The sequence below is a fragment of the Dendrobates tinctorius genome, unplaced genomic scaffold (genome assembly GCF_039654945.1).
Source record: "Dendrobates tinctorius isolate UK_male_01 unplaced genomic scaffold, ASM3965494v1 ptg000086l, whole genome shotgun sequence".
Lineage (NCBI taxonomy): Eukaryota > Metazoa > Chordata > Amphibia > Anura > Dendrobatidae > Dendrobates > Dendrobates tinctorius.
The window spans coordinates 59,961,935-60,034,023 of NW_027361754.1; the positions used below are offsets into that span (position 1 = coordinate 59,961,935).

Below are 72,089 nucleotides of genomic sequence, written 5' to 3' on the forward strand. Positions count from 1 at the left end.
GAAGAGGGAGTTCATCAGACCTCAATGGTGAAGGGGAAAATGAATTCACAACACATGCGGCACCGCTCTGTACACCTCTTACACACACGGCTCCACTTCTTACACCTTGTACACACGCGGCTCCGCTCCATACACCTCGAACACACGGCCCTGCTCCGTACACCTCGTACACCTAAGGCTCCGCTCCGTACATCTCGTACACACACGGCTCTGCTACATCCATCCTGTAAAACCCTCCTAACCCCACACAGAAACTTCACCTCATCCAGCACGATGACAAGCACCACAGCAGAGTCCTGCATACACTGAAGGCCCTCATCATGTGACCCCTGACTCCTCCCCTCCTGTGACCTCATCACAGGTCCTGTGCACTGTACACAGAAAAGATTGAACATAGTGGCCGGGCGCAGAATGTACCAGTGGACCACCGCCCCCCTGTAGCTACCTACTGCTCAATCCCAGCATGCCTCCGGCTGCCACGGCAACGCGGTCTCAGCCTGCAGTCAGTGCAGTGACTGAGTCCCGCCCCGCGCTGTGTCTGCTCTGTGTGTGGCTGGCGGCTGCTCACTTTCCTCTCCCGCGGGCCGCGCCGGCGTGGCCGCGGCCATGTTTTCAATCATGTAATGTACATGCTGTGGTTGCTGGGCGGGCGAGCGGCGTGGCCCTGTCTGACGCTGATTAACCGGCCCGGGGGGCAAATGCCTCTCTGCCACACGGCCCAGCCCGCCCCTGCTCCCACACTCCAAAGACATACCAATTTAGTTTATGAGCCCCAGTTGGGACAGTGATGATGTCTGTGGAATTATTGGTTCTATATATCTGAATAACATGTATACCTATCATACATTGTTTGAAGAATGTATATTAATTTTTTAGCATATCTCTTCACAACTTCAAGACTGTCCCAAAGGAAATCAAAGAGTCAGAAAATCTCTCTATTCCCTTGTAGTTCCTTCTCGGTGGTCTGAAATGTAAGTCCCAAAATATTCATTGCTATTCGATTCCTTTTTAGAGATCATTAGGTAGCATTTTGAGAAGAATACAATTTACAAAACCCCGAGATGACTGCTGAGAAAACTTTTCTTAACAAGAGCCCTGGAGGAAATGTCTGTGCTGACATAAGTGGGTATGAAAATGATCCAGGCTAAAATGACAGTGAGCATGGCCACCATGATATTTCTTCCCATGTAATACTGGAGAACAGGTTTCTCCCCCATGAAAGAAAGTAAAAACAGGAAACCACTGAAGGCAAACACCAAACCAAACTGCAGCAATGGCCCAGATTAACAGCTCACATAATTAGACAAGGAACTGACATCAAGAGAGGCCACCTTTATCGAAAGGATCTGTGAAGACCTCACATACATTGTACAGAACAAGACCTGACCCAAGAAGGTGAAAACTAAAATAATCCAACTCCCCGAATGTATTAACCAGAAGAGACAGGACTTGTAGGACAGGGAGCAGAAAAGGAGCTGTATGGATTTCCCTAGGATGGGACCCAGGAAGATGGTGAAACTCAAGAAGAGTATTGGCTGTCCTAGAAGACACGTCCAATCTGCAGGTTCTCCGATGTAAAAAAAAAAGATTGCGGCACACATACACAACAGACCCTACAAAATAATCTATCACTGCGGGCCACCTGCAGCCATGTACAGAGGGGTATGGTGGTGCTGGAATAGGATCCAAAATCACCCACTTGATGAGTCCCCTGAACCCGAGCAAAGTGATAATAAAATAGATTCCCTATGACAAGTAGAGGTAAGTTGGATGTTCACAGCTTTTGCTCCCTGATTTCGACCATTGAACGGCAGGGCAAGATGTACATTCTGGAAAAAGTAAAGATAAGTCCGCTTACTATGGTGAGGGAGATACAAAAATGAAATATATTTTTTGGCAAATTTTCTCTATTTATACATGAGACCATCACAATCACTCTGTTATTGTGGGATCTCTCATTTTGGAGAAGGTGGATTGTCCTACCTTCTTTGCGTATAAATGGAAAGATAGTGAGGAAACACTTAGCTAACATAAATGAATTCAAGTTTCCAGGTCCAGATGAATTACACCCCAGAGTACTGAAGGAGATAGCAGAAGAAATTTTTGAACCACTCTCCATAATCTTTGAAAATTCTTGGAGAACAGGAGAAGTCCCAGAAGACTGGAGAAGAGCAAATGTTGCTCCTATCTTCAAAAAGGGGAAGAAGGTGGACCCAGGGAACTATAGGTCTGTGAGTCTGACTTCTATACCAGGAAAGATCTTTGACAAATTGTTAAACAACATGTATGTAAGTACCTGGACAAGAATGAAGTGATAAACCATTGTCAGCAAGGGTTTGTAACTAATAAATCAAGTCAGACTAACTTAATTTCCTTCTCTGACAGAATCACTGACTGAGTGCATCAGGGAAATGCTGTAGATATCGTATACCTTGACTTCAGCAAAGCATTTGAAAAGTAACTCACACCATCCTTATTGAAAAATGAATTATTATCGAATGAACAAAGCAACTGCTAGGTGGATTCATAACTGGTTTTGTGATCGGACCAAAGAGTGGTCGTAAATGGCTGTACATCCAGTTGGAAGAATGTCTCAAGTGGTGTACCACAAGATTCTGTCCTGGGCCCTGTATTGTTCAACCTCTTTATTAATAATTTATATGAAGGAATTAAGGGTAAACTGATTAAATTTGCTGTTGTCACAAAGCTAGGAAGGAAAGCTAATACCAGAGAAGAGAGAGAGAGGATTCAAAAAGATATAAATTAACTGGAGCAGTGGGCAGCAACTAACAGAATGGTTTTTCTTGTTTTTTTAATATCTTTTTATTGATTTTTAAATGCAAAACAAGAAGGACATTCTTTGAAATGTATATAGTCTTACAATGGAGTATTGAAAGTCCTTTGTTGATTAATCATAGGTAAGCATGACCTTAATCATATTCGTTCATATATACCGTAATAATTCCTCAGTAGAAATCTGATATCCTACTGTAAAGCCATGTAGTTCGGTCTCCTGTACAATTATTCTCTAAGAAACTAATTCTTTACATACATTTCTAAAAGCTAAACAGTATAAAATACAGATATAAAAAGAATAAACAGAAGATAGAAATGGAGTGATAGAAAATTTCCCAAGGCTGGGGAGGGGGGCGGAATGATGCCTAAATTCAGACTATCCCAGAAGGATTTCAGAGATAGTGTTATCAATGCCTTAGTATCTGGTCTAGTTTAAGTATAAAAAAAAAATCCTATTTCATCTCTAATTCGGTGCAAGGAGTCAATAGACTTAGTTTTGACTTGATCCAGATACAATCCCGGCAAGTCCACAATTCTGGCTAAAGGTAACGGGAGTGGAATTAGTGAAATCGAATGATTCGCCCAAGTTTGCACTATATTCCTAGTAATAGCATTGTGTATGTTTAATTTATAGATAAATTCCTTGGATGCGTGGAGTATGGTGGAAATCGGCATTGATATTGATTCCTTTGCTACCTGTACCCATAATTTATGTTCATAATTTCTCGCCCAGTCAACTACCAGAGACAGCATTGCTGCTATATGATACCTCTGTGGATCAGGAGCTCCCTTACCTCCTTTTGAACGAGGGAGCGATAGTGTCTTAAAATTAAATCTAGATTTGGAGCTTTTCCATATATACCTCCCAAAATTGGAGCGCACCTTTTGGAAAAAGGTGGCAGGAATTCTAATAGGAAGCATTCTGAAAACATAGCTTAACTTGGGTAAGATGAAGCTTTTTAATAAATTCTTACGTCCCATCCAGGATTCAAAAGGTGCCCTCCAAGCTTTGATCGATTCTAAAGAAGAATTAAGCAGTGGTACGTAGTTAAGTGTAAACAGTGAGTGCCAGTGGGGGCTTAGTTTAATTCCTAGATAACCAATGTGGCTCGAGTTCCACTTAATTGGGAATCTGGATTTGATGTCCTGAAGGGGCGAATTTTGGATATTCATACTCATCACTTCTGACTTATCAAGATTCACTTTGAAATTCGAGAGATCCCCAAATTTTTCAAACAGTTCCAGTACCCCTGGAATTTCTCTATTTTGGTTAGGTAATAGAAATAATAAGTCATCTGCGAAGGCTGCTACAACATGTGATGTCCCTGCCAGCTGTACCCCTTCAATGTCTGGGTGTTGTCTTATACTTTAAATCAAAGTTTCAATAGTCAGAACAAATAGAGATGGTGAGAACGGGCAACCTTGTCGGGTGCCATTCATTATCTCAACGGGTTCAGATAAGTCTCCATTAACCCTAACTTTTGCTGTTGGACATGTATACATTTGAAATATAGCATTAATTAATGACAAGGGGAAACCAAATTTCAATAGAGTCTTGCATGAAAGTCCAATCAACCCTGTCGAATGCCTTCTCTGTATCCGTTCCCATTAGTACTAAGGGTTTCTGGTGCAGATGGGCATGTTGCATCAAGTATAGAACTCTTACTGAATTGTCTTTGCCTTCCCTGCCCCCTACAAAGCCCGCTTGACCTGGTAAAATCAGCGTATCTAAAATCAGACTTATTCTATTGGCTATCATTTTTGCAAAAAATTTAAGATCATTGTTCAATAGAGAGATTGGTTTATAGTTGCTACACATCTCAGGGTCTTTGCCCTCTTTATGAATCAATGAGATATATGCTTCCAGAGTCTGTTTCGGGAAGGTCGCTCCCACTAGCACTTCATTGCACAACTTCAGAAGGTGGGGGCTTAAGATCTCATGAAAGATTTTGTAGTAGGAGTCAGGTAGACCATCTGGACCCAGACTTTTGCCTATCGGACACTTCCACAGGGCCGAATGGAGTTCCCGCCCAGTAAAGGGATTACTCAGCCTGAGTTGTTGGTCATCAGGGAGCTTTGGTAGGTTGATTGATTGCAAAAATTCTTTTATGTCAGCCCTTCTTTTATCAAGTTGCGATATATTTTCGCAGGGGTGTAAATTGTAGAGAAAGGAATAATAATCCCAAAAGGCCTTCGCTATACTATCCGGGTTTGTAATTTTAGATCCATTCGAACTTTTGAGGGCATAGATAAGTGACCTTGCTTTTCTCTTTTTAATCAGAGAGACCATGAACTTTGACACTTTATCTCCATGGGCAAAAATTTTATGCTTCCATTTTGTAAAAATTTTTATTGAGTCTTTGTTCATCATGTCTCTCAGAATTTGTCTCTTTTGTGTCAGAAGAGCTAGAGTTTGAGGGTTCTGTGATTGTTTATGGTCTTTTTCAAGGGATTGAATCTCCCTAAAAAGGGTATCTAAATTTGTTTGTCTTAATTTTTTCCGGTGTGAGGCTAATGAAATCATCTCCCCCCTTACTACAGCCTTGTGTGCTTCCCAGACAATAGGGAACTGAATATGGTCTTGTGTGTTAAGCTCATAATATGTATTTAACGTTTTCTTTATTTTATCCTTAAAGGACTGTTCAGACAGGAGGGACTCATTTAGTCTCCAAGTATTATTTTGGGGTCTATGTCTTATCACCAGTTTGACTACAAGAATAGAATGGTCAGAGTGCACATTAGGGAGTATTTGTACATCTTTTAGATACGGGATTGACTGAAATTGTAGGAAAAAATAATCAATGCGGCTATACGACGACTGTGCTTTTGAATAGAATCATAGAATCGTAGAGTTGGACGGGACCCCCTGGGCCATCTGGTCCAACCCCCTGCTCAAAGCAGGATTTGCTAAATCATCCCAGTCAGATGTCTGTCCAGCCTCTGTTTGAAGACTTCCATTGAAGGAGAACTCACCACTTCTCGTGGCAGCTTGTTCCACTCATTGATCACTCTAACTGTCAAAAATATCTGTCTAATATCTAATCTGTGTCTCCTCCCATTCAGTTTCATCCCATTGCTTCTAGTCTTTCCTTGTGCAAATGAGAATAAAGTTGATCCTTCTACAATGTGACAGCCCTTTAGATATTTGTAGACAGCTATTAAGTCTCCTCTCAGTCTTCTCTTTTGCAAACTAAACATTCCCAAATCCTGCATCCTTTCCTCATAAGACAGGGTTTGCAGACCGGTCACCATTCTGGTCGCTCTTTTCTGAACTTGCTCCAGTTTGTTGATGTCTTTTTTAAAATGTGGTGCCCAAAACTGGACACAATATTCCAGATGAGGTCTGACCAAAGAGGAGTAGAGGAGATTTAATAGCTGTCTACAAATATCTCAATGGCTGTCACACTGTAGAAAGATCAGCTTTATTCCTACTTGCACAAGGAAAGACTAGAAGCAATGGGATAAAACTGAATGGGAGGAGACACAGATTAGATATTAGAAAAAACTTTTTGACAGTTAGGGTGGTCAATGAGTGGAACAGTCTGCCACGAGAGGTGGTGAGTTCTCCTTCAATAGAAGTCTTCATACAGAGGCTGGACAGACATCTGTCTGGGATGATTTAGTGAATCCTGCTTTGAGCAGGGGGTTGGACACGATGACCCAGGAGGTCCCTTCCAACTCTACTATTCTATGATTCTATGAGTCTAAGCTTTGACTTACTATTGCCAGCTAGTGGAGGCAGGAACCATGTAAGCCAATGTCTGACACATAATTGACACCCATCTACAGACAGCTCTGTTGGGGTTCACGCCGATTATCAGTGCAGAGCAGGGTTTATCTTTCAGAATGATGTGCTCTTCATTCAGCTTTGGGGAAGTTGACTCTTGGACCAGATGACAATTATTCAAGGTTTAATCCCTAATATTTATATCCGAAGATTAGGCTGGAGGAATTCCACATTAATTTAATTGCTCATAATAACTTTGGAATTACACATGTTCTTTTGCACAGATTTTGGTATGGAAAATGTTTGTTTTCCTAATTGCCAAATCCTAACAAAAAATGCTTAGAAAATCAGGTGCATTTTTTTGCCCTGGGAAAACCACATTGGCTATCAAATCACTCACTTAAATAAGCCATTTAAAGACATATGAACAAGGCTAATACTAATGCAAACTGAAAATGTGATGCAGGAACCCAAGGTTTCTGGAGCAAATACATGTCACATTATTCATCTTCTGTGTGAACACATCCTTAAGTGGGCTTTTGAGCTAATCTATACAAGAAAAACAGGCCCATATACTATTCCTGCACTGGGACACTCTGGGGTCCGTCCTTGCATCAGTTGGATAAACTCACTTTATTCCACCTTATGATTAAATTGTGGATTATAGTCTGGAAATAAAGTTGATTGCATTGATTTTACCGCATGATTTACAACTTTTGACAGATCATCCATGTCTGCCTGAGGCTTCACATGATGTTCAACGTGAGCAGACCCAACTGGCACTCCAAATGCTGCAATATGTTAAATTCATATGCTTCTGTTGGAGAATACCCCTGTAATAAAGCATCCAACTGAGCGTGCCATGGTTCCACTAAAAGTCGACATGCCGGCATACGGATGTAAAATATGGCCCCCTAGATGTCTATGAGGGTTTTTCTATCCCACTGATCAGATTGGATATAGCCCTTTTATTGTATATGTAATAAGATATTAGCATCAAAACTAGGAAAGAACAAAAGCAAAAGATGCAATAACAAACAGGAGAAATCACATAGGTTCACTCAAGACATGTAACACTCAAATTAGAAGTTTTGAAATCTTCGGTCACGTTGACTCTGAGCAGATGGTCTCTGGAACCTCTGAATCCAAAATACTAACCATAAAAAGTTCTGTCAATTTTAACAACTATTCCCAACATTTCTTACTGTATTTTTTACTTGCATTTAATCATAGATCCTAATACTGTTATTTGTATTCATTTGATGAATCAACTCATTATCTTATACTTGGACTTCACAAGTGCTTGTACGGTGGTGGATCTCATGGTCCTATAGTGTATTCCTATATCATATAATCCCCTTCTTTCATATTTTGTATTGATTTTCTGCACATTATGACTTAATAAAGATGATTTAATACAGTTTATTGAGTATTGTCTCCTGAATAATGTAGGTTGATGTTTAGTTTATAGTATTGGCTATTGATTTAATGTTAGCGTGGGTTGGTTTATAAAGGACAAAGAAGATAGAGATGTAATTAAAATTGAAAGTCTGCAATGTAAAGGATTAACTGTTATGGTGGTGGAGGAGAAATCTGTGGAATACACACTGAAACTGATGGTGTCACTGCCAGAGGTAACATCATCTGGCAGTGACGGAAATAAGTGATGAGCCATAAAGCTCATAGTGTCGCCACTTCCTCACCCCTAATACATCTATCAGAGACAAAGTAGACCAATTGTGATATGTGTTTGGTAGTACTATTGCCAGGAATGGTGGTACTGTTACTGCTACTTGGAGCTCTCACATTCTTTCTGCCTGACACGGTGTTATAGGTCATTTTTTCTTTTATATAATTCTGTGCATTGCCATTGCGATTTTTTCTTTAACCATACATTTTTTTTCCTACACAAGAATTAACTTTTGTTTTTTGAACCACAATTCTCCCAAAAAAAGAGTGGCCAAGAAATGCTAATTACAGGACAAAATAAATAGATGCTCTTGTGCCCAGGGTTCAAGGAAAATGTGATGAGAAGTAAGAAATGTGTGTAGCAGTGTCCCAACAGGAAAGTTGTGACAAATTCACTCTCTTTGTGCTAGTTTTGATTATTTTCCTTTGTTACAGTCCTGGCTTTGTGTGATCAGGAAGCCTGGCTTATCTTAGTTGTCTTTGCATACGATACAACATTACCCTAGGCGTACAACTGTATTTATTGTTCACAGAATAAGAAGCAGGTGATGAGCATGTGTGCAGTAAGCGCGCCCTGCGGCATCTACTAGTGAGAAGTAATCTAGATCATGGAGATCAATACATGGTGGAAACATAGAAAATAGATAGATTAGATAGATTGATAAATATATAGATAATAGATAGATAATAGATGATATATGGAGGGATAGATAGATAGATAACACATAGATAGATAATAGATAGATGATAGATAATAGATGATAGATAGCTAAAAGATAGATAGATAATAGATGATAGATAGATAGATAGATAATAGAAAATAGATGATAGATAGATAGATAGATAGATAGATAGATGATGGATAGTTAGATGGTTTATAGTTGCAAAAAAGATGGTACTTGAACAGATTGTACATTTATGTAGAAAAAGACACAAATTATACAAATTAGATATACTGACATTAGACAGTGATGAGATAGATATTAAATAAATGGAAACTGAACAGATACATTTATATAAAGAGAGATTGATAAGGAAAATAGGGAAACGATCCTATTGCTTTGCTGAATGAGTCACGTGTATTCCATTCTTATTAGTATATACATTATGTATACTGCATTGCACATTTCTCTTTCTTACAACGGAAAGATATTTTGGTAAGGCTAATTACAGAGCCGCCTTAGTGTTTGGCCTTTCTGGTCTTTCCCATGTGAGATTAAACTGCTGAAGGACAATACTATCTTGATTATCAATATGAGAACAGAGGATGTTGATTTCTCCAACATAAAATCATCCTTGAGTTTCTTAAAATGAATTTCAGTTTGTGTTCTGATAAATTGGACAATAGTTTTGAATGATTTGTAAGGTGGCTCCTCTGCTGGAAAATGTCCACAAAATCCCCTTAAAGAAGCACTCCTCCTCCTCCCATCAAAGTCTTTATTCTCATAATATATTGCAGTCATCATATTATATAGCATCATATTATATAGCGCTGCACTGTGTATTTACAATTGCTCATTTTTTTCTAATTAGTAAGAAATGATGAGCAGTTTTGTACTTGGGGTATGCAAATTTTATTTGATATCATCATGAGTACCAATGTTTAATTAACTCTGAATAATATATATCATACATTGTTTGCAGAGTGTATAATGATTTATTATGAAACCCCTTCACATTGTGTAGACTGTCCTGAAGGAAATCGAGAAGTCAAAATGTCTTTCTATTTTGTTGCAGTTCCTTCTCTGTGGTCTGGAATGTAAGTCCCAAAATATTCACTGCTATTCAGTTCCTTTTGATAGATCATTAGGTAGCATTTGGGGAAGAAGACAGTTGACAAAACCCCGAGACAACTGCCGAGTATAAAACTCATCTGAACGAGAGACTTAGAGGTGATGTCTGTGCTGACATAAGTGGGTATAAAAATGATCCAGGCTAAAATGACAGTGAGCATGGCCACCGTGATATCTCTTCCCATGTAATACTGGTGAAGGGGTTTCTCTGCCATGAATGAACATATGAAAGAAAGTAAAACCAGGAAACCATTGTAGGCAAACATCAAGCCAAACTGTAGCAACGGCTCGTATTTACAGCTCACATAAATAGACAAGGAACTGACATCAAGAGAGGCCACCTTTATCGAAAGGAGCTGTGAAGACCTCACATACATTGTGCAGAACAAGACCTGACCCAAGAAGGTGAAAACTAAAATAATCCAACTCCCCGAGTGTATTAACCAGAAGACGCATGACTTGTTGGACAGGGAGCAGAAGAGGAGCTGTATGGATTTCACTAGGATGGGACCCAGGAAGATGGCGAAACTCAAGGAGAGTATTGGCTGCTGTAGAAGACACGTCCAATCTGCAGGTTCTCCAATGTAAAAAAAGATTGAGGCACACATACACAATAGACCCAGCAAAATAATATAACACTGCGGGCCACCTGCAGCCATGTACAGAGGGGTATGGCGGTGCTGGAATATGATCACAGTCACTGCCAAAATAAGCCACGCAATGAGCCCCATGAACCCAAGAAGAGCGATAACAAAATAGTTCCCCCACGACAAGTAGAGGTAAGTTGGATGTTCACAGCTTTTGCTCCCTGATTTGGACCATTGACCAGCAGGACAAGATGTACATTCTGAAAGAAGTAAAGATAAGTCAGCTTACTATGGTAAGGGCGATACAAAAATGTAATAATTTCACTTTCGACATATCTTCTCTAATGACGCATAAGACCATTACAGTCATTCTGTGGGTAATTGAGATCTCTCATTAGCGCTGGTGTCACTGTCTACTCCTTCAAACAAATCAAACATGAAGAGCATGTCCAGGCTGCAGCTGATCTCAGACTTCCTCTTCTTGCTAAATTCGACAGGAAGCGGGGACAGTGACGCCAGTGCTGATTGGTCGCTGGCGTCACATGTCACAACACCATACAAGAGCAGCAGGAAGAGTGAGTGCTGATACCGTGGGAACAGAGCTGGCAAGGGAGGTGAGTATAGGTTTTATTAATTTATTAATTTATTATTAACATTTTGATCAATAAGTGGTTGTCCTAGTAGTGGGTAACCCTTTTAAGCTTATCTCATACATACTTTGGCATGATTCACAACTTTTGACTCATAAACCTTCTTTTGCCTGAGACTTCATATAATGTGCAACGTGCAAACAAGCGCTTGGCACTCTATATGCCGCCTCCATATGTTGCCTCCATGTGGTTCTAGTGGAGAATACCACTGCAATCGGCCATCCACCGGAGCGTGCCGTGATTCCACTGGAATCCAACTTACAGAGGGAAAGTGGGGCTCTATAGATTACTATGGGTTTGTTATCACAGCACCACAGAATGGAGCTTATACAAGGCTGCATACTGGCCACTCACAAGAGGCCTTATAAGATACTAGATGGCCCAATTCTATCGCATCGGGTATTCTAGAATATGTAGGTAGTTTATGAAGATTTAATAATAATGAAATAATGCATCCCCCCCAATCCTGATATGCATGGTACCCCTCACCCCCCTATCCTGGCATGCATGGTCCCCTCACCCCCCTATCCTGGTATGCATGGTCCCCTCACCCTCCAATCCTGGAATGCATGGTCCTCTCACCCCTCTTTCCTGGTAAGCATGGTCCTCTCACCCCCCTTTCCTGGTATGCAGGGTCCCCCTCACCCCCCTTTCCTGGTATGCATGGTCCTGTCACCCCCATATTCTGGTATGTATGGTCACCCTCAACCCCCTTTCCTGGTATGCATGGTCCCCCTCACCCTCCTTTCCTGGTATGCATGGTCCCCTCAACCCCCTTTCCTGGTATGCATGGTCCCCCTCCCCCCTTTGCTGGTATGTATGGTCACCCTCACCCCCCTTTCCTGGTATGCATGGTCCCGTCACCCCCCTTTGCTGGTATGTATGGTCACCCTCACCCCCCTTTCCTGGTATGCATGGTCCCGTCACCCCCCTTTGCTGGTATGTATGGTCACCCTCACCCCCCTTTCCTGGTATGCGTGGTCCCCCTCACCCCGTTTCCTGGTATACATGGTCTCCCTCACTCTCCTTTCCTGGTATGCATGGTCCCCCTCACCCCCCTTTCCTGGTATGCATGGTCCCCCTCACCCCCCTTTCCTGGTATGCATGGTCCCCCTCACCCCCCTTTCCTGGTATGCATGGTCCCCTCACCCCCCTTTCCTGGTATGCATGGTCCCATCACCCCCTTTTCCTGGTATGCATGGTCCCCCTCACCCCGTTTCCTGGTATACATGGTCTCCCTCACTCTCCTTTCCTGGTATGCATGGTCCCCCTCACCCCCCTTTCCTGGTATGCATGGTCCCCCTCACCCCCCTTTCCTGGTATGCATGGTCCCCCTCACCCCCCTTTCCTGGTATGCATGGTCCCCTCACCCCCCTTTCCTGGTATGCATGGTCCCCTCACCCCCCTTTCCTGGTATGCATGGTCCCCTCACCCCCCATCCTGGTATGCATGGTCCCATCACCCCCTTTTCCTGGTATGCATGGTCCCCCTCACCCCCCTTTCCTGGTATGCATGGTCCCCCTCACCCCCCTTTCCTGGTATGCATGGTCCCCCTCACCCCCCTTTCCTGGTATGCATGGTCCCCCTCACCCCCCCTTTCCTGGTATGCATGGTCCCCTCACCCCCCTTTCCTGGTATGCATGGTCCCGTCACCCCCTTTTCCTGGTATGCATGGTCCCCCTCACCCCCCTTTCCTGGTATGCATGGTTACCCTCACCCCCCTTTCCTGGTATGCATGGTCCCCCTCACCCCTAGGAAACTGCACAGATACCAAAAAAAAAACAATTTATACTCAGCCATCTTTCCTGTGGTCCAGCGCTGTCCCGTTCTGCCAGAGGCTGGGGGAGCCGGGAGGAGTGTGGCATTGGCGCCGGTGTATGCGTATGCCCATACCGCGCTGTCCGGTGCCATTTTCCTGAAGACACACTGCAAATGTGTCTTCAGCAAAATGGCGCCGGATAGCGCTATGCGCATGCGCGATTCTAACGCGTACTCCTGAAAAAATCACTAATTCATGGAGATTGGAAAAAACTTAGTGTACATAAAAATCCCCTTAAAACACAATTTTATTAATGATCATAAAACACACCTTCCCAGTGACGTTGAAAAAATGTCAAAAAATAGACCTAGTATAAGGTGCTGCATAGCCCTACATTAAGGCCTAACTGATACCTTCCTATCCGTGGAGGTTGGCACCCTAATAGTACGATATTGGCGCCCCCACTCAACGAGGACTATCCCTCACTTCCCTAGTGATCCCTAGTATCACAGAGGGGAAAACAATTTCCAAGATAGAACAGTAATGAAAAGATCAGAATGCCCTAGGACTAATGCAGACCAAACAGATAATACAGCAATAAAAACATTTACCACATCATGATATCATGTGACCCACAAAGATAGCAGCTATTCTCGCTTGGAGAGATAAACATCCTCAGATACAATCAGCAATTAATAAAAGGTCACTTATCATGTCTCATGGGGGACCCTCAACGCGTTTCCCCGCCGTAGCGGTTCATCAGGAGGAATAGTCCTATCAGTCAAAGATATTGTTGCTGCTTCATGCCTGATACCTTCAATAATAGTGGCACCAGAAGTCTAGGAAACCGGATTTAAATAACCGGTGTGATTGTATTGCATACCACCCACTATCCGGCAGTCCAATCGGTGTGAAGATGCAAATAACTGAGAGCCAGGTGTGCAGCAAAAAATGTCATATACCTGAGAGCCCGCCGCTGCATTCGAAATTCAAAGCGGAAGGGAGGTCATTAGCGTGCGTTCCACCGTGGGGTGTATTCAATATGGCGGAGGGGAATCAAAAAGTTCCGGCGCCATTTTTGATTCCCCTCCGCCCTGCCCGCACAGGATGGTTCCGGAGGCTACAGCCCGCTGAGGGGGTTGCGCGACCGGAAGTATGGGCGCCATATTGAATACGCCCCACGGTGGAACGCACGCTAATGACCCCCCTTCCGCTTTGAATTTCGAATGCAGCGGCGGGCTCTCAGGTATATGACATTTTTTGCTGCACACCTGGCTCTCAGTTATTTGCATCTTCACACCGATTGGACTGCCGGATAGTGGGTGGTATGCAATACAATCACACCGGTTATTTAAATCCGGTTTCCTAGACTTCTGGTGCCATTATTATTGAAGGTATCAGGCATGAAGCAGCAACAATATCTTTGACTGATAGGACTATTCCTCCTGATGAACCGCTACGGCGGGGAAACGCGTTGAGGGTCCCCCATGAGACATGATAAGTGACCTTTTATTAATTGCTGATTGTATCTGAGGATGTTTATCTCTCCAAGCGAGAATAGCTGCTATCTTTGTGGGTCACATGATATCATGATGTGGTAAATGTTTTTATTGCTGTATTATCTGTTTGGTCTGCATAAGTCCTAGGGCATTCTGATCTTTTCATTACTGTTCTATCTTGGAAATTGTTTTCCCCTCTGTGATACTAGGGATCACTAGGGAAGCGAGGGATAGTCCTCGTTGAGTGGGGGCGCCAATATCGTACTATTAGGGTGCCAACCTCCACGGATAGGAAGGTATCAGTTAGGCCTTAATGTAGGGCTATGCAGCACCTTATACTAGGTCTATTTTTTGACATTTTTTCAACGTCACTGGGAAGGTGTGTTTTATGATCATTAATAAAATTGTGTTTTAAGGGGATTTTTATGTACACTAACGCGTACTCCTGCCCTGGCATCTTCCGGTCCCAGTAAGGCTTAGAGATGTCATCAGCGGTCTTTGGCGCAAAGCATTACTGGGACCGTGATGCCGGGCGCGTGATTAGAGAAGGGAAGACCGGGGGCCGTCGGAAGTTGAGTATCTTACTATTTTTTATTCTAATTCTATTTTTTACAGATTAATGGCACCCAGGGTCTGGAGGAGTCTCCTTTCCTCCGGACCCTGGCTACCATCCGCACATTCAGTGCTGCGCCCAATTGCGCCTGTCGCTGATTGGTCACGGCCGCGACCAATCACCGATGCGGGATTTCGGTTACAGACAGACAGAATAAGGTGATTATATAGTAGATATGTAATAAGATGTCAACTTTCGGAAAGAAGAAAAGAAAACGATACAATAGCAACCTGTAGAATTCACGTAGGTTCCCTCAGGACATGTAACACACTCAAAGCAGCAACTCTTGAAATCTTTGATCACTTTAACTTGACCCTCCGAGCATTGCCTGGAGCAGGTGGACTCGACAACCTGTGGATATATAGAACATCCAGAAAACTATTCAATAAGAGATAAGTCAATCTGAAGAACATTACCCAACGTTTGCTCCATTAAGCAATAGTACTTTTTTTGAAGTGTGGGTAATTGATCCATTTCGAGTCAAAAAACAAACAAACAAATTATGAATACAAAGGAAAATTAAGATTTTGAGTCATGCTGCTTTCGCTGAATTAGGAAAAAATACCATTAACAGGAACAAGAATCCTGATTCAACTATATGGGGAGTCTCGTCAACCTGAAATACTTCATATAATCTGATCTTTCCAGCCGTGTCTGTCATTGGCAGAACTCACTTTTCATTGTAAATATTTAGATACGATGCAATCTATCTTCACGTATTTGGATGTTTTCTCACTAAAGTTCTTGCATTTATATTTCAATAGGCTGAATAAGTATATAATACAGGGATACCGTGATCGGCGCTGAGATTCACGTTGGCTGTTGCCGCTGTCCTTTTTTTTACCTCGTTTAATGCTGATTTCTGTTGCAGTGTTTTTGCATTATTGATTCTCGCAGGCGATGTTAGCATACATCTCTACATTTACTTTATTCTGCAGGTTACTGACTTCAACCTCTGGCTGTTGTTTTTTTTTTTTTGCAGCAGGAGGGAGCACATATCTACTAGCACAGCACATATTCTGGACCATTAACCCTTATAATGAGAATTAATTATCCAAACAATTCCTATTTAGAAAATCGCAAGAACAGCCAGTGCACACATCTTAAGATAAGTGGTATGGCTTATAGTAGGATGACCTCATTTATAATTCCTGCAAAAGGAAATTCCTAGAACACAGAATTAGGCATCCTTCACACATACTGGTGATTTCTGCACTGGAAAAACCAGTACTGGTGAAATTCACGTGCCATGCGTGTGTATGTATGTGACATCCGTGTGCAATCTGTGTGCCATCTGTGTGTCCGTGTGCTGTCAGTGTGACTCGTATGGAATGAAATGCAGCAAAGAACTTCAAGAGTTTTATCTATTAATGCAGCTGCATGTGACGTGCGGTGACATAATTAAGGTTACCACTGGTCACTGCAGCAGCGTTCTCATGCTCAGCTCAGTGTGTTCCAGCTGGGGTGGAGAGCAGTCTCATCACTGATTTAACCGTTCACTAAATGCCCATCAGAAGAAAGGCATGGCTGAGCTTCATAAAGAGAAAGGTAATTTTACAATACATGTGATATTACAATGTTTCAATGTATTGTACAAGATTTCTCATATTCAAATCCTGTGGAGGGACTAATAAAAAAATATTTTAAAAAATAGAAAAAAAAATAACTATACCATAAATATATCTAACTATATCTATATATATATGTACTGTGTATATATACAGTGGGGAAAAAAAGTATTTAGTCAGTCAGCAATAGTGCAAGTTCCACCACTTAAAAAGATGAGAGGCGTCTGTAATTTACATCATAGGTAGACCTCAACTATGGGAGACAAACTGAGAAAAAAAAATCCAGAAAATCACATTGTCTGTTTTTTTTTTCATTTTATTTGCATATTATGGTGGAAAATAAGTATTTGGTCAGAAACAAAATTTCATCTCAATACTTTGTGATATATCCTTTGTTGGCAATGACAGAGGTCAAACGTTTTCTGTAAGTCTTCACAAGGTTGCCACACACTGTTGTTGGTATGTTGGCCCATTCCTCCATGCAGATCTCCTCTAGAGCAGTGATGTTTTTGGCTTTTCACTTGGCAACACGGACTTTCAACTCCCTCCAAAGGTTTTCTATAGGGTTTAGATCTGGAGACTGGCTAGGCCACTCCAGGACCTTGAAATGCTTCTTACGAAGCCACTCCTTCGTTGCCCTGGCGGTGTGCTTTGGATCATTGTCATGTTGAAAGACCCAGCCACGTTTCATCTTCAATGCCCTTGCTGATGGAAGGAGGTTTGCACTCAAAATCTCACGATACATGGCCCCATTCATTCTTTCATGTACCCGGATCAGTCGTCCTGGCCCCTTTGCAGAGAAACAGCCCCAAAGCATGATGTTTCCACCACCATGCTTTACAGTAGGTATGGTGTTTGATGGATGCAACTCAGTATTCTTTTTCCTCCAAACACGACAAGTTGTGTTTCTACCAAACAGTTCCAGTTTGGTTTCATCAGACCATAGGACATTCTCCCAAAACTCCTCTGGATCATCCAAATGCTCTCTAGCAAACTTCAGACGGGCCCGGACATGTACAGGCTTAAGCAGTGGGACACGTCTGGCACTGCAGGATCTGAGTCCATGGTGGCGTAGTGTGTTACTTATGGTAGGCCTTGTTACATTGGTCCCAGCTCTCTGCAGTTCATTCACTAGGTCCCCCCCCCGCGTGGTTCTGGGATTTTTGCTCACCGTTCTTGTGATCATTCTGACCCCACGGGGTGGGATTTTGCGTGGAGCACCAGATCGAGGGAGATTATCAGTGGTCTTGTATGTCTTCCATTTTCTAATTATTGCTCCCACAGTTGATTTCTTCACTCCAAGCTGGTTGGCTATTGCAGATTCAGTCTTCCCAGCCTGGTGCAGGGCTACAATTTTGTTTCTGGTGTCCTTTGACAGCTCTTTGGTCTTCACCATAGTGGAGTTTGGAGTCAGACTGTTTGAGGGTGTGCACAGGTGTCTTTTTATACTGATAACAAGTTTAAACAGGTGCCATTACTACAGGTAATGAGTGGAGGAAAGAGGAGACTCTTAAAGAAGAAGTTACAGGTCTGTGAGAGCCAGAAATCTTGATTGCTTGTTTCTGACCAAATACTTATTTTCCACCATAATATGCAAATAAAATGAAAAAAAAACAATGTGATTTTCTGGATTTTTTTTTCTCAGTTTGTCTCCCATAGTTGAGGTCTACCTATGATGTAAATTACAGACGCCTCTCATCTTTTTAAGTGGTGGAACTTGCACTATTGCTGACTGACTAAATACTTTTTTTCCCCACTGTATATATATATATATATATATATATATATAGTGGTGTAGTGACCACTGTGTCCACGGGGGGCGCTGTGTGGGTATCCCAGGACGGACGGATAGCCATGTCCAGAGTGGTAACAAGAGCAGGGTCTTAAATGACCGTTATGTATCCCAAGGTGGGTGGCCTTGGGATGAAGCCTTGATTATGTGCTGATCAGCAGAGCTGATCTTTTGTCCCAATGTGTTAGGGAGAAGCCTTCAGGTGATTGATGAGACGGGTGGGATCAATCACCTACAAACCCACCTAGGGGCGGGTGTCTAAAACGCCATGGTAAAATATGTGATGAGGTCATAGCCATGTGATCCGGTGGGCATGGCTTTGGACCATATAAGGTGGCCAGGGTAGGTCACGAGTGAATGCTTGGATCCGGTTGGTCCGTATGGAAGGTCTCGTCTGGCTGACGTGAGGCCGACTGAGGAAGATGTGTCAGTCTTCCTGAGTGCACGTGGAGACGTCTGCACTTAGAAGCAGCTATGAGAAGGTAACCCAAACAAGGGATGTAACTGTGAGGCTAGAGAGCCTGTGTACCGGACATAGCAAAGCCTGTGCGACCACAGGATTAACAGAGGGGAGCTCTGTCATGGACGCTATGCTGATTTGATATGCACTTTCTGTAGCTGTTCGATGGTTTATGCTGCATAATAAACCGAATGGACTGAGTTTATGTTGAGAAACCTGTGCCAGACCTGATTTATCGGCTGCCTATCGAGTATCCCCTACCTGAATGACAAGCGCTACCTTACAATATATACTGTATATATAAATATATATATATATATATATACTGTATAATGTATTGTTTAGTGTTCCTTTTCTTTTTTTGAGCAATATATATATATATACTGTACATATATATGTATGCATATATCTGTATATACAGTACACACACATATATATATATGTATAGAGATACTGTATAAATATATATATAGTATAATTATTTTTTTTTATATTTTTTTAAAAATATATATATATATATTTAAAGAAAATTTGATGCAGCACCGAAAAGCTAAAGGAGTCAGCAATGTGGATACATTTAAAGTTTGTTAATGCCTGTGAGGCTCTGCGCCCGCTGACTCCTTTAGCGGCACTCCAAAGTCCATAAAGAATTACTGTGTTTTATTGACACGAGGTCATAATGGTGAAGTGTGGAACTTTCTCACTTTCACTTACTTTACCATTATGACTTGGTGTCAATAAAACACAGTAATTCTTTTTGGACTTTGGAAGGCTGTCTTTTTCTTCTTTAAAAAAAAAAAACTTCCCTCCCCCACTGGGGGTTGTGTTTGTGGTCCTTTCTCTTTCTCAGGTCCTCTACCAGAGGCCTGGGAGTTTGAGGCTGTGTGCACACGTCCGGAAATCCCGTGGATTTTATGCGTTTTTGCCGCATTTTTTCGCTGTGAAAACGCAGTTTAAACTCTGTGAAGCAACTTAAAATAAGCAGCTCATTGTATTCAATGGCATTCCGCACATGCTGTGCTAATGCTGCATATTTTTCCACGGCAAAATCACATTGCGGAAAAATACGCAGCAGGCTCATTCTTTGTGCGGAAACGCTGGAATTCCGCACACATAGTAATGCATTGTTCCGCCTACTTTCTGCATGTGGCTATGGCCACCATGCACAAAGTAGGCAGAAAATGTGCGGATGGTACCAAGGGTCTGGAGGAGAGGAGATTCTCCTCCAGGTCCTGGGTACCATATCCCTGCAAAAGAAAAAGAATTAAAATAAAAAATGGTGATATTCTCACCTTCCGGCATCCCATGCAGCGTCCCAAGGCCTCAGCCATGCTCCCGCCAACTCCCGTTCCCAGCGAGACCGCTACGTCATCAAAGGTCATTGTCGCAAGGCATCGCTGGGAACGGGACTTGCCGGGAGCATCGCGAGGATCGGGGATGCTGCGTGGGACGCTGGAAGGTGAGAAAAACATCATTTTTTATTTTTTAATTATTTTTAACATTATATCTTTTTACTACTGACGCTGCATAGGCAGCCTAAATAGTAGAAAGTTGGTCACACTAGTCAAACACTATGTTTGACGAGTGTGACCAACCTGTCAATCAGTTTTCCAAGCGATGCTACAGATCTCTTGGAAAACGGTAGTATTCTGCAAGCTAATTAAGCTTGCAAAACGCTAGTTTATCGCGGGAAATACGCGGGAATTACGCATGCGGAATTCTAGCGTATTTCCAGCGGCAGGGCGTTGCTGAATTCCCGCAGAAATTTCCGTGGAAATTCCGCAACGTGTGCACATAGCCTGAGGGTTCTGCACAGGATCTTAGTTGTTCTCAGCATTGCACTTTTCTGGACAGAGAGTTCAAATGTTGCTCCAGAGATCTGTTGTAGTCATTTTTCCAACTTAGGGGTCATTTCTCCAAGTGCTCCTATCACCACTGGAATCACTGTTGCCTACACCTTCCACATCTTCTCCAGTTCTCCTCAGAGGCCCTGGTATTTCTCCAGCTTATCATATTCCTTCTTTCTGATGTTGCTGTCACTTGGCACTGCCACATCTATTATCATTGCTGTCTTCTGATCCTTGCTACTATGACAATGTCTGGTTGGTTAGCCAACACCTGCTTATCTGTCTGGATCTTGAAGTCCCACAGGATTTTAGCCCTTTCGTTTACCACCACTTTTTCTGGGGTCTCCCACCTGGACTTAGGGGGGCTTAGCCCATATGCTGCACAGATGTTCCTGTATACAATTCCCGCTACTTGGTTGTGGCGTTCAGTATACACTGTTCCTGCTTGCATTTTGCATCCTGCCACTATGTGTTGAACTGTTTCTGAGGTTTCTTTACACAGTCTGCACCTTGGGTCTTGTCTTGAGTGTTAGATTCCTGCTTCTATGGATCTGGTGCTTAGTGCTTGCTCTAGTGCCGGTATTATTAGTGCCTCTATGCTGTCTCGGAGTCCAGCTTTCTCCAGCCATTGGTAGGATCTCTCCATGTCAGCCACCTCCATTATCTGTTGATGGTATGTGGCGCCCCCAGGAGTATGGTCGCCACAGTGGCATTGCCTTCCTCCAGGGAGGGTGATGTCAGGCTTGGAAGCAATGAAGGGTCTCTCTGGCAGTTAACCATAACATGCAACACAGTTCCCACTCCGGGCCAGCAGAGGGAGCTCTGAACCAGAATTGGGGGAGGAGTGCTCTCTGAGGGCCAGGAGGGGAAATTAGTCAGTTCTGTGAGGATGGCGAATTGTGTAGACGTGGAGAGAGAAGCTGGGGTACTGAGCAGAGTTGAGAGCTCGTTCCCAGCTGGAGTGCATGATCTGGAGCCTGGTCTCCACGGTTGTATGGATACTAATGCTCCTGCAACAGAAACCAGAGGAATAGGAAGCTGTAAATGCTCTATTCCCACCTAAGACTCGGAGGCACAACAGCAACGGGTGAGCCAAGAGAAGAGATAGAAGGCTACAGCTGTCTGCCATACGAGGTAGATCTGAGAGGGAACAAGAAGGAGGAACTTCAGTGTAACACAGTACTAGATGTACCTCAAGTAAGCGCTAGGAAGGAGACTACACAACCTATCTGCATAGAGAGATTCCTAAGTTGCTTCCAGGCTAATCAGCTCCTGTGCCATCTGTAATCTGGACCCTGGACTGCACTTACAAAGTAAAGGTAAAGAAACTACATTCCGCTGTGTCCTTGCCTTCTTTCTGCAACTTCTCCAGCGCTGCTACATCTCTGTGCCAGACACTGAACCCTCTTCCCCAACACCGATCTACACTGCCCTGGGACTACAGCCCTACCTATGGAGGGCTACACCATCATTGCTGCACCACACCATCTGTCCCAGAGGATCTGTCTGCAGCATCGGCATAACATCTTCATTGCCGAATACCACAGGTGGCATCACGAATCACTCATAAACTTTATTCCACCACTCTACCCCTTTTACATGGGTGCCCAGGGCCATGGACCGGGTCACCGCTGCTGTGACATTCCCCTCTGAGAGACCGGCCCGGTACCGAGTACCCCACAGCCCTGGGAGGGCGACCCAGGTACATCCCATGCAGCGGCTTGTCTTGCCATGGCACTTCATGTTCCTGTTCTTCCTTCCAGATCTGTTGTTGCTGCCTTAGGCTTTCTCTCAGTATCACATCTTTTGGTGCCAATTTTCTGATGTATTCCTGGATACTCCTTGTTTCATCCGTGATGGTGACTTGGATGCTTATCAAGCCTCGACCACTCTCCTTTCTGTTGGTATACAATCTTTGGGTGCTAGTCTTAAGGTACTGTCACACTTAGCGATGTACCAGCGATCCCGACCAGCGATATGACACGGTCAGGATCACTGGTACATGGCTAAGTGGTCGCTAGTGAGCTGCTACACAGGCAGATCTCACCAGCGACATCACTGGGGACGGGGGTTGCTACTTACCTGTCACACCAGGCGATCCTGCGTCCTCCCGCCCGGCTCCACGCTCGTCTCTCCACAGGAAGCGCCGCAGGAAGCTGACGACGAGAAGCGGTCCTGGACGTTCTCGTGCGATCAGCGATAACCAGCAGGGGAGCCGGTCGTAGGTAAGTATCAGACACAGCGATATCGCTAGCAATATCGCTATAACGTCACAAGTTATAGCGATATTGCTAGCGATAGCGATATCGCTTAGTGTGACTGTACCTTTAGGGTGGAGCCCTCCATGCATTGTGTGGAGCTTTCGTGTCTTAACATCTGCAGCTTCCATCTCTTCTTTTGGCCAGCACACAATGCCAGCAGGGTATGTGATAACTGTCAGAGCATATGAATTGATGGCGCAGATTTTATTCTTCCCATTGAGCTGGCTCTTCAGGACCTGTCTTACCCATTGATGATATTAGCATGTTGCTGCTATCCTTGCCTCCTAATCATGGTTACCGTATCCCTGCGGGATGCTGAGGTACTTGTAGCATGTCTGTACATCTGCTATGTGTCCTGCTGGTAATTCCACTCCATCAGTCTTGACTACCTTGTCTCTCTTTATTACCAACCGGCCGCACTTCTCCAGTCCGAAGGACATCCCGATGTCTTCACTGTGGATCCTTGTCAGGTGGATCAGTGAATTGATGTCTCGTTAGTTTTATGCATACAGCTTGATGTCATCCATGTAGAGGAGGTGGCTGATGGTGTTTCCACTCTTGAACTTGTATCCATAGCCAGACTCTCTAATTATCTGACTGTGGTGGTTCAAGCGTATGCAGAACAGCAATGGGGACAGTGCATCACCTTGGTAATATGCCGCATTTGATGGTCACTTGTGCTAGTTGTCTTGAGTTGACTTGCAATGTTGTTCTCCATAGCCCCATTGAGTTTCTCTAGCTATATAAAAAAAAGAAAAAAGAAAAAAGGTGGCAGCACTCCAATAAATGATGAAAAAGTGGACCTTTTTAGCCCATATGGTGTGGCACACCCTATGCGATAATAAAGTTCACTTTTTTCATCATTTATTGGTGTGCTGCCTCCTTTTTTTTTTTATTACTGTATTTATACAAATGGATATTTGCCTGGAGGACCTTGCACCCTGAATTCATCTATACAGTGTTGTTCTATTTTTTCTTTCTATCTATTTATATTTATTTCCATTTTTTTATTCAATTCTTTTTTTTATAAATGTATCTTTATTTGTCATTTGACAGAGCAAAATACACTGCTCAAAAAAAATAAAGGGAACACTAAAATACCACATCCTAGATATCCCTGAATGAAATATTCCAGTTGCAAATATTTATTCATTGCATGGTGGAATGTGTTCATAACAATAAATCATAACAATTATCAATGTAAATCAAAATGAATATCCCATGGAGGTCTGGATTTGGAATGATACTCAAAATCAAAGTGGAAAATCACATTACAGGCTGATCCAACTTCAGTGGAAATGCCTCATGACAAGGAAAAGATGCTCAGTGTGTGTGGCCTCCACGTGCCCGTATGACCTCCCTACTGTAAAACGCCTGGGCATGCTCCTGATGAGGCGGTGGATGGTCTCCGGAGGGATCTCCTCCCAGACCTGGACTAAAGCATAAGCCATCTCCTGGACAGTCTGTGGTGCAATGTGATGTTGGTGGATGGAGCGAGACATGATGTCTCAGATGTGCTCATTCGGATTCAGTTCTGGGGAACGGGCGGGCCAGTCCATAGCTTCAATGCCTTCATCTTGGAGGAACTGCTGACACACTCCAGCCACATGAGGTCTGGCCTTGTCCTGCATTAGGAGGAACCCAGGGCCAACCGCACCAGCATATGGTCTCACAAGGGGTCTGAGGATCTCGTCTCAGTACCTAATGGCAGTCAGGCTACCTCTGGCGAGTACATGGAGGGCTGTGCGGCCCTTCAAAGAAGTGCCACCCCACACCATTACTGACCCACTGCCAAACCGGTCATGCTGAAGGATGTTGCAGGCAACAGATCGCTCTCCATGGTGTCTCCAGACTCTGTCACCTCTGTCACATGTGCTCAGTGTGAACCTGCTTTCATCTGTGAAGAGCACAGGGCGCCAGTGGCGAATTTGCCAATCCTGATCTGTGGCAAATGGCAAGCGTCCTGCATGGTGTTGGGCTGTGAGCACAACACCCATCTGTGGACGTCGGGCCCTCACACCATCCTCATTGAGTCAGTTTCTAACTGTTTGTGCAGACACATGCACATTTGTGGCCTGTTGGAGGTCATTTTGCAGGGCTCTGACAGTGCTCTTCCTGTTCCTTCTTGCACAAAGGCGGAGGTAGCAGTCCTGCTGCTGGGTTGTTGCCCTCCTACGGCCCCCCTACACCTCTCCTGGTGTACTGGCCTGTCTCCTGGTAGCGCCTCCAGCCTCTGGACACTACGCTGACAGACACAGCTCGCATTGATGTGCCATCCTGGATGAGCTGCACTACCTGAGCCACTTGTGTAGGTTGTAGAGGCCGTCTCATGCTATCACGAGTGTGAAAGTACAACCAACATTCAAAAGTGACCAGAACATCAGCCAGAAAGCATTGTTACCGAGATGTGGTCTGTGGTCCCCACCTGTAGAACCACTCCTTTATTGAGGGTGTCTTGATAATTGCAAATTATTTCCATCTGTTGTCTATTCCATTTGTACAACAGCATGTGAAATTGATTGTCAATCAGTGTTGCTTCCTAAGTGGACAGTTTGATTTCACAGAAGTTTGATTTACTTTGATTCTGTTGTTTAAGTGTTCCCTTTATTTTTTTGAACAGTGTATATATAAAAAATATGTATAGATAAAATGTATCACAATGTAAAAAAATACCATATTTGATATTGCCGTACGTGTATCTATCTAATCTAGTAAAATATCATTAAGGAGATTAGAAAGTAATTTAGACCCCAAAATGATTATGCTAAAACCTGCAGCTCATACTACAAAAACAAAATGAAAAAGTTATAACTCCTGGAAGGCAAGAGGGAAAACTTGAAAGTGAAGAAGGACCCAAGGACCCACACAATCCTGCAGCCAGCCCTGAGGCCAAAGCAGAATTTTGATGGGGTACAGATTATGAAGAGAAATAAGTTGTATCAGAGAAAACGTGATTTTTTTCTAACAATTGCATATCCAAATTATAAATAATATTGCCACTAATTTCTATTTTTGATTATTCTTTATATTAAGAGACTATGTAATTCCATATAAAATTTCCTTTCAGGCAGATTGTGGCAGCATGACCAGGTTAGCATGGACTATGTGCGTATGTCAGAATAATTATTGCCTATTCTAGACCAAGGCCATCATCTTGAAATCTAGCAGGATAGCTCCCCCTTGTGGTTTATATAAAAAATATATGTAATATTTACACATTTTAGTAACTGAGATCGTGTAGCAAACATTTTGTTTAGAAAAGTATACATTACTGGTAAAATTCTGTTTTCAAAGGGAATCCGTCTTCAGGTTTTTGCCACCTACTCTTTCAGCAGCTTAATGTAGATTCCAGAGATGTGTCACTTACAGGGCTGCTTACCGTAGTTTTGATAAAATAACTGTTTTATCAGCAGGAGATTATCTCTAGAGGACTCGTAAACCTGCTGCCAGGTATTCTTCCATATTTATAAGCTCTGTATAACCACGCCCCTCAGCACTGATTGGCAAAGTGTACACAGGAAGCTGCCAATCAGTGGTGTGGGTGGAGTTATATAGAGTCAGTATTCAAAGAACTGCTAGATCTGTGGCAGAAAAAACAAGGATTTTATCAAAATTACAGCAAGAAGCCCAGTAAGTGATATATCACTGGAATCAAGATCTCTTCCCGTATATTAGACTACTCTGAGATGGGGAGCAAAAAATTGCTGACAGATTCCCATTAAGACTCTGCATTCTTCAAGGTCCTGAAATAAAATTAGCATTAGTCTACTTACTTGGAGAGTAATTAATTTTCATTTTGTTCTAACACTTTTGTCCAGATGTTCTAATAATGAGGCAAGCTGATATCCTGGAGAAAAGCCAGGAGTTTAGAAGCCACTTACATGCAAATTTTTTTATAGGAATGAAAACAAATTCCCTAATAAAGTGATCTGGAAAGTTTCATAGCTTTCCATTCTGGATGAAATTATGAAAAAAAAAAATAGCTAAACTTTTCCCTATTACCTTGGAACTGTACCATGTGATCTGATATTTTTTCAGTGTCAGCTGCTCCTGGAACGTTCCCATTTTCAAGAACGGGCTCTTCCCATTATACGTCCAGGTGAGGATATCATAGCCGATATTTGGGTTACCATAGCTGTCTAGAGTTATATTGTCGACTGTGATGTTTCCATATTTCAGCTCTTGAAGAAGCTTTAAAGAGAAAAAAAAGTTTTGTACCACTGTAAGAAAAGATGCAGAATCATTTAATTATCTGTTAAAATATAAATGAATAATTAATTTATCAATAACTCAATTGGGATTGTTAAAGGGACTGTGCAGGACATATTTCCTATGTGATAGGTAATCAATGTCAGATTGGTAGAGGTCCAACACCCTGAATCCCACCAAGCAGCTGCTTGCTGCTTCTGTTGCAGCCAGATGGACTCAGATCCAGAACACTGTTGTTTCCATTCTATGGCACTGTAGCTCAGTATCCCATTTACTTCAGTTGTAGCTGAGCTGCAGTACCCAAGAATGGATTCTATCGTGCATAACTGCTTATATCTTGGCTGCAAACAGCTGATCGGTGATAATACCAGAAATCTGATCTTGATGATCTATCCCTAGTCTCGGTCATCATTATAGAAGTTCTAGAAAACCCCTTCAACAGAAATGATTCCTTCATTTGGGACCTTCATCAGTTAGCCAGAACAAGGAGCTGGTTGTAAAAATGAGTTTATACTCTGGAGGACCCATGTAATGCTCTATTTGCCCTCCAGGTGTGCTGCAGGGAAATGTAACACTACTAGGTTCTCCAATATGATGCAGCTGATCTCTTGAGGTCTTAGCAATAGGGCAATCTGAACAGCTTATTTTCATGGTTACCTGCTAATGAAAATGAATTGCAAAAAGTGGACTTTAATGAATATTGTACTCTGTGGCCCATTTTAGACATTGAATTAATCAATTTTTGGGAAATAGGTCATCAATATGAGTGTAGTTAAAAAGCCCTTCAACAATCACTGTGGATAGGTTGAACAAGGAAGGGAGCAAAAGACATGTGAGAAGTTTAGATGAAAACAAAAAAAAACATAGGCTTCATATGTCCATGACGTTACTTTGCCTACAGGTGGTCATAGTAAAATCCCTAGTTGGTCTACAGAAAACAAGCGGTCTCCAATGCTAAGGCTTAGGCCTGTTTCACACATCCGTTTTTCAGATCAGTTGTAATCCGCGGAAAACGGAACCGTTGGGGGATTGACAGCAACGTGTGGCACCGGACCGATGTTTTGACGGATCCAGCGATGGTTTCATTTTAAAGGAACCTGTGCCCGGAAAAACGAGGAGAGAAAGAGAGAGAGTTTTACGATCCGTTCTGCATTACCGGGTTAAAAATGATCCTGTTCAGCACTACTCCCGGAGCAAAGCTTCCGGGCATGCGCACATGAAAATAGCGGACCATCAAGAAGAAAAAACGTTGCAGTGTCCGTCTCATCCGCCCGGGAGCCAGAAAAATTTTGGCGGATCCGTCAAAAAACGGGGGTGACGGACGACCGTCAGTCAAGATCCGCCAATAATGTAAGTCTATGGGGGAAAAAAACGGATCCGACCCTTTTTCGTTGGATCCGTTTTTTTAAAAAAATTGGCGGATTATGACTGACGGGAAAAAACTGAAGTGTGAAAGAGGCCTTAGTTGATAGATCTTAAACACATAAATTAATACTTCACCAAAAAAGTCAGTAGAACTTAATATGTTCATAAATTTTGGAGGCATTGACTCTAATTACTAAAAGTCATGGAGCACTTTATGACGGTTTACTTTCTTAATTAAGCTAGTACTTACTTGCCACGGAAATATGTTGGACTCATCATATTGCTGGGCATACCTTGGAGCATGGATGCGATTGTGGAGAGCTTGCGCTATGAAGTATACAGCAGTATAGACTTGGTAGGCTAGCCTGGGCACCACTGGGTCTTGTAGCATTGTTATGTTCTCTGGGGTCAGCATGCTACATGACTGGCACTGTTCTTGCAGGTCCCCGGTCTGGAGTACATACTGGCTGATGTCTCCATTTGCAGATCTGGCATTAAAAAGAAGAATTCTTTCCTGTTCTATCTGGTATAATATTTTACATACATAGTCCTGAAATCCAGATATCACCTTAGTTTTTTCAGTGAACCCAATAACTGTCCCAATGGATTGGATTCCGGCCATTTGCTGGATAGTTACATCTTGAGACCACGTTGGACTTGCAATCCAGACCATTTTTATCTGAGCTTTGATGACCACTTTGAGAAAAGCTTGAGCTTCTAAAAGACTGGAGAACACAATGGTGACATTGACTCCAGTCTTCTGGATATCGGTTAGTATTTTTTGCACAGACATGTTGAAGTTAGAGTCGCTAATATTTTTTGGTAAGAAGGCTTGATAAGCGATGCAGATGCCATTTTGGGAAACTGTGGATGTCAACTGGAAGAGTCCATATTCTCCATATTCATTCCTGCTCGCGATGACGGAGATCCAATTCCACTGGAATTCCTTAAGGAGCTTCACCATTCCTTGCACTAGTTTTCCATCACTAGGAATAGTGCGCATAAAGGATGGAAATCTGTTCTTGTCTGAAAACCTGTCACTGGTAGCCCAATAACTGAACTGAAAATAGGAAAAAATAAAAGCCATGGAAGTATGAGAACACAGGAGAAGCTAATTGCTTTTATGCAAGCTAATTTTGAATTCTGCACTGAAAAGATTGGAAATTTGGACTGATTTTAACCTGCTCGCAATCATAGAATCCTAGAATCTTAGCGTTGGAAGGTACCTCCAGGGTCATCACGTCCAACTCCCTGCTCAATACAGGATTCACTAAGCCATCTCAGACAGATGTCTGTCCAGCCTTTGTCTTTATTATATTGCTATTCTGAATGTAATTGTCATGACTCAGCTGTTGGATGACCCAGGACCTGGAGTTCCTTCCCTGTCCCTAACATTAGGAGGCGCCCTAGCTTGCCCTATTTCCCAGGATACTTCTAAAGGTGAAGATGCCAGGGTCACCACCCTTGCCTTAACTCCTGAATCAGTCCTATGTCTGTTCCCTTCCCCCACCCAAGGAAGAGGGGAGCTGCTGTGGACAACAGTACACAACCCGATGAACAAGGCAACGCAAACATAATAATAGGCATACAAATATTCACTCACATAAAACAGAGAAATGCACCAAGGAGTGGAGGATGAAGAAAAATCTAAATAAGAGGAGGGAAGGAAATGATCACACTTACAAACCCACGCAACAGTCACAGATAACTCCTCTAAACTCCTCATAACAAGCACCTAAACACCTCTCCTCCAAGCCATGAATCAAGACACAGATTATATAGGGGATAGGAGTGGCTACTGAGCTCAGCTGAGAGCTCAGGCTCACAAAGTTTCCAACATGGCCGATTAACCCCTGTTCAGTCAAAAGAAATAAACACCATTTAAAAAGAAGTGCTTTTTTTCAACGCAGGAGAAGGAGCAATCAGACGCTGCGGTCTTCTGGCTCCTCTCTGTTGCGGTCACCCCATGACAGTAATTTAATGATTAGAAACTACTGTAGTAATTGTCCCAGGAGATTTTTGCATTTATCCACTTTAAATGGATTGGTATGGGCAAAGGGGATATAGGAAACTGGAATTTGGGTCGAATTTATATGAATTAGAGGACCCATCACTTGGCATCAATAATAAGTATTATTTTTGCCTGGTGTAAATGCCATTGTTCTCCCGAATAAGGTGCCTTTTTAATTTTGTTTCTGCGCTTCTACATTCCTGAGATATGAACCCCTCTTTCCTGTATGTACTGTAAATCTAGCCTTGTTAGTCAAGTGGGTGTGGTCCTCAACACTAGGAATACTATATTTATATAGAGGGAAGAGGAGGCCATATCTCAGGAACAGGGAAGCGCAGGAAGAAAAGCAATAAGAAAAACAATGCCAGATTCAGGAGAACAGCGGCATTTACATCAGGTAGAAAGATTACATATCTTTTACAAGTGACAAGTCCTCTTTAATCCATAGGGAAAATGATACATTTATGGATTTGGGGGTCCAGCTGCTGAGAACCCTACTGATCTAGAGAATGGGAGTGAGCATGAGGAATCACCACTCCTAGACAGTGGATTAATTGGTGGTCGCCATGCTCACTATCACTCCATTCACACAGAAGAACTGCCGGTTCCAAAAGCACCAGAAACATTTTTAGTCAAGTGAGGAAGAAGTCGTCTCTTGGTGTCATGAAGCATCTTCCTCTCACACCAGACTTTTTGCCAGCAACCCCATCTGAAGCACAATTTATAACACAAAGTGAATTGAACGATCTTGTTAGAGATTTAGATCTGCCCAAGAGTAAGGCTGTGCTCTTAGGGTGCTTGCACATTGCATTCTGTGTTCCCGTCTGGACATACATCTGGAAGTCCCAGCCAAACGGGATCCGGAGACATGTGCCGATAGGGCTATAGAATGTAATGGTGATGGCAGAGTGAACGTGATCTCTGCTGTGCATCATTTTCGGGAGTGTTTGCCTACAGGAGGTGGATACTCAGACTCAGTATACTTTTTTACTTCCTCCCCTGCTTAGGAGCTGTGGTATGATCAGACCATGTACCTGCACGATCAGACGCAGCCATTGCACAATACACAGCAGGGGCATATTTATAAGATTATCTCAGCACAGGAACATTTTATTTACACAGATCCAATTGTGAAAATTATTATTAATCCAAGATCTATTGATTAAAATTAACTTTGCCAGTGGGACAACCCCTTTAAGGTCAATAGCTCTAGTATCCCACAACAAACTCATCATTCAAACTCTTTATCACCTTTCTCACAGTCACTGACAAAGTACTGAAGGAGAATATGTGTCACTGAGATTATTAGCTTCAGTGATATGAACCTAGTAAAATACTACAGCACACTAAGTGCTGAGATGGATTAATCGGCCATGTTAAGGGCTAGGTTTAGTGAACATCTGTAGAGTGGGTGTTAGGCGTTGGGCTCCTGCAACTGCACGGCAGGAATCCAGAGCCTTGCATTCAGCGGTCTCCCATTCTCCACCGACCGCTCAGGAGCCTACACAGCAATTCCGGCATTCCAGACGCCCTGCTCAGACCAGCTCTGTGGGTCTGGCTGTTGCTGCCACCTCTGGGCCTGCAATAGCAGCGCAGGCTGCTCAGCAGCAAGCTACTTCAGAGACTAAGTCCTCAAGTCATGCTACTGGGTATGCTCACAAGGCGATCTCCCATTGGAGATTGGGAGTCACATGCTCAGGTCCTTCTCGTGATCTGATTGGTCCATCTCAGGGATCTGGAAGCTTCTGGAAGGTCCCGGCTATGAAAGGTTCACATGGCTGCTCGGCCATGCTAGACTCTGCTTGCTACATGTGTGAATGATGATGGATGCATGAACCTGCGAATGACTCATTAAGACTCCCCTCCCTCTGATATTACGTGTGTGGATAGGGACTTAGTCATAGAGTCAGCGCCAGTCAGTGGCACGCTACAGGCCACAGTGCATATCATCACCTGACTAGCGTCCGACAGTGCGCCCCTCCTTGGCACTGTCGCATAGCGGCTGTGTCAGTCGCCGCGCTGCAGTCTGCAGCACCTGTGGGCGTCTGCGGTAGCGACGCCGCACGCACAGTAGGACTAGATGGACTCTGTCCCTCTGCCTTGGGCCCAGCTCCTGTGACCATATACCGTGCATGCATTTCTCGGAGACCTGTGAGTCTAACAGGCTGAGTACTTATGTTTATGTCTAAGGTGTCTCTGTGAAGCTAACAAAGTACGCCCAGTGCACACCGGGTGATGTTAAACCCGTGTGCGATATACCGCCATATTGTGCGTCTGCCATTATATAGCAGTTTAACACCTCTGCACGGTGGACCTCGGGCGGCGAACGCACTTTCTATTATTTTATATTTAGTGCGTTCCGCCGTCACTAACAGTGGGTTTCAGGCTGTTTGCCATATATTCACTCCGGGATGTGGTTTAGAAGGTAAATAGTCTGCCTTCTGAATCATTGAGTGTTCAGTGTGCCTGGATACGTGAGCTCCAGAGCGGTGTTTATGAGAAAGGAAGCTGTACCTTGTTTACCTTGTGCGGGCAGATCCCCAAAGCCACATGGACTGTGCTATATGTTATATGTTATTTTTTACTTTCCCGTCATGCCAGAAAGGTCGTGTTTATTTTTACTGAATGTTGCACTGGTTTATGCTTTACATTTTAAATAAACCAGTAGAAGACAACAAACGTTCCTGTGTCTATCTCTGTGAGCAGCTGAGTGAGCTGATCTACCACATCATCTACCAGAAATGTATTGTGAGTTGACAATTCCCAATGAACCACATTATAATTATATAAAAACACATAAAGATAAAAGTTAATTTGTGCTTACCTGGGGTGAGTAGAAGAAGCTGAACAACTTTCCACTGGCAACAACCATGTCTGATGTCGATGGTCCTACCACAGCCATGATCTTTGTCTTGTAATCAGTGTAATTGCAGAGGACCTCAATCTCAGACTTATTTCTTTCAGTGAGAAACCTCAACGCTGACCGTTGGATGATTTTTACATCATTACAGGTGTCATAGATTTCATAGCCCAGGCTGACATTGGGCAGGATCTTGCTGCTGTTGTTAATTTCATCTATAGTAAACTTCATAGCAAGAAGAGCCATGAATTCATGGGGGTTAAAGCTGTAGAAAGAGACATGATGTTAGTAAAATCTGACTTATTCTTCATAGTGTCCCCAAAAATTGTTGAAATGCATCCTAAATAGTAGATAATGTTGGTTGCATAGTGTCTACAATCTACGATCCCCCATCCAAAATGTAGCTTTTGGATTTTCCCAGTTCTATCCATCCTGTAGAGATGAGAGAATCTTTTGAAATTTGAATTTACAAGTTATGGTACATCTTTCCAAAAATTTGATTGCAAATACTCCAATTGACCTGAAAAGACATATATAACCCTCTGAGTTCTCTTAGGACTGTATCCAACCCTTTTCCAATAATGTCAAAGTGACTTTCACAAATATAGCTATGGGTAAATGAGTGATGCCTGTTCTTCACCACTGTGTTGTCACCCACTATATTTAATGCTTATTCACTGTTCTATGGCTTTCTTTCTCTATCTCTGTTACTAAGCTGTGATGTCTTCTCACTGTCCAGATTCAACCCAAAATAGCTGCTGCATTCCCTGCGTCTGCTTTTATACTGGTAATGATAGTTCTCCTGATTGCCTGCTTTATAACATGATGAGGTAAGTAAAGTTACTAAAATAAAGAAAGGGAAGGCGAAAGTCAGTTAAATCCAGAAAATATGATACAATTATCTATATATATATAAAATTGAATGTGTTTGTGTGTGTGTATCACCAACCAATCACGAAGCATCTTTAATTTCACCAGAGCTATTTAAAAGAAGCTGAGCTGTAATTGGTTGCTATGAGCAACAGTTTTCCTTGCAACCAATCACTAAGCAGCTTTCATTTCACCGAAGCTAAGCTGTGATTGGTTGCTATGAGCAACAGTTTTCTCACTCCACGACAACACCTCAACAGACAGTGACCGGGTGGGAGTAATCTAGCATCCCCGGAAACATAAGCTCCCAGCCATTGTCTGCCCCCCAGAAAGGAGCAGAGAGCACATGACAGAAACGAATCCCCCCCCCTCCCGTGCCTACATACCCTTCACACATCCTCCCATAGGCACATCTTCCCTCTTAAAGGGCTCATTGGTATGGAAGTCAGGGCAAATCCATCCAGGGCTTTGGTTTGACCACAGGCCTCTCTTAAAGGGATCCCCGGTATGGAAGTTAGGACCGTTCCACTCACCGCTGTGGTTCTGACACCAGGCCTCTCTTAAAGGGATCATTGGTATGGATGTTAAGGCAATTCCACTAAGCACTCTGGTTCTGACTTCAGGCCCCTCTTAAAGGGATCCCTGGTACGGAAGTGAGGGCAAATCCACTCTGTGCTTTGGTACTGACCTCAGGCCTCTCTTAAAGGGATCTCCGGTATGGAAGTTAGGGTAAATCCCTCAGCACTCGGATTCTGACCCCAGGCCTCTCTTAATGGGATCATTGGTATGGAAGTCAGGGCAAATCCATCCAGCGCTTTGGTTCTGACCCCAGGCCTCTGTTAAAGGGATCCCCGGTATGGAAGTTAGGGCAATTCCACTCAGTACTCTGGTTCTGACCCCAGGCTCTCTTAAAGGGATCCCCGGTATGGAAGTCAGGGCAATTGCCTTCAAATTCTCTGGTACTGACCCCAGGCCTCTATTAAAGGGATCATTGGTAAGGAAGTCAGGATAAATCCATCCAGCGCTTTGGTTTTGACCCCAGGCTTCTTCTCTTAAAGGGATCCCCGTTATGGAAGTTAGGACCGCTCCACTCAGTGCTGTGGTTCTGACCCCAGGGCCTATTAAAGGGATCATTGGTATGGAAGTTAGGGCAATTCCACTCAGCGCTCTGTTTCTGACCCCAGGCCCCTCTTAAAGGGATCCCCGGTACAGAAGTGAGGGCAAATCCACTTTGAGCTTTGGTACTGACCCCCAGGCCTCTTACACTCCAGGCTTCTATTAAAGGGATCATTGGTATGGAAGTCAGGGCAATTCCACTCAGCGTTCTGGTTCTGACACCAGGTTGACGGGATGATGTGGGATATTAGGGGTAGTAGTCCGGTGGCTCTGGCTGATGGGATGATGTGGGATATTAGGGGTAGTAGTCTGGTAACTCTGGATGACGGGATGATGTGGGATATTAGTAGTCCGGTGGCTCTGGCTGACGGGATGTTGTGGGATATTATGGGTAGTAGTCCGGTGGCTATGGCTGAGGGGATGATGTGGGATACTAGGGGTAATAGTCCGGTGGCTCTGGCTGATGGGATGATGAGGGATATTAGGGGGAGTAGTCCGGTGGCTCTGGCTTACGGGATTATGTGGGATATTAGGGGTAGTTGTCCAGTGTCTATGGCTGATGGGATGATGTGGGATATTAGGGGTTGTGGTCCGGTTGCTCTGACGGGATGATGTTGGATATTATAGTGAATGTGGCTATGCGGAGTGGGCGGGGCTATACAGTCAGCTTTATATATATAGATATAATCATTATAATTTGTTACAACTAACTGTAGTTGGTTACTATGCCCGGGCAGCGCCTGGCTCTTCAGCCAGTACAATATATAATAAATAATACATAAAGAGTGATTTTCCTTCTAAACAATTGTGTGAGAGAAAATGGTTGTGTGCACCTACCCTTACTATGAAACAGAGCAAAAAGCCCTTAGGGTGGGACTCCTTCCCTGGCAGATGCAGTGCATCTTTGTTACATCTTATACAATACTTGGAGGAATAAGATTACCATATATTTAACTAAATAACTAATACATTCTAGCACTAGTAAAATTGAATTCATATTTCTACTGGTATCGCATGTATATTTCTGCCAAGTACATATCCATAGGTTATTATTACTATACTAATTTTCCACAGCTCTTTACAGACATTATCATCACTGTCCCCATTGGAACTCACAATCTAGATTCCCTATCAGTATGACTTTGGAATGTGGGAGGAAACCGGAGAACCCGGAGGAAACCCATGCAAACATGGGGAGAACATTCAAACTCCTTGCAGATGTGGTCCTTGGTGGGATGTGAACCCAGTACTGCAAAGCTACTTTGCTGCTCATTCTGTATATATATTATTATTTTGGATATAGCATCCTTGTAAATGAAAAAAAAACCTTACTTTTTGCATTGCATGGTTTCATTTCTCAGCCAGTTGAGTGATGCTTTAACTTCATTATGGATAGCGAAAAGGCCGCCCAGGTTGAAGTTTCCCGGCGAGTTAAAGAATGTCAGATTAGTCGAGTTTTCCTCCTTCGTCAAAGCCGGCAGCGACAAGTAATAGACAACTGATACAATGGCAATAAGAGAAAATCCCGACATGTCCACCAGGAGCCCCGTTCATGTGTGCCATTGGTACTGCTGAAAATGTAGATGGTGTGATTATGGAGGACATGAAAATAAGCCACTGTTTGCTCTTGTGTATTTGTGTACTACGCTCTGCAGCTGGTGGATCTGTTCAAATAGACATCTCTCAAATATGTGACTTGCTAATGATGTTTCAGGGCTCCTGATTTAGGATCCAACAGTAACTTGTAAACATGGCCATAACCCTCAGATTGCTGTCAGCCAAACTGGTAACAGCCATTCCTGGCCAACACCATACACACGCATAATGTCGTGGCCACAGACCCATGGACAAAAAGGGGCAAGTACGACCTGAATTTCAGAGGCAAAGAATCGGAAATGCGCACAGCCCCATTGAATAATATTGTTCCAAGTATGATTAGATGTTTTGACGGAGAGAACTGGAAGGCCACCATGTACATTGCATGGTAGGTAATTTCAGATAACATCCTAAGGTTAGGTAGCAGTGGCGTAACTACAAAGTTATGGGCCCCGGTGCGAACTTTTAAATGGGGCCCCCCCAATGCCAAAATACACGCACATCTCCACTCCGTACACCTTGTACACGCGCAGCTCCACTCCATACACCTCATACATGCTCCGCTCCGTACACCTCGTACACGCGCAGCTCCAGTTCGTACACCTCATACACGCTCGGCTCCACTCCATACACCTTGTACACTCTCTGCTCCGTACACCTCGTACACGCTCGGCTCCACTCCGTGCACGCTTTACTCCATACACCTCGTACAGTAGCGGCTCCGCTCTGTACACACACGGCTCCTCTCCGTCCACCTCATACACATGCGGCTCCGCTCCTTACACTTCGTACACACACGGCTCCGCTCCATACACCTTGTACACACACGGCTGCACTCCATATACTTCGTACACATGCCTCTGCTCCATATACCTCGTACACACACAGCTCTGCTCCGTACACCCCGTACACACACAGCTCTGCTCCATACACCTCGTACATGCGTGGCTCTGCTTCATACACCTCGTACAAGCGCGGCTCCGCTTCGTACACTTCGTACATGTGCGGCTCCGCTCTGTACACCTCGTACACATGCGGCTCTGCTCTGTACACCTCGTACACACACGGCTCTGCTCTGTACACCTCATACACACACGGCTCTGCTCCGTACACCTCGTACATGCACGGCTCCGCTCCGTACACCTCGTACACACGCGGCTCCGCTCCGTACACCTTGTACACACATGGCTCCGCTCCGTACACCTTGTACACACATGGCTCCGCTCCGTACACCTTGTACACACATGGCTCCGCTCCGTACACCTTGTACACATGGCTCTGCTCCGTACACCTCGTACACACGCGGCTCCGCTACGTACACCTCGTACACACACCACTCCGTACACCTCGTACACACACGGCTCCGCTCTGTATACCTCGTACACACACAGCTCTGCTTTATCCACACTGTAAACCCCTCCTGACCCCACACATAAACTACCTCATTCAGCACCATGACAACCAGCACAGCAGAATCCTGCAGACACCGAAGCCCCTGATCATGTGACTCCTGACTCCTCCCCTCCTGTGACCTCATCACAGGTCCTATGCGCACATTGGAGAAAACAGCCTAGCGACAGGCTGCTGTCAGTGCGGTGGGTCTCTGCGGGAGGACGAGGATGGGATGCATGGGGGGGCGTTGCGGCTCAGTGCAGTGCGGGACGCTGGTGGGGAGGGTCAAAAATGAGACTGTCCCACGAGAATCGGGAAGATTGGAAGATATACCTGCCGGGCCCATGACTCCCCCCGGACCCGGTCACAGTGGCGACTCCTGCGACCATGCTAGTTACGCCCCTGTTAGGTAGCTATACATCCAATACACATGGCCAGCTATTGCTTGCTTTTTTAATCCTTCTTAAGTCTATCGAGACAGAATTGCCTTTCCCAATATGAGTGGAGAATTCACTATCCTGACGAAGGACACTGTCCGAAACGTGCGTCAGGGTGTGCTCCACACTGTAACCATCATCCACCCAGGTAATCTAGTCGTGCTCCATTGCATTCCTGGCTTGTCTGCGCTAATTATTCATCTGCCTGCCTTCATGAGCTATATTCTATTGCCTCTGATATTACCTAGTGGGGTAGCTTTTTTATATATATATATATATATATATATACATATATACAGTGGGGGTAATAGTTCTTTGATTCCTTGCTGATTTTATAAGTTTGCCAACTGACAAAGACATGAACATTCTATCATTTTAAGGGTAGGGCAATTTTAACATTGAGAGATAGAATATCTATATATATAAAATTGAATGTATGTGTGTGTGTATCACCAACCAATCACTAAGCATCTTTCATTTCACCAGAGCTGTTTAAAAGAAGCTGAGCTGTGATTGGTTGCTATGAGCAACAGTTTTCCTTGCAAAAAATCACTAAGCATCTTTCATTTCACCAGAGCTGTTTAAAAGAAGCTGAGCTGTGATTGGTTGCTATGAACAACAGTTTTCCCACTCGACAACACCTCAGCACACGCTGACATGGTGGGAGAAATATAGCATACCCGGGAATATAAGCTCCCAGCCATTGTCTGCCCCCCAGAAAGGAGCAGAGAGCACATCCTCCATCCGATAGGCACATCCTCCCTCTTAAAGGGATCTCCGGTTTGGAATTAGGGCAAATCCATCCAGCGCTTTAGTTTTGACCCCAGGCCTCTCTTAAAGGGATCCCCCAGTTTGGAAGTTAGGGAAATTCCACCCAGCGTTCTGGTTCTGACCCCAGGCTCTCTTAAAGGGATCACCGGTATGGAATTAGGACCGTTCCACTCAGCGCTGTGGTTCTGACCCCAGGGTCTCTTAAAGGGATCATTGGTATGGAAGTTAGAGCAATTCCACTAAGCGCTCTGGTTCTGACCCCAGGGTCTCTTAAAGGGATCCCCGGTACGGAAGTGAGGGCAAATCCATTCTGCTCTTTGGTACTGACCCCAGGCCTCTCTTAAAGGGATCTCCGGTATGGAAGATAGGGCAAATACCTCAGTGCTTTGATTCTCACCCCAGGCTTCTATTAAAGGGATCATTGGTATGAAAGTCAGGGCAAATCCATCCAGCACTTTGGTTCTGACCCCAGTCTCTCTTAAAGGGATCATTGGTATGGAAGTTAGGGCAATTCCACTCAGCGCTCTGGTTCTGACCCCAGGCCCCTCTTAAAGGGATCCCCGGTATGGAAGTGAGGGCAAATCCACTCTGCACTTTGGTACTGATCAAAGGCCTCTCTTAAAGGGATCTCCGGTATGGAAGATAGGGCAAATCCCTCAGCGCTCTGATTCTCACCCCAGGCTTCGATTAAAGGGATCATTGGTATGGAAGTCAGGGCAAATCCATCCAGCGCTTTGGATCTGACCCCAGGGATCTCTTAAAGGGTTCCGCGGTATGGAAGTTAGGGAAATTCCACTCAGCGCTCTGGTTCTGACCCCAGGCTCTCTTAAAGGGATCCCTTGTATGGAAGTCAGGGCAATTGCCTTCAAATGCTCTGGTACTGACCCCAGGCTCTCTTAAAGGGATCCCCGGTATAGAAGTTAGGACTGTTCCACTCAGCACTGTGGTTCTGACCCCAAGATTCTATTAAAGGGATCATTGGTATGTAAGTCAGGGCAAATCCACCCAGCGCTCTGGTTCTGACCCCAGGCCCCCTTAAAGGGATCCCCGGTATGGAAATGAGGGCAAATCCACTCTGTGCTTTGGTACTGACCCCAGGCCTTTCTTAAAGGGATCTCTGGTATGAAAGTTAGGGTAAATCCCTCGGCGCTCTGATTCTCACTTCAGGCTTCTATTAAAGGGATCATTGGTATGGAAGTCAGGGCAAATCCACTCAGCACTTTGGTTCTGATGCCAGGCCTCTCTTAATTGGATCCCCGGTATGGAAGTTAGGACCGTTCCACTCAGTGCTCTGGTTCTGACCCAGGATGATGGGATGATGTGAGATATTATGGGTAGTAGTCCGGTGGCTCTGGCTGACAGGATTATGTGGGATACTAGGGGCAGTAGTCCGGTGACTCTGGCTGACGGGATGATGTGGGATATTAGGGGTAGCAGTCCGGCAGCTGTGATGGGATGATGTTGGATATTAGGGGTAGTAGTCTGGTGGCTCTGACGGAATGATGTGGGATATTAAGGGTAGTAGTCCGGTGGCTCTGACGGGATGATGTGGAATATTAATGGTAGTAGTCCGACGGCTGTGACAGGATGATGTGGGATATTAGTGGCAGTTGTCCGGTGGCTCTGACAGAATGATGTGGGATATTAGGGGTAGTAGTCCTGTGGCTCTGATGGGATGATGTGGAATATTAGTGGTAATAGTCCGGCGGCTGTGACGGGATGATGTGGGATATTAGTGGTAGTTGTCCAGTGGCTCTGGCTGACGGGATAATGTGGGATATTAGGGGTAGTAGTCCGGTAGCTCTGACTGATGGGATGATGTGGCATATTATAGTGAATGTGGCTATGTGGAGTGGGCGGGGTTCTACACTCAGCTTTATATATTTATAGATACTAGCTGAAGAGCCCGGCGCTGCCCGGGCATAGTAACTAACTGTGGTTAGTTATAGCAAATTATACTTATCCTCCATCCCATAGTCCCGTGCCCATATACCCATCATACATATCCACGATCCCATAGGCCCGTGCCCATATACCCATCATACATATCCTCCATCCCATAGTCGAGTGCCCATATACCCATCACACATCCTCCATCCCATAGTCCCATGCCCATATACCCATCACACATATTCGCCATCCCATAGTCGAGTGCCCATATACCCATCACACATCCTCCATCTTCGCCATCCCATAGTCGAGTGCCCATATACCCATCACACATCCTTCATCTCATAGTCCCATGCCCATATATCCATCATACATATCCTCCATCCCATAGTCCAGTGCCCATATACCCATCACACATCCTCCATCCCATAGTCCCGTGCCCATATACCCGTCATGCATATCCTCCATCCCATAGTCCAGTGCCCATATACCCATCACACATCCTCCATCCAATAGTCAACCATTATGACATCATAATGAGCGGCGGGGCTTGCAACCTATGATGACATCAGCGTCGCCATGGCAACCATTATGACATCATAATGAGGGGCGGGGCTTGATACACACACACTTTTTCCCCATTATGTAGACAGGGGCAAAATTGTTTGGTGAATTGGATTGCGCGGGGTTAAAAATTTCGCCTCACAACATAGCCTAGGACACTCTCGGGGTCCAGACGTGTGACTGTGCCAAATTTTATGGCTGTAGCTGCGACGGTGCGGATGCCAATCCCGGACATACACACATACATACATACACACATACACACACTTGAGCTTTATATATTAGATAATCATTATAATTTGTTATAACTAACTGTAGTTAGTTACTATGCCCGGGTAGCGCTGGGCTCTTCAGCTAGTCAAAAATAAAATCCAGAAAATCACATTGTATGAATTATATAAATTTATTTTAATTTTGCAGTGAGAAATACCGTATTTTTCAGATTATAAGATGCACTTTTTTCCTCCAAAAATGTGGAGGAAAATGGGGGGGTGCACTTTATAGACTCTGGCTGTGGTGAGGAGGTGGGGGGAAGGGCATCGGCGGAGCAGCGGGTCACAGGAGGCTGTGGCTAACTCCTGTTCCTGCTGCTAAAGAGAAATGAATATTCACTGCATTCCATGCCCATGAGCGTGGAAGGCAATGAATATTCATTTGTCTTTAATAATAGTATCTTGGTATGATTTTCCCCCAACCCCAGTCCTGGAATGCATGGCCCCATCCTTATAATTGGCACCCACTCCCATCCTGGTATGCATGGCCCCATTATAAAACATTAAAAAAGCCAAACCATTACACTTACCTACTCGGCCCACTCTCGTGGCATCCTGCTCCGGTGTCAGCAACTGCTTTATGCTTGTAAGTGGGTCGCCCTCCCAGGGCTGTGGGGCACTCAGTACCGGGCCCGATGAGCTTCAATGGGAGATGTCACGGTAGCTGGGACCCGGCCCGTGGCCCTGAGCGCCCATTGTATAAAGGGGAAAGTTTATGGAGGAACTGGAGTTAATGTTGTTGGAACATAATTATGACATGGTGGGGATATCTGAGACATGGCTGGACGAGAGCCATGACTGGGCTGTTAATGTACAGGGCTATAGTCTGTTCAGAAATGACCGTACAAATAAGCGAGGGGGAGGTGTGTGTTTATATGTAAAATCATCCTTAAAACCCATCCTTCATGATAATATATATGAATCTAATGAAAATGTAGAGTCCCTGTGGGTAGAGATAAGGGGAGGGGAGAAAAATAATAAATTACTGATAGGGGTTTGTTATAAGTCTCCAAAAATAATGGAAGCAACAGAGAATATCCTCATAAAGCAAATAGATGAAGCTGCGACTCAAGGAGAAGTCATTATTATGGGGGACTTCAACTACCCTGAAATACATTGGGGAACCGAAATCTGCAGTTCCAGCAAAGGTAACAGGTTTTTGACTACTATGAGAGACAATTACCTTTCACAACTGGTTCAGGACCCAACAAGAGGGGGGGCACTGCTAGACCTAATATTAACCAACAGGCCAGACCGCATATCAAATGTAAGGGTTGAGGGTCACTTGGGTAATAGTGATCACAAATTAATAAGTTTTCATGTATCCTTTAATAAGATGTGTAGTAGAGGGGTTACAAGGACACTAAACTTCAGGAAAGCAAATTTCCAACGGATGAGAGATGATCTTGGTGCAATTAACTGGGACGATATCCTGAGACATAAAAATACACAAAGAAAATGGGAGACGTTTATTAGCATCCTGAATAGGAGCTGTGCACAATATATACCGAATGGGAATAAACATGCGAGAAATAGGAAGAAACCACTATGGCTAAATAGAGCTGTAAGGGGCACAATAAGGGACAAACATAAAGCATTTAGAGAATTAAAGCAAGTAGGTAGTGATGAGGCATTAACTAAATACAGAAGATTAAATAAATTCTGTAAAAAGCAAATCAAGACAGCAAAGATTGAGACAGAGAGACTCATTGCCAGAGAAAGTAAAAATAATCCCAAAATATTCTTTAACTACATAAATAGTAAGAAACTAAAAAATGATAGTGTTGGCCCCCTTAAAAATAGTCTGGGTGAAATGGTGGAGGAGGATGAGGAAAAAGCCAATATGCTAAATGACTTTTTTTCAACAGTATTTACACAAGAAAATCCCATGACGGATAACATGATCAGGGATAAAAATTCTCCATTAAATGTCACCTGCTTAACCCAGCAGGAAGTACGGCGGCGTCTAAAAATCACTAAAATTGACAAATCCCCTGGCCCGGATGGGATACACCCCCGAGTACTGCAGGAATTAAGTACAGTCATAGATAGACCATTATTTTTAATCTTTAAAGATTCCATAATAACAGGGTCTGTACCACAGGACTGGCGTATAGCAAATGTGGTGCCAATATTCTAAAAGGGGACAAAAACTGAACTTGGAAATTATAGGCCAGTAAGTTTAACCTCAACTGTGGGTAAGATCCTGGAGGGTTTCCTAAGAGATACTATACTGGAGTATCTGGAGAAGAATAACCTCATGACCCAATATCAACATGGGTTTACAAGGGACCGTTCCTGTCAGACTAATCTGATAAGCTTTTATGAAGACGTAAGTTCCGGACTGGACCAAGGGAATGCAGTGGACGTGGTGTACATGGACTTTTCAAAAGCTTTTGATACGGTGCCACACAAAAGGTTGATACATAAAATGAGAACAATGGGGATAGGGGAAAATATGTGTAGGTGGGTTAAGAGCTGGCTCAGGGATAGGAAACAAAGGGTGGTTATTAATGGAGCACACTCGGACTGGGTCACGGTTAGCAGTGGGGTACCACAGGGGTCAGTTTTGGGCCCGCTTCTTTTTAACATATTTATTAATGACCTTCTAGGGGGCATAGAGAGTAGAATTTCAATATTTGCAGATGACACTAAACTCTGCAGGGTAATCAATACAGAGGAGGACAATTTTATATTACAGGAGGATTTATGTAAACTAGAAGCTTGGGCTGATAAATGGCAAATGAGCTTTAATGGGGATAAATGTAAGGTCATGCACTTGGGTAGAACGAACAAGATGTATAATTATGTGCTTAATTGTAAAACACTGGGCAAAACAGTCACTGAAAAAGACCTTGGGGTATGGGTGGACGACAAACTCACATTTAGCGGCCAGTGTCAGGCAGCTGCTGCAAAGGCAAATAAAATAATGGGATGCATTAAAAGAGACATAGATGCTCATGAGGAGAACATAATTTTACCTCTATATAAGTCACTAGTGCGACCACACTTAGAATACTGTGTACAGTTCTGGTCTCCGGTGTATAAGAAAGACATAGCTGAACTGGAGCGGGTGCAGAGAAGAGCGACCAAGGTTATTAGGGAACTAGGGGGTCTGCAATACCATGATAGGTTATTACATTTGGGGTTATTTAGTTTGGAGAATCGAAGGCTTAGGGGTGATCTTATTACAATGTATAAATTTATGCGGGGACAATACCAAGAGCTTTCTAATGATCTTTTTACTCTTAGACCCGTGACGGGGACAAGGGGGCATCCTCTACGTCTGGAGGAAAGAAGGTTTAAGCATACTCACAGACGTGGATTCTTTACTGTAAGAGCAGCGAGACTATGGAACTCTCTGCCATATGATGTTGTAATGAGTGATTCCCTACTAAAATTTAAGAAGGGACTGGATGCCTTTCTTGAAAAGTATAATATTACAGGGTATATACACTAGTTTCCTTAATATTGCATTGATCCAGGGAGCTAGTCTGATTGCCGTATGTGGAGTCGGGAAGGAATTTTTTTCCCCAATGTGATGCTTACTGTTTGCCACATGGGTTTTTTTTGCCTTCCTCTGGATCAACATGTTAGGGCAAGTTAGGATAGGATATGGGTGGAACTAGATGGACTTAAAGTCTCCCTTCAACCTTAATAACTATGTTACTATGTTACTATGTTACTATGAATGATTCGTGACGCCACCTGTGGTGTTTGGCAATGAAGATGTAAGCCGACGCTGCAGACAGATCCTCTGGGACAGATGGTGTGGTGCAGCAATGATGTTATAGCCCTCCACAGGCAGGGCTGTAGTCCCAGGGCAGTGTAGGTGAAGTGACACTTAGATGGTGTAGTGTCGGGCGCAAGGGATGTAGCAGTGCTGGGCAGGTTGGCGCATGAATAAGTGGAGGACACCAGGGCATGTAGTTGCAAAGCTTTACTCACAGTCTGTTGCAGGTACAGGTGCCTGCATCCGTGCCGTGTCCTCCGGGTCAGGAGCTCAGCCAACTTCCAGGCAAGATGAAGTACTCCTTTCCAACACTCCGCCAACATATGTGCCTTTTCTGAACGTTTCCTCTTATCCTCTTATAGCGCCTTTGAATTAAGCACTCCTAGTACTGAGTTACACTGGAGTTCCTCCTGTCAGATATTCCTATGAACTCTACTTGTACGGCAGACAGCTGTAGCCTGCTTCGAGGACTCCTTACTACCTAGTCCTGGCTCACTATCATTGCTGTTGTGCCCCCAAGTCTGGTGTGGGAATAAAGTGGTCACTACTTCTATTCCTCCGGCGTCTGCTGCAGGACCATTAGTATCCATACAACCTCGGGGACCGGACCCCGGCCTTGCACTTAGAACTTGGGAAGGGTTCTCTCCTCCAACCCTGATCCTTTGTTCTCTTATTCTCCTTATGTTCCGTGCTAATCCTTCTTCCCAATGGAGAGTCAAGCTTCCTTTCTCTGTCTCTTTCCTGTGCCAGCAGACCCAGATCACTGTGGCCTGCTGCAGCACTTCCTTCTTCCATCCCTCTCCCGGGGATCTTCTCTGTCTCACTCTGTCCTTCTACATCCTCACTCACTGACGGAATGAATGACTGACTGAACGACTGACTCAACTCTTCCCGCTCTTTTATGTAAACTCAGCTCCACCCACCTCCCAGCACGTTTCGTGTTCCAAGCAGGGAGCCACCAAGGGGTGCTATGCTACATTCCAAGCAGGGAGCCGCCGAAGGTGCTTTGCTACACTACTTTGTGGTGTGGGGTGCAGGTGTTGGAGTGTGGTCAGGTGTCTCCACCTTACCTGGATGGTGGGGTACCACACCTCAGGAGGAGGTGCAGTACCTCTGTGGCGTCTGAACCCTCAGGGGCACCACATACCCCCCCGTTAAACACAGCACGTCCGCGGGCTGCAAGAAAACAGACAAATACAGGAACATACAAAAATGTTATAATGCTAATAAACAGTTCTTATCTAAACATCTCAATGTGGGAGGCACTGACTCTTGTACGTTGCAAACAATTTTTACTAACTATCTATATCTCACTACAGTTCCTAGTTCAAAGTGCTATTTCATGCATTATCACTCATCACTTCTTCTTTCACATTTTCTACTTTCTTTTATTAACCTTAAGTGACAACCGTTGATGACTGGTTCGTCACCTGTATTTTTCAAATCTTCATCTTTATTCAAATTTCTTTATTAAAACATTCCTATTTAGTCATTACTGTTAACTAGATTCTATATAAAAGCTATTCTCTATTAATACTTTCACAAGGCACATTATAAAATACTTCACATCAAAACTTCAATAATTCTTGTAAGTGCTGGACACCGCTCCCAGCCGGGATCTCTTGCAGTGTCCTTTTGGTAGGAGCTATGCTCCAGGTGAGGTAGTCCTTATTCCAAAAAGGGCTATGTAAAACCAAGAAGGAGAACCTAAAAAGGTGCAAACTATTTACTTGACAGTTCTGGATCATTCAGTGTCCATGATCTCCACAGTTCAGTAAAGAAAAATGCTGCCAATGCAACTGGGCAAAAAAACTGGAAACATGATGAATAAACAAAATAACTTTAAAGTACAACGGTGCAAATACCCTCCTGGGTAACAGAGTTAGTTATCTGGAATGTTATGGCTAGTTGTGCCCTCCTGGGTTTCTGGAAGCTGGTTGCTTGGGCTGCTTCCAGGGAAGATGCTCTGGCGGTCCACAAATTGCAGGTATTCCTTTTCTCCAGGTGAGGGATTGGTTGCCACTGGCTCAGGTGGAAGGGCAGTGATTGTCATTGCTACCGGTACGGATTGCACATCAGCTGCTGCAGGTGGTTTGTCTGCTGCCAGTAACTCTGCAGGAGTTGCGGCTGGTGCCAAGGGATGTGGTTCCTCAATCTCAGGCGGCACTACTATCTTGATTTTTGGCCTGACATCTGGTGGTAACGGTGTCTGTGGGCGCTTGTGGGGGTTGAGGCGGGGGGCCTGAATTTGTGGCAAAGGAAACCCGTGATGCATAGTGACACCCATCAGCTGCTCAGGCTCTTCTGCTGAGATCAGAAGATGTCGAATGGGATGCGCTTGTTCCAGCCTTACTCTTTTCAGCAGGGACTTCTTCCATTTCCCCATCGCAGTCAGCTTAGTGTTTTTGAATTGAGAACACAGCCCCTCCATTTGTCCCATGCGGAGTACTGGCCCATCGCACGCGGTGTACTGGAACTCAGGGGGCAACCCGGTTGCAGGGGCGGCGGTCGTACCTGATGTTTCCCGGTGGTGTTGTGGCTCCGGTGCAGGCTTGAGATGGTGGGCAGCTGCAGGGGTATCCACAGGGGCAGTCTGTCCGGATGTCGGCGGTGGAGCAGATGGCGGCTCCGGGTCCGCAGGGGTTTCCGTCCGGTGGGACCTGCGCAGCCGCGCTAGGTCCAGGCAGGGGCTCAGCTTTCTCAGCTTCAGGCTACTGGCCCTCGGATAACTCCTCTGGGCAGACAACGCTCAGCGGCGGTTGCAGCGCGGGAATGGTTTGGGGCGCTGCCAGTGGTATTGCAGCCTCCTCCGGCTCCAAGGGTTCTGCCTGGGGTAGAGCTTGTGCAGCGGCGACGGGTACCGGTGCTGAAGGTACCGCGGGTGTAGGCCCTTCCTGGGCGCGCTGCAGGTTCAGAGTCCATAAGGCTTCTTATCTCAGCCGCAGACGGGTGGTCAGCTGGGCTATCTCATCCTCCAGCTGCTGACGGTCCAGATGGGAAGCCAGATCGGAGCCTTCAGCCATTGCGCCGGGGAGGTTCAGCTTAACCTCCCTTTGCTCTTCAGGCCTCTGTGGCGCCCCCAGGAGTATGGTCGCCACAGTGACTTTGCCTTCCCCCAGGGGAGGGTAATGCCAGGCTTGGAGGCAATGACGGGTCTCTCTCGCAGTCAATCTATGCATGCAACACAGTTCCACTCCAGGCCAGCAGGGGCAACTCTGAACCGGGATTAAGGGGAGGAGTGCTCTCTGAGGGCCAAGAGGAAGGAGTGAAGAGTTAGTCTGCGGAGGGTGAAGTGTGCAGACGTGTGGAAGGAGCGCTGAGATAGAGCTGAGAGGAAAAGTTCATCTCCTGTAAGAGCGCATGAACTGGAGCCTGGTCGCCACGGCTGTATGGACACTGATGGTCCTACAGCAGACACCAGAGGAGTAGAAGGCTGTAAATGCAATACTCCCATCTAAGACTTGAGGGCACAACAGCAACACGGATAGTGAGCCGGGACTTAGGAGTGAGGAGTCCCTGGAACAGGCTACAGTTGTCTGCCGTACAAGTAGAGTTCTTGGGAACATCTGACAGGAGGAACGTCAGTGTAACTCAGTACTGGAGATCCCTCAAATAGCGCTAGGAAGGAGACTGCACAGCCCATCTGCTGAGAGAGAATTCCTGAGTTGCTTCCAGGCTAGCCTGCTCCGGTACCATCTGTAACCAGGACCCTGGACTGCATTTATCAAGTAAAGGTATAGAAACTGCACCCCGCTGTGTCTTGTCTGCTTCCTACCTTTCCGGCACCGCTACATCCCCATGCCAACCACATCTACACTGCCCTGGGACTACAGTTCACCTGTGGGGAGCTTTTACATCTTTGCTGCACCATACCGTAAGTTCCAGCGGATTTGCATGCAGCGTCGGCTTAACACCTCCCTTGCCGAGCACCACAGGTGGCGTCACGAACTATTCATCTAACTACATTCCACCATTCACATTTTCCCATTACTTGGGCTCCCAGGGCCACGGTCTGGGTCACTGCTGCTGTGACACATCCCACTGATACCGGCCCGGTACCGAGTATCCCACAGCCCTCGGAGGGCGACCCAATTTGGCGTCACGAACAGGATAACGGAGCCCGGTACCCCCGGGTCCTGTGTGCCATAGACTGTGTTTGTGTAAAAGACTGTGTTGGCGCTATTGCCGCGCTGCTTGGCACGCACGGGAAACAAAAGAGACGGGCTTTCGTAGGCGGAGCCCCTCCGAGGGCGCGAAGCAGTGAAGTCCCGTGCGGGAAGAGGAAAAAGTGCGCGAGAAGTGGGAGGAGCTGAGGCCTACAGCCCGGAGCATCGGGTCTGCGAAGCGGCCGCTGGTAAGCTCACACAACCCCCGGCCCTGGCTAACGTTAACTAGGGGGGGAGAGGATGTCTTCGGCCCAAAGCAATGCAGCGGCGGACGCCGCCGCTCACCCCTCAGTGCCGCAAGGAATAGCATCCACCGCAGCGGTCCCCATAATGCCGCTGTCTATGCCCTACCTTCCGGGAGCAGCCTGGCTACCGCAGTACTCGGGTGAGTCGCATGCCCTGAGTGAATTCAAAGAGAGACTGTTTAGTTTGATTAAAGTATACCCTCTGTCTGAAAGCCAGAAAGTGAATATCCTGATTGGACAGCTAACGGGTGCAGCACAGAGAGAAGTGAAAGCCTGGCTGGACACTGATAAAGAAACTGTTGCAAAGATCCTGGCCAAGCTGAGAAGCACCTTTGACACTTGCACTGCAGCTGAAATCAAGATGCGGTTCTTTGGCTGTAAACAGAAGGCGCAGGACAGTATAAGGGACTATGCTCTCAACCTGCAGGAGGCGCTGCGAGCAGTTAAGCAAGTTGATCCTGACAGTGTGAAGGAGGAAGATAAACTGTTAAAGGAGCAGTTCATTGAAGGACTTCTATCCAGTACACACAGAGGACAGTTGCGCATCATAACCCTGCAAGACCCTGATCTGGACTTTGCTGATTTTAAGGACAGGGCTATATGGGTACTGCAGGAACCCTCTGACAGCCGTCCAGTGCCCCTGAGGCGCCCAGCAATCACTACCACCAGGAAGCAATGTCTTTCCCTTCCGTCCCTGTGGAGGCTGATGCACAGACTCTGGATAAAGATTCAACTGAAGCGCTGCGTCTTCAGGTCCAGGAGTTGACCAAAGGAATGGCTGCACTTACTAAAACTGTGCAGTCTCTGCAAGTGTCCTCCAAGGAAAAGATCCAGCTGGCTTCCAGCCCAGAGGATGTCCCGTGGCTCCGGAAGAGGAGAGCTCCGCCACTCCAAGGGAGGAGCAACGATCGCTATGACCAGGACGGACGTCCCATCTGTCGTCGCTGTTATAAGGCAGGTCATCTTGCAAGATTCTGTCCTTTAAACGAGCAACCCCTGGGGAAGAGGGCCAACCCCCAGGAATAGGATCTCCAGGCCCAAAGAACTGGAGAGCCAAGTATGTTGGAGGGAGACCAATCCTTCCAGTGGTGATTGACGGTATCCCCATGAACGCTCTGCTGGACACTGGCTCTCAGGTGACCACTATGCCGTACATTCTTTACAAGAGGTATTGGACTGATTCTGAACTTACCCGTGGCCCAACTGATGAACTGACAGTAGTTGCCAGTAATGGTCAGTCTTTGCCGCAGATTGGATGTAAAGAGATTACTGTTAAGGTGGGTGGGGAAGAGCTAAAATCTCAAGGTCTGATAGTTGTGGATATTGATCGACGTGAATGTAATCCCATGATGACTCTTGGTACAAATGTAATTGAAAACTGTCTTTCTGAGGTTATTGTCTTGTTGCAACAGGTGGCTGAGACTGCTGGTTCCTGTGAACAACGAGTCCTGCAGAAGGAGATCAGAGCCCTGATGCAAAGACAACAGGTAGAACTCTATGGCGGAGAAATTGGCAGTGTCAGAGTGAGTGATCCCTTCCCCATTGCAATACCCCCCAGGTGTGAAATGTTGATTTGGTGTCGGGCAGCTATAGGTCTTAGAGGGAGAGATTACCAGGCATTGGTAGAACCAGTATACTCCGATAGCAGGCCCACTGTCCTGACAGCCAGAGGGGTGGTTGATGTACGAAAAGGGAGAGTGCTTGTACGCCTCTTAAATTGTGGGGAGGAGGAGGCCACAATACCTCGGTACGCCACAGTTGCTAAGCTGCTCACTGTTAATAACAACTCATTGCAGGTAGCAGAGCCCTTGGTCTCATCCGACCAGGTGGAGGACAATGGCTCTGTGAAGCAGCCAGAGGAGTGGTGTCAGCAACTGCAGGTGGGAACTGACTCTACACCCTCATACCAGAAAAATGGGGTTTACAGAGTGACACAAGAGTAGGAGCGGGTATTCAGCAAACACCCACTAGATTTTGGGCAGGCAAAAGGGGTTCAACATCATATCCCCACTGGAGATCATCCACCCATTAAGGAGAGGTACAGACCTATACCCCCAACACAATACCAATGTCCTAAGAGTATGTTGAGAGAGATAAAGGAAGCTGGGGTTATCAGAGACAGTTGTAGCCCATGGGCAGCTCCCATATTTTTTGTAAAGAAAAAAGATGGTACCATGAGAATGTGTGTTGATTACAGTAAAATTAACAGCATTACACATAAAGATGCCTACCCATTACCTAGAATTGAGGAATCATTAGCTGCACTTAAAACTGCTAACTACTTTTCCACCTTAGATCTCACTAGTGGGTATTGGCAGGTTCCTGTGGCAGAGGCAGACAAGGAGAAAACAGCATTTTCCACTCCAATGGGTCTCTGTGAGTTCAACTATATGCCATTCGGGCTCTGCACCGCTCCAGGAACATTTCAACGGCTGATGGAGTGCTAACTGGGACACATGAACTTTGAGACGGTCCTGTTGTACCTGGATGATGTCATTGTTTTCTCCAAAACCTATGAAGATCATCTGGAACACCTGGCTGAAGTGTTTGAAGCTTTGTCCAATTTTGGCCTGAAGGTGAAGCCTTCCAAATGCCACCTCTTGAAGCCCAAGGTACAGTACCTCGGTCATGTGGTCAGTGCAGAAGGTGTGGCACCAGATCCTGACAAGGTCACAGTCATCCGGGACTGGCCGAAGCCCAGCAACCTTCATGAAGTACGCCAATTCCTTGGACTGGTAGGCTACTACCGAAGATTCATCAAAGGCTTTACTGAAATAGCCACCCCTATGCAAAATCTTCTGGTGGGACAGTCCAAGAAGACCAAACAGAAAAATGCCACCTTTGACTGGACTGAAGAGTTGGAGAGATCCTTCACTCGGCTGAAGATGGCTCTCACAGGTGACGAAGTTCTGGCCTACCCAGATTATGACAAACCCTTTGTGCTGTACACTGATGCCAGCAATGTGGGACTAGGAGCAGTACTGTCGCAGGTACAGAATGGAAAAGAAAGAGTGATCTCCTACGCCAGCAGGAAGCTGCGTCCCACTGAAAGGAATCCTGACAACTACAGTTCTTTCAAGCTGGAGTTCCTTGCCATAGTCTGGGCTGTCACCGAAAGGTTCAAACATTACATAGCCTTCGCCAAGTTTACTATCTTCACGGACAGCAATCCATTGACCCACTTGGAAACTGCAAAACTAGGTGCACTGGAGCAGGTATGGATGGCTCGGCTATCTAACTATGAATTCACCATCAAGTACCGAGCAGGGCACAAGAATGCCAATGCTGATGCACTGTCCAGGATGCCTAATTTGCCAGATGCAGGAGAAGACCCTGAGGCTCTTGAAGAAATAGAGCTACCTCCTTTCCACCGGCCAATTGCGGCCCAACGTGCCCAAGGACTGAGAAACCGACGGTCTGGCTTGAATGAGGTCACCCTGAATCCATTTCCCCATCATGACTGGGCAGAAACGCAAGACAGTGACCCTGCGGTCCGCCTGGTGAAGGAGCTACTGTCACAAGCTGACTCATGCCCAGAGTCGGATGCTCCTGAGGAAACCCAGCAGTTGTGGAAGGAGAGAGGCCGGCTGTTGATCTATGAAGGAAAGCTGTGTCGGAGGAGTATCAATGCCCGTACTCATGAGCTGGTTTGGCAGGTGGTAGTCCCGAAGAGAGAGGCATCAATGGTCCTAGAAGCATACCACAATGGAGCTGGACACTTCGGATGGAAGAAGTTGGAAGCTTTGCTCCGAGAGAGATTCTATTGGGCTGGTATGAGGAAAGCCATTCAAACGTGGTGCCGAGAATGTGGACAATGTAACCTGCGCAGAAAGGATCAAAACAGTCAGAGAGCTCCTCTGCAGCCAATTGTAACCAAACAGCCACTCAAGTTGGTCGCCCTGGACCATGTAAAGCTGGTTCCAAGCCGTTCAGGATAGATCTATGCTCTTACCATCGTGGACCACTACTCAAGATTCCTGGTAGTTGTGCCTGTCAAAGATCAAACAGCCAGGACAGCAGCCAGAGCATTCCAACAGCACTTCTGTAGACCACATGGATATCCTGAAAGAGTGCTTACAGATCAAGGTCCAGCTTTCGAGGCAGAAGTGTTCCAGGAATTCTGTAACTTGTATGGTTGTAAGAAGACCTGGACAACACCGTACCATCCACAGACCAATGGCATGTGTGAGAAGATGAACCAGGTAGTGATTGACCTACTGAAGACTTTGCCCTTGGAGGAGAGAAATCTGTGGCCAGAGAAGTTGCCAGATCTGGTGGACCTCTACAACCATATTCCAGTGAATTCCACCAACTGTACCCCAGCCTACTTAATGAGAGCAAGACCTGGTATACTGCCTATTGATTTGGACATGGGAGTCCTTACGCCTGAAGTAACATCACTAGATGCTGACTGGGATACAGAAAGACAACAACAGTACAGAAGAGACTAAAGGAGCATATCGCCATAAAATACGCATTGCTTTATTAAATACATACAAGACACATGTACACAATAAAAGGAGATGTGTATACCAGTGGGTGTCATAGATACATAGCATCCGAAATGGAAAATAGAGGGCTCAACACAGTACTATACCGCCAAAGAGAGAATACAATATAATTGTTATATGGGCACTGTGTTATAATTAACTATAGTTATGTGCCCAAATGTGTCATATACTTCTAAAATTGTACATGAAAAATCTAAAGTATAAACATCATCATGACGGTGAGTCAGGGGGCATAATACATGCAAGTTTTCCCCCAAAAGTTTGTATAGTAACAGTCCCTCATAAAGAAGTATACATGACCTGCGACACCGCAATCCCCGACGCGCGTTTCGCCTTAGCTTCGTCCTGGGAGGTGAGTGATTGTAGAACTAAGGTGCATGAGGGTATATATAAGGGTGTAATTACCGGAAAATTTCTTACAGCCGAAAGTAACATGGCGCCCGGCGTGTGACGTCATCATGGCGCGTGCCTCCCGGCCCCACAGCCACTCCCCATCGCACACGTCACGATGTGGAGACAGATGAATGGGGCCTGAGAGAACGCGCGACCATGGCAACCCACCACGCTGCAAGATGGCGCTGAGGACATGCAAGCCACTCCCCCGCCCGACGTGTCAGGGCGGAGAAGCGGCCCGCACATCGAACAGACGCCTCCATACAGAGTGTGCACAGTGCTCCAAGTACCACAAAGTGAAATGATATGAACACCTTATATAAGGGATTCAATATCATATTGCAATTATGCAAATAAGTAGAGAAAGTGTTTTGAAAGTATTTTCTATTGGTTTCTGCCATATAATACTGAGAAATGAAGTTTTAAATGTATGCTGCATATTATGGTATAATGCACAGCAGTGTACCCAAAATTTAGCATAATATTCAAGCCTTAAAGAAAAGGGACATATACACTTCCCACCAAATATGTAGATATATCAGATATATGAAGGCAATATGCAAAAGGTACAGTACCATCTTCCAATTATACATAGTTCATAAATTCCAGTACAGTACACCTCAAGGAATGATATTATAAATATATATCCCACAGTCACATAAATAAATGACGCATCAAGACTTTCAAAATCATCTCTATATTATGAATATAAATGGCCAATGCACAATATAAAGAGAATTTTTATATGCACAAAATCATTCCACAACAAAATATAAAGGATCATAGTGTGAGAGTTATCCAATAAATGGCACACAAAAATATACAGATTAATTCCTAAAGTGAATGTATCATACATCTTGTGGCCTGCAACATCACACTGATTAATTGGTGAATATGTCCCTTTTTCCGTGTGAAAGCTTAAAGTCAATCAGATTTTTTTGAATATGGGCCACACATGTTCCGGATATTCTCCAAATGATGATGATATGGCAAATCCACCAACACGTTGCTAGAAGACGACATCCCAACCCAATATTCACAATGCACCTCATGCCCATCACATCAGTAGTACGAAGAAATGGATACACTAGAATAAAAACTAAAAATAAAATAAATTAAAAACATGTAATCCATCACCATAGCTGAAGCATCCTACAGAAAGGGGACAAAGCTCAAGACCTCATTGAGTCCCTTAGGTTGGACTGTACCCAATTTGTATATCCATTCGACTTCTTTCTGAGCTAATCTCTTCTTCCAGTTGCCACCACGATGGTCAATATGGACCCTATCTTTTCCACAAACTTTAAGTAATGTGGGATCACTCTCGTGGCACAACTTAAAGTGTCTCGGAATAGGTTTAAGCATCATGTCATCCTCTATCTTAGAGGCATTCTTAATGTCCCTGTAATGTTCTCTTACTCTGATTCTCAGAGGTCTAGAGGTCATACCAACATAAATCCTTTCACATGGACATACGGCATAATATATTACACCATTAGTATTACAAGTGATATGTTGTGTGATGTTGTACGTGATGCCACCATCACTGGATACAAAGGAGGATGCTTGTTTCATGTTAGGGCATGCAATGCATTCTCTGCAAGGAAAAAATCCCCATTTAGGGCCTTTGGAACCAAATGCTTTCTCAGGTCTCGGGCCCTCATAATAACTATGCACTAATGTATCTCGCAAATTGCTTGACCTCTTATATGTAATAGAGGGATGTTTAGGAATATACTTTTCCAGAGTCCTGTCTGTCATAAGAATAGGCCAATATTTGTTCAAGGCCTGCTTCATCTCATACCACTTATCATTGTACGGGGAAATAAATCTTACTTTATGTGTCAATGTGGATCTGTGTTTGGGGACAAGTAGGTCCACCCGTTTAGCCCGGTTGGCTCTCCTCATTCCCCTGAGGATACTACGTTTAGAGTAGCCTCTAGATGCAAATCTTGATGTCAAGTCCTCTGCTTGTCTTAAATACGCTTCCTCACTAGAGCAAATACGTTTTGCCCGGAGGAATTGACCAGTTGGAATTCCTTCCACCAATGATTTTGGATGTGAGGATGTAGCGTGTAAAATTGAATTTACTGCAGTTTCCTTCCGGAACATGTCCGTATGTAAAAAACCATCAGATCCTTTAAAGATTTAAATGTCCAAAAAATCTATATCAGACTGACTGTACTTACAAGTAAGCCTGACATTGATAGAATTATGGTTCAATATTTTAAGGAAACTGAGAAGGTCCTGCTCCGTTCCCTGCCATATCATGAGAATATCATCAATATAGCGGGCCCAGAACAGGACCTTCTCAATAAAGGCAACGGGCCGGGTAAAAAAGATGTCTCTTTCCCACATGCCCAAAAATAAGGATTTTTGTTGGTATGACCTCTAGACCTCTGAGAATCAGAGTAAGAGAACATTACAGGGACATTAAGAATGCCTCTAAGATAGAGGATGACATGATGCTTAAACCTATTCCGAGACACTTTAAGTTGTGCCACGAGAGTGATCCCACATTACTTAAAGTTTGTGGAATAGATAGGGTCCATATTGACCATCGTGGTGGCAACTGGAAGAAGAGATTAGCTCAGAAAGAAGTCGAATGGATATACAAATTGGGTACAGTCCAACCTAAGGGACTCAATGAGGTCTTGAGCTTTGTCCCCTTTCTGTAGGATGCTTCAGCTATGGTGATGGATTACATGTTTTTAATTTATTTTATTTTTAGTTTTTATTCTAGTGTATCCATTTCTTCTTACTACTGATGTGATGGGCATGAGGTGCATTGTGAATATTGGGTTGGGATGTCGTCTTCTAGCAACGTGTTGGTGGATTTGCCATATCATCATCATTTGGAGAATATCCGGAACATGTGTGGCCCATATTCAAAAAAATCTGATTGACTTTAAGCTTTCACACGGAAAAAGGGACATATTCACCAATTAATCAGTGTGATGTTGCAGGCCACAAGATGTATGATACATTCACTTTAGGAATTAATCTGGATATTTTTGTGTGCCATTTATTGGATAACTCTCACACTATGATCCTTTATATTTTGTTGTGCAATGATTTTGTGCATATAAAAATTCTCTTTATATTGTGCATTGGCCATTTATATTCATAATATAGAGATGATTTTGAAAGTCTTGATGCGTCATTTATTTATGTGACTGTGGGATATATATTTATAATATCATTCCTTGAGGTGTACTGTACTGGAATTTATGAACTATGTATAATTGGAAGATGGTACTGTACCTTTTGCATATTGCCTTCATATATCTGATATATCTACATATTTGGTGGGAAGTGTATATGTCCCTTTTCTTTAAGGCTTGAATATTATACTAAATTTTGGGTACACTGCTGTGCATTATACCATAATATGCAGCATACATTTAAAACTTCATTTCTCAGTATTATATGGCAGAAACCAATAGAAAATACTTTCAAAACACTTTCTCTACTTATTTGCATAATTGCAATATGATATTGAATCCCTTATATAAGGTGTTCATATCATTTCACTTTGTGGTACTTGGAGCACTGTGCACACTCTGTATGGAGGCGTCTGTTCGATGTGCGGGCCGCTTCTCCGCCCTGACACGTCGGGCGGGGGAGTGGCTTGCATGTCCTCAGCGCCATCTTGCAGCGTGGTGGGTTGCCATGGTCGCGCGTTCTCTCAGGCCCCATTCATCTGTCTCCACATCGTGACGTGTGCGATGGGGAGTGACTGTGGGGCCGGGAGGCGCGCGCCATGATGACGTCACACGCCGGGCGCCATGTTACTATCGGCTGTAAGAAATTTTCCGGTAATTACACCCGTATATATACCCTCATGCACCTTAGTTCTACAATCACTCACCTCCCAGGACGAAGCTAAGGCGAAACGCGCGTCGGGGATTGCGGTGTTGCAGGTCATGTATACTTCTTTATGAGGGACTGTTACTATACAAACTTTTGGGGGAAAACTTGCATGTATTATGCCCCCTGACTCACCGTCATGATGATGTTTATACTTTAGATTTTTCATGTACAATTTTAGAAGTATATGACACATTTGGGCACATAACTATAGTTATTTATAACACAGTGCCCATATAACAATTATATTGTATTCTCTCTTTGGCGGTATAGTACTGTATTGAGCCCTCTATTTTCCATTTCGGATGCTATGTATCTATGACACCCACTGGTATACACATCTCCTTTTATTGTGTACATGTGTCTTGTATGTATTTAATAAAGCAATGCGGATTTTATGGCGATATGCTCCTTTAGTCTGTTTGGTATATACATTTGGTGGGAAGCGCCATGTTTTCTAAGGCCCTTGTTGTGGGAATAAACAGTACAGAAGAGTTCAAGAATGCATGGAAAAGAGTATAGCTCAGGCAAGACAAAAGCAGGAGAAGCTTTACAATCAAAATGCACCTGCCGTTCCTTTGTCGCCGGGAGAACAAGTCTTAAAAAGGAAAAGAAGTGTCATGTCCGCCATGTTTGTGATGTCTGCCATGTCTGTTTTGTCGCAAGAACTCCTGGAGCGATGTGCATGTGCATATCTTGTCTGCTGTCCTGCATGTTTGCTAGAGCAGTGTGCACACTCACCTCATGTCTGAGCTGCAGGATGCCTGCGTTTCTGCTCTGCCTTCTGTGATCTTCTCGTCTTGTCTAGAGTCCCTGATCATGTGTCCCTGCCTGGATCCTGCACTGTCTGGTTCTGCAATCATCTCGTCATGTCTGGAACGCTGATCATGTGACGTTTCCTAAAGATCCTGCACTGTCTGGTTCAGTAATCATCTCATCATGTCTGAAACGCTGATCATGTGACGTTTCCTAAGGATCCTGCACTGTCTGGTTCGGCAATCATCTCGTCATGTCTAGAACTCTGATCATGTGACCTGTCTAGGTTTCAGTACTGGATCTGCAGTCGTCTCGTCATGTCTGGAACTCTGATCATGTGACTGTGCTCTGTTATCCTGTGGATCTGAACCCGGAAGTGGTCCCCTGTTCCTGACCTGGAAGAGGAGGTGCTATGCCCTATATCAGGCCGCCCCTTCCTATGCTCAGGGCCTGAGTATTGTGTTGTGTCTCTGCATGGCTGCTTGGTCTGTGGAGCGCTCCCTCTATTCTGTGCCCTTGCACTCTGCTCTGTCGTGCATCTCTGCACACGCTCCGTGCTCGTATTCTGTCTCTTGTCTTGTGCCATGTCTTGTGTTGTCCTTCGTGCCATGTTCTGTCCCTGCTCTGCTTTGCCTTGTAGTCCTTGTTTGCTCTGTTTCTGTCCTTGTGTCATGTCTTGCTTTGCTTTGTGGCTTCAGGTACCCTGCCTCTGTCTCTGTCCCTGGCGTGCCTCTCTGCACGCGCAGGACTCTGCCTCGCCTGTCCCTGGCGTGCCTTTCTGCACGCGCAGGACTCTGCCTCGCCTGTCCCTGGCGTGCCTTTCTGCACGCGCAGGACTCTGCCTCGCCTGTCCCTGGCGTGCCTCTCTGCACGCGCAGGACTCTGCCTCGCCTGTGTACCTTGTCTAGTCCCAAGGTCCTTCCTTGGCCCGGCTCTGGGCTTCGGCCTACGCGCCGCTGCTAGACTGTCCCTGGCATGCTCTTTGCATGCGCAGGTCTCTGCCTTGTTCTTTGTATTGTCCCTGATGTTTCGTGCACCCTTGTACTTTTCGCACTAGGCTTTGCCGTACTGTCTGTACGTGTCTCTGACCTGTGTCTTTGCCTAGCCCTGCCTTGTGGCTCCGTGCCCGTGCCTGGTCGTCTGTGCCTGCCTGGTGTGCCTCAGCCGTGCCGCCTCTAGCCGTGCTCGCCTGTGTGCCTCAGCCGTGCCCCGTCCAGTGCTATAGTGGTCTGGCTGCGTGGCCCCACGGCGGTGCCGCCTCTAGTCGTGCCCACCTGCAACTGCCATCGTCAGTACCACCTGCCGGCGCTCCCAGCCGTGGTCTCCGTGCTCCTTTGCACTCACGCTGGTTCTCGCACTGTGCCTTTTCGTGCTACTCTTGCACAACTCTTTGTTAACTTTGCTCTGCTCTGTTCCCTGTCTTGCCTGGTCCTTGAACCTGTTCCTGGCGTGCCTCTCTGCACGCGCAGGACTCTGCCTCGCCTGACCCTGGCGTGCCCTTTGCACGCTCAGGACTCTGTCTCGTACCTTGTGCCTTGGCGTGTCTCTACACACGCACTCTGTCTCGTACCTTGTGCCTTGGCGTGTCTCTACACACGCACTCTGTCTCGTACCTTGTGCCTTGGCGTGTGTCTACTCTTGCACTCTGTTTCGTGCCTTGGCGTGTCTCCACACACGCACCCTGTCTTGTTTGGTGAACCCTGGCGTGTCCCCTACACACGCACCTAGTCTTGAACCCTGGCATGTCCCCTACACACGCACCTAGCCTTGGACCTTGGCGTGTTCCCTAACACGCACCCTGCTTGGACATCTGTCGTGCTTCCTTGCCTGGAACCTGGTTTGCCTGCCGGATGCCCGCAACCTGCCGATCGCTGCCAGAGATCATGAGCTGGATGACTGCGGCCTGACGTCCGGAGCTGATGTCCGCAGCCTGATGCCTTGATGATGTCGATCGTTGCCAGCAGTCCGGAGTCCGATGCCATCGTGCCGTTATCTGTACCTAGGCGTGCCACCTGGCACGTACCATGCTATGGACCTTGGCGTGCCCACGCACGCACCTTTCCGTGTTTGCTTTCTCACGTTTTTGCACTGTATGTGATCCTGAGTTATCCTAATGAAGATACCTTGCACCTACGTCTCGTCTTGTCTTGCTTCCTGCTCGTCCTTGTCGTCAGACACTCGTCTAGTGTCCCCTGAGCCGGCCGTCTGGTCCCAGCAGTCGTGGTGGCTCACCCCCTTGGTCTTGCCCCTGACACTCCCTGTATAGGGGGTGGATTCTCACAAGGTAAGCTCGCCCTCGGTGGGTGGTTGCCATGATCCAGAGGGTCCACTCAAAAGATGGGCTCAGCAGGAGCTGAGTCCGTCACAAGAAGATTGCACAAATTGGATGATCAATGGGAAGCTGAACCTTATATCATTCTGCCCTCAAACTTTGATAATACCAAGGTATGCCTTATTAGCAAAGATGGAGGAGAAACCTCAGCAGCAATATCAAGAGATCACCTGAAACTATGTCCTGACCTGTTGAAGGAAAGAGTGGAAGAACCAGATAACATCCAACCCATGGAGGAAGAAGAGAAGGTCAGCACAATACTTGGAGAATTCCCTGCGAATTGGACTAAAGTAAACAATGCTACAATGGTGCCAGTGTTGACATTTCCCCAATTGGTAGTACAGGAAGACGTGATTCCAGAAAACCCTGAAGATCAGGAAAATCAGGCATCAGATGCTACACAAGCAGTGGCGACAGAGAACCCTTGCCCTGCCAGTAGTGAATCTGACATGCCCATAGTGACTCTAAGAACACGTAGACATGTACCACCCAGTTCACATACTACACCAGTAGTTAGAACCAGACAATCAGTAAGGGCCATTACAACACCAGTGTTACGCAGATCTACTCGTATCACCCAAGGCATACTACCAGTTAGATTCCGCATATAACTGTCCAATATAAAATAAAGTTGAGTATTGTAATTGTTAATCTGTCTGTAAATATGTAACTGTTTAAGCTTTTGTACCTACAGGTAACCTGTAAGACTTTCCTTTAAATTTTCCAGTTTTTTCCCTTGTTCATGGACATTGGACCACAGGACTGCGTGTGGTCAAAAACTTTCCTTGTAAATAGTTCACCATTTGCCTAGGAATGGACCATGGACATTGATGCTTGGACTTATCATCATAGGACCATTTTTGAAGCACTTCGTTTTTGTAACTTTTTCATTTTTAAATCTTGTACAATTATTATTGTTTAACTGTTTATATGTTTCATGTTTTGTTCAGCCCAGGAGTGCTGACTTGCACTAGGGGGGAATGTGGTGCCCCCAGGAGTATGGTCACCACAGTGGCTTTGCCTTCCTCCAGGGGAGGGTAATGCCAGGCTTGGAGGCAATGACGGGTCTCTCTCGCAGTCAATCTATGCATGCAACACAGTTCCACTCCAGGCCAGCAGGGGGAACTCTGAATCGGGAGGAGTGCTCTCTGAGGGCCAAGATGAAGGAGTGAGGAGCTAGTCTGCGGAGGGTGAAGTGTGCAGACGTGTGGAAGGAGCACTGAGATAGAGCTGAGAGGAAGAGCTCATCTCCCGTAAGAGCGCATGAACTGGAGCCTGGTCTCCACGGCTGTATGGACACTGATGGTCCTACAGCAGACACCAGAGGAGTAGAAGGCTGTAAATGTAATACTCCCATCTAAGACTTGAGGGCACAACAACAACACGGATAGTGAGCCAGGACTTAGGAGTGAGGAGTCCCTGGAACAGGCTACAGTTGTCTGCCGTACAAGTAGAGTTCTTGGGAACATTTGACAGGAGGAACTTCAGTGTAACTCAGTACTGGAGATCCCTAAAGTAAGCGCTAGGAAGTAGACTGCACAGCCCATCTGCTGAGAGAGAATTCCTGAATTGCTTCCAGGCTAGCCTGCTCTGGAACCATCTGTAATCAGGACCCTGGACTGCATTTATCAAGTAAAGGTACAGAAACTGCACCCCGCTGTGTCTTGTCTGCTTCCTACCTTTCCGGCACCGCTACATCCCCATGCCAACCACATCTACACTGCCCTGGGACTACAGCTTCACCTGTGGGGAGCTTTTACATCTTTGCTGCACCATACCATCAGTCCCAGCGGATCTGCATGCAGCGTCGGCTTAACATCTCCCTTGCCGAACACCACAGGTGGTGTCACGAACTATTCATCTAACACCATTCACATTTTCCTATTGCTTGGGCGTCCAGGGCCACGGTCCGGGTCACTGCTGCTGTGACACATCCCTCTGATACCGGCCCGGTACTGAGTATCCCACAGCCCTGGGAGGGCGACCCACCTCCTCTCTCCTTCCATCATGGCGTTCTCTCTCTCTTCTTCTTCGTGTCTGGCCTTATTTCCCGCCACCTGTTCCCGCTCCTTCTGGGGGTGGCATCTTCTTCCTACTCCTCCATACCAGGCCAGTATACGAACCCCTCGGGGGGTGGGCCATGTTGCTGTCGCATAGAAGTTCAGACAGGGGAGGCCCAGGACAGTTCGCGGTCTTTTCTTAGGACCACCCATGTTGTCACACCCTTCTCTGCACTGGCGGCCATTTTTAGCATTCATTTTACAGTCTATCAAATTGGGTCTTTTACACATTTCCACAAGTTTTTAAGTCCAATAAATTGTAGGCACACTGAACCCGGTGGCACCGGGCTTCGTCATCCTGTTCGTGATGCCAAGTTGGGTCGCCCTCCCAGGGCTGTGGGGCACTCAGTACCGGGCCCGATGAGCTTCAATGGGAGATGTCACGGTAGCTGGGACCCGGCCCGTGGCCCTGGGCGCCCATTGTAAAAAGGGGAAAGTTTATGAATGATTCGTGACGCCACCTGTGGTGTTTGGCAATGAATATGTAAGCCGACGCTGCAGACAGATCCTCTGGGACAGATGGTGTGGTGCAGCAATGATGTTATAGCCCTCCACAGGCAGGGCTGTAGTCCCAGGGCAGTGTAGGTGAAGTGACAATTAGATGGTGTAGTGTCGGGCGCAAGGGATGTAGCAGTGCTGGGCAGGTTGGCGCAGGAATAAGTGGAGGACACCAGGGCATGTAGTTGCAAAGCTTTACTCACAGTCTGTTGCAGGTACAGGTGCCCGCATCCGTGCCGTGTCCTCCGGGTCAGGAGCTCAGCCAACTTCCAGGCAAGATGAAGTACTCCTTTCCAACACTCCGCCAACACATGTGCCTTTTCTGAACGTTTCCTCTTATCCTCTTATAGCGCCTTTGAATGAAGTACTCCTAGTAGTGAGTTACAATGGAGTTCCTCCTGTCAGATGTTCCTATGAACTCTACTTGTACGGCAGACAGCTGTAGTGTTGTGAATTCATTTTCCGGTCCACCAGTTGTGAGTTATCCTTCCAGGCTCCCTCTGGTGGTAACTGGAGGTAGTGAGGCTGATTTAATCAGTAGAGATCTGCCACCTGATAATGAGGATGACGATTGGACCTCAGGAATCTCAGACTGGATTTAAGACAGCCGACGCCCTATTCTGGTGCTGGTGATTCCTTCTGGCTTGTCAGGTCTTGGTTTTCAGCTCTATTCCAGTCATTTAAAGCTAAGTTTTTCTGCTAATGTTCACACTTGATTTTGTTGGTCTGTTCAGTTTTTTGTGTGGTCAGCCAGCCCCGGCTGGGGCTGCGCTAAATTTCCACTCTTATTTATCTGTATTTGCCAATTTGCTTTTTGTCCCTTATTAGATTGGCCTCTTTTTGCTCTCTCAGAATATTTCAGAATGCTGATATAGTGGGAGAAGTCTAGTGACTTTAGGGTTAATTTTGCTATCAGAAGTGTTGGACTTTATTTTTGTAGGTTTTTTTTTGCAGATTGCAGACAGTGTCTTTCCTTTCCTATCCTTTCTAGTTAGTTTGGGCCCCATCATTTGCTCAGCCTATTTTCCTGCCTGTGTTTGTGCTTTCATCTTGTTTCACCGTCAATACATGTGTGGGGGCTGTCTTTCCTTTGGGATCTGCTCTGGGGCAGTTAGTTTTCCCCTTTTCTTGCTTCAGGCTTATTTAGTCCTACGGCTGTAACGAAGCGTCTAGGACCATCGTAGGTACGCTCCACGGCTGCTGCTAGTTGTGTGGTTAGGATCAGGGATCTGCAATCTGCATAGTTACCAACCTCTCTGGTTTTCTGTGACTTAGCTTGTTTAGCCTTTTTCTCCTCGGTGACCCATTCATAACACTGTAGCCTGCTTCGGGGACTCCTTACTACCTAGTCCTGGCTCACTATCATTGCTGTTGTGCCCCCAAGTCTGGTGTGGGAATAAAGTGGTCACTACTTCTATTCCTCCGTTGTCTGCTGCAGGACCATTAGTATCCATACAACCTCGGGGACCGGACCCCAGCCTTGCACTTAGAACTTGGGAAGGGTTCACTCCTGCAACCCTGATCCTTTGTTCTCTTATTCTCCTTACGTTCCGTGCTAATCCTTCTTCCCAATGGAGAGTCAAGCTTCCTTTCTCTGTCTCTTTCCTGTGCCAGCAGACCAAGATCACTGTGGCCTGCTGCAGCACTTCCTTCTTCCATCCCTCTCCCGGGGATCTTCTCTGTCTCACTCTGTCCTTCTACATCCTCACTCACTGACTGAATGAATGACTGACTGAACGACTGACTCAACTCTTCCCGCTCTTTTATGTAAACTCAGCTCCACCCACCTCCCAGCACGTTTCGTGTTCCAAGCAGGGAGCCACCAAGGGGTGCTATGCTACACTCCAAGCAGGAAGCTGCCGAAGGTGCTTTGCTACACTACTTTGTGGTGTGGGGTGCAGGTGTTGGAGTGTGGTCAGGTGTCTCCACCTTACCTGGATGGTGGGGTACCACACCCCAGGAGGAGGTGCAGTACCTCTGTGGCGACTTAACCCTCAGGGGTGCCACAAAAGCAGCGCATGGCAGGGACGTCATGCGCTGCTCACAACAGAGCACGGCTGCTGGAATACGCGCTGGGACTGCGTGCGCAGAGAGCAGTGAGTATTCATTGCTCTTTAGTAGCTCACAGTGTCGGCCTCCGGCTTGCTACTGCTGCCGGCGGTCATGTGTGCTGCTACTTAGGAGAAATTGGGGACCAATTAAGAGGATGGGGCTATGCATACCAGGACCGGGATGGGGGCCAATCATACCAGAATAGGGATGGGGCCATGCATACTAGTACCAGATGGGGCCCCTACTTACCAGGATAGGGATGGGATCATGCATACTAGGATGAACTGGGGGCCCTGCATACCAGGATAGGGATGAGACCATGCATGCTAGGACGAGATGGGGGCCCTTTATACCAGGATATGGATGGGGGCCATGCATATTAGGACAAGATGGGGCCCCTGCATACCAGGATAGGGATGATGTCATGCATACCAGGATAGGGATGGGGACAAATCATACCACAATAGGGATGGGGGCCATTCATACTAGGATGAGATGGGGGCCCTGCATACCAGGGTAGGGATGGGACGATGCATACTGGTGTAAGAAGGTGAGACAAGACTGAGTCAGCGGTGTGCGGTGCCCTTTAAGGCCGGAACTACCGTGGCTGTCGCCACTGCTAGCGGGGGAGATTTCCTCTGAGAGGGAGAAACCATCCGGTCAGACAGCAGGGGGCACAGCGTACTAAACGGGGCCTGAGTGCGGGAACGGGTCAGACTTGGCGGGAAGGTGACAGGAGACGGTTGACTCCCTCTCCACAGCTCCTACTGACGACCCCTCTGTTTAGAGACCTCCGCGTGCTGACTTCAAGATTACTTCTGACGCTATTGACTTACCATCTGTATCCATACCGCAGAGTACCCCTGTTTCAACCGAGATACTGGAACAACAGCTAAAGGACTACACCGAAAGACCGCGGATTGCTGCGGATAGTGCACGTGCTCGCGACCCGTGCTCGGCACCATTTTTGGGACATTCATGCAAAGGACTGTTTCAGCATTCTAGCGTACCAAAGACAAAGAGGACTGAATCCTTCAGCACTGTCGGGCGGCAGTGTTACTCGTTTCTTCGTAGCAGAGCCAGAGACTTTGTTCATCGTTTGAGACGCCGCCAGGAGATATTCCAGCCTACCCTCTGTCGGAACTTCAACTGGTAAGTGTTTTGTTTATTTTGTACTAGCTGAAGAGCCCGGCGCTGCCCGGGCATAGTAACTAACTATGGTTAATTATAACAAATTATAAAGATTAAATATAAAGCTGAGTGTATAGCCCCGCCCACTCCGCATAGCCACATTCACTATAATATCCCACGTCTTCCCATCAGCCAGAGCCACCGGACTACTACCCCTAATATCCCACATCATCTCGTCACAGCTGCCGAACTACTACCACTAATATTCCACATCATCCCGTCAGAGCCACCGGAATACTACCCCTAATATCCAACATCATTCCGTCAGAGCCACCGGACAACTACCACTAATATCCCAGATCATCCCATCACAGCCGCCAGACTACTACCACTAATATTCCACATCATCCCGTCAGAGCCACCGGACTACTACCCCTAATATCCCACATAATTTCGTCAGAGCCACCAGACTACTACCCCAAATATTCCACATCATCCCATCACAGCTGCCGGACTACTACCCCTAATATCCCACATCATCCCGTCAGAGCCGCCTGACTACTACCCCTAATATCCTACATCATCCCATCAGCCAGAGCCACCGGACTACTACCCCTAATATCCCACATCATCCCATCAGCCAGAGCCACCAGACTACTACCCATAATATCCCACATCATCCCATCAGCCTGGGGTCAGTACCAGAGCATTTGAAGGCAATTTCCCTGACTTCCATACCGGGGATCCCGTTAAGAGAGCCTGGGGTCAGAACCAGAGCACTGAGTGGAATTTTCCTAACTTCCATACCACGGATCCCTTTAAGGGAGGCCTGGGGTCAGAACCAAAGCGCTGGATGGATTTGCCCTGACTTCCATACCAATGATCCCTTTAATAGAAGCCTGGGGTGAGAATCAGAGTGCTGAGGGATTTGCCCTATCTTCCATACTGGAGATCCCTTTAAGAGAGGCCTGTGATTAGTACCAAAGTGCAGAGTGGATTTGCCCTCACTTCCATACCGGGGATCCCTATAAGAGGGGCCTGGGTCAAAACTAGAGGGCTGAGTGGAATTGCCCTAACTTCCATACCAATTATCCCTTTAAGAGAGCCTGGGGTCAGAACCAGAACGCTGAGTAGAATTTCCCTAACTTCCATACCGGGGATCCAGTTAAGAGAGACCTGTGGTCAAAACCAAATCGCTGGATGTATTTGCCCTAACTTCCATACCGGAGATCCCTTTAAGAGCGAAGATGTGCCTATGGGATGGAGGATGTGCTCTCTGCTCCTTTCTGGGGGGCAGACAATGGCTGGGACTGGAGCTTATGTTCTTGGGGATGCTATATTTCTCCAACCATGCCAGTGTGTGCTGAGGTGTTGTCGAGTGGGAAAACTGTTGCTCATAGCAACCAATCACAGCTCAGTTTCTTTTAAACAGCTCTGGTGAAATTAAAGATGCTTAGTGATTGGTTGCAAGGAAAACTGTTGCTCATAGCAACCAATCACAGCTCAGCTTCTTTTAAACAGCTCTGGTGAAATTAAAGATGCTTCGTGATTGGTTGGTGATACACACACAAACACATTCAATTTTATATATATAGATAATTGTATCATATTTTCTGGATTTAACTGATTTTCGCCTTCCCTTTCTTTATTAACTTTACTTACCTCATCATGTTGAAAAGCAGGCAATCAGGAGAACTATCATTACCAGTATAAAAGCAGATGCAGGGAATGCAGCAGCTATTTTGGGTTGAATCTGGACAGTGAGAAGACGTCACAGCTTAGTAACAGAGAAAGAAAGCCATAGAACAGTGAATAAGCATTAAATATAGTGTGTGACAACACAGTGGTGAAGAACAGGCATCACTCATTTACCCATAGCTATATTTGTGAAAGTCACTTTGACATTATTGGAAAAGGGTTGGATACAGTCCTAAGAGAACTCAGAGGGATATATATGTCTTTTCAGGTCAATTGGAGTATTTGCAATCAAATTTTTGGAAAGATGTACCATAACATGTAAATTAAAATTTCAAAAGATTCTCTCATCTCTACAGGATGGATAGAACTGGAAAAATCCAAAAGCTACATTTTGGATGGGGGATCGTAGATTGTAGACACTATACAACCAACATTATCTACTATTTAGGATGCATTTCAACAATTGTTGTGGACACTATGAAGAATAAGTCAGATTCTACTAACATCATGTCTCTTTCTACAGCTTTAACCCCCATGAATTCATGGCTCTTCTTGCTATGAAGTTTACTATAGATGAAATTAACAACAGCAGCAAGATCCTTCCCAATGTCAGCCTGGGCTATGAAATCTATGACACCTGTAATGATGTAAAAATCATCCAACGGGCAGCGTTGAGGTTTCTCACTGAAAGAAATAAGTCTGAGATTGAGGTCCTCTGCAATTACACTGATTACAAAACAAAGATCATGGCTGTGGTAGGACCATCAACATCAGACATGGTTGTTGCCAGCGGAAAGAGAGCCTGGGGTCAGAACCAGAACGCTGAGTAGAATTTCCCTAACTTCCATACCGGGGATCCATTTAAGAGAGGCCTGGGGTCAAAACCAAATCGCTTGATGTATTTGCCCTAACTTCCATACCGGAGATCCCTTTAAGAGCGAAGATGTGACTATGGGATGGAGGATGTGCTCTCTGCTCCTTTCTGGGGGGGCAAACAATGGCTGGGACTGGAGCTTATGTTCTTGGGGATGCTATATTTCTCCAACCATGCCAGTGTGTGCTGAGGTGTTGTCGAGTGGGAAAACTGTTGCTCATAGCAACCAATCACAGCTCAGTTTCTTTTAAACAGCTCTGGTGAAATGAAAGATGCTTAGTGACTGGTTGCAAGGAAAACTGTTGCTCATAGCAACCAATCACAGCTCAGCTTTTTTTAAACAGCTCCGGTGAAATGAAAGATGCTTAGTGATTGGTTGGTGATACACACACATACATTCAAATTTATATATAGAGATTCTCTTGCCATTGTCCCTACCTCCCTGCGAGGAGTGCTACTGTTATTGATTGTTTAGAAAAAACATGTGTTAACCCCTTCTCTGTCTCCGGTTACTCACTGCATCAAACGAACTGTTTTACCCCTTACACTAGGACGAGATGTAGACCCTGCATACCAGGATGAGATGGAGCCCTGCATACCAGGATGGGAATGGGGCCATGCATACCGGAATAGAGATGGGGCCATTCATACTAGTATAGGGATGAGGGCGATCATTCCTGCCAGGATAGGGATGAGGTATCCATGCATACCAGGATAAGAATGAGGGTGGGGATGAGGGAGCCATGCATAACAGGGTAGGGATGAGGGGGCCATGTGTATCAGGATGGGGATGAGGGGACCATATATACGAGGACAGGGGATATTAAGTACAGAATTGACCACATTTTTTGCTTCAATTTGTTTTCCTAATTTCCTCCTCTAAAACCTAGGTGCGTCTTATGGTCCAGTGCATCTTATAGTCTGAAAATTATGGTAAGTATTTGATCCTTTTGGCAAACAAGACCTAATACTTGGTAACAAAACCTTTGTTGGCAAGCACAGAAGTCAGACATTTTTTGTAGTTGATGATGAGGTTTGTGCACATGTCAGAAGGAATTTTGGCCCACTCCTCTTTGCAGATCATCTCTAAATAATTAAGATTTTGAGGCTGTCACTTGGCAACTCGGCGCTTCAACTCCCTCCATAAGTTTTCTATGGGATTAAGGTCTGAAGACTGGCTAGGCCACTCCATGATCTTAAAGTGTTTCTTTTTGAGCCACTCCTTTGTTGCCTTGGCTGTATGTTTTGGGTCATTTTCCTACTGGAAGACTCAGCCACGACCCATTTTTAATGTCTTGGCAGAGGGAAGGAGGTTATCACTCAGGGTTTTACGGTACATGGCTCCATCCATTCTCCCATTGATGTGGTGAAGTAGT

General features: G+C 45.4%; 1 protein-coding gene and 1 long non-coding RNA gene across 2 annotated transcripts in view; one reads left to right on the forward strand and one right to left on the reverse strand.

Moving 5' to 3' along the window:
- Window positions 1-9,769: 9,769 nt before the first annotated feature.
- On the reverse strand, window positions 9,770-37,504 carry LOC141097936 (taste receptor type 1 member 3-like). Its single transcript, XM_073585464.1, has 6 exons — window positions 36,805-37,504; window positions 33,451-33,751; window positions 28,866-29,675; window positions 27,044-27,232; window positions 15,344-15,464; window positions 9,770-10,852 (listed from the first exon to the last, which is right to left on the reverse strand). Exons 1-6 carry the CDS (start codon window positions 37,002-37,004, stop codon window positions 9,936-9,938), a joined length of 2,538 nt encoding a protein of 845 aa, XP_073441565.1. The 5' UTR covers window positions 37,005-37,504; the 3' UTR covers window positions 9,770-9,935.
- Window positions 37,505-65,116: 27,612 nt separating this feature from the next.
- LOC141098073 (uncharacterized) overlaps window positions 65,117-72,089 on the forward strand; it is a 16,941-nt gene continuing 9,968 nt past the window's right edge. Inside the window, exon 1 of the long non-coding RNA XR_012234140.1 lies at window positions 65,117-68,162. This is a non-coding gene — a long non-coding RNA (uncharacterized lncRNA). The remainder of the gene's footprint in view (window positions 68,163-72,089) is intronic.

Bases quoted from the DNA above. Each gene is read 5' to 3' on its own strand.
- LOC141097936 (XM_073585464.1), bottom strand. From the start codon at position 37,004: ATGTCGGGATTTTCTCTTATTGCCATTGTATCAGTTGTCTATTACTTG. The intron at 33,752-36,804 runs GTAAGGTTTTTT...CTCTTTCTACAG, and splicing joins GAAACCATGCAATGCAAAAA to CTTTAACCCCCATGAATTCA. The intron at 27,233-28,865 runs GTAAGTACTAGC...TTCTCTTTAAAG, and splicing joins CCAACATATTTCCGTGGCAA to CTTCTTCAAGAGCTGAAATA.